Source organism: Athene noctua, chromosome 1, assembly GCF_965140245.1.
Source record: "Athene noctua chromosome 1, bAthNoc1.hap1.1, whole genome shotgun sequence".
In the NCBI taxonomy this organism is placed as follows: Eukaryota; Metazoa; Chordata; class Aves; order Strigiformes; family Strigidae; genus Athene; species Athene noctua.
Window position 1 is genome coordinate 201,408,534 of NC_134037.1, and position 55,641 is coordinate 201,464,174.

The 55,641-nt window shown below is 39.0% G+C and overlaps 3 protein-coding genes across 10 annotated transcripts; 1 reads left to right on the forward strand and 2 right to left on the reverse strand.

Annotated features, from left to right (window-relative positions):
- Positions 1-421: 421 nt before the first annotated feature.
- Positions 422-20,053, reverse strand: TNFSF13B (TNF superfamily member 13b). 3 transcript variants are annotated; one of them, XM_074910515.1, is made up of 7 exons: positions 19,972-20,053; positions 12,102-12,244; positions 11,913-12,018; positions 3,887-3,943; positions 3,469-3,581; positions 3,222-3,372; positions 422-1,564 (listed from the first exon to the last, which is right to left on the reverse strand). In XM_074910515.1, the coding sequence occupies exons 1-7, from the start codon at positions 20,051-20,053 to the stop codon at positions 1,452-1,454; spliced, it is 765 nt and encodes a 254-aa protein (XP_074766616.1). In that variant the 3' UTR covers positions 422-1,451. The 3 variants fall into 3 exon arrangements, with proteins under 3 accessions (XP_074766616.1, XP_074766599.1, XP_074766607.1); XM_074910498.1 differs by having other exon boundaries at positions 12,102-12,514; positions 19,972-20,006; XM_074910506.1 differs by having other exon boundaries at positions 424-1,564; positions 12,102-12,280.
- A 3,615-nt stretch (positions 20,054-23,668) lies between these two features.
- On the reverse strand, positions 23,669-31,307 carry ABHD13 (abhydrolase domain containing 13). 4 transcript variants are annotated; one of them, XM_074910457.1, is made up of 3 exons: positions 31,198-31,307; positions 29,504-29,539; positions 23,669-24,718 (listed from the first exon to the last, which is right to left on the reverse strand). In XM_074910457.1, exon 3 carries the CDS (start codon positions 24,681-24,683, stop codon positions 23,670-23,672), a length of 1,014 nt encoding a protein of 337 aa, XP_074766558.1. In that variant the 5' UTR covers positions 24,684-24,718; positions 29,504-29,539; positions 31,198-31,307; the 3' UTR covers position 23,669. The 4 variants fall into 4 exon arrangements, with proteins under 4 accessions (XP_074766558.1, XP_074766578.1, XP_074766587.1 ...); XM_074910477.1 differs by having other exon boundaries at positions 31,135-31,307; XM_074910486.1 differs by lacking the exon at positions 31,198-31,307 and adding an exon at positions 30,731-31,036.
- A 132-nt stretch (positions 31,308-31,439) lies between these two features.
- On the forward strand, positions 31,440-35,813 carry LIG4 (DNA ligase 4). 3 transcript variants are annotated; one of them, XM_074910544.1, is made up of 2 exons: positions 31,440-31,564; positions 32,300-35,813. In XM_074910544.1, exon 2 carries the CDS (start codon positions 32,449-32,451, stop codon positions 34,969-34,971), a length of 2,523 nt encoding a protein of 840 aa, XP_074766645.1. In that variant the 5' UTR covers positions 31,440-31,564; positions 32,300-32,448; the 3' UTR covers positions 34,972-35,813. The 3 variants fall into 3 exon arrangements, with proteins under 3 accessions (XP_074766645.1, XP_074766628.1, XP_074766637.1); XM_074910527.1 differs by having other exon boundaries at positions 31,454-31,564; positions 32,216-35,813; XM_074910536.1 differs by lacking the exon at positions 31,440-31,564 and adding an exon at positions 31,721-32,088 and having other exon boundaries at positions 32,216-35,813.
- Positions 35,814-55,641: the final 19,828 nt, after the last annotated feature.

Here is a 55,641-nt window from a genome sequence, read left to right on the forward strand (position 1 = left end):
TAGCTCTAAATCTCTTTTATTTATTGTCTATCACTGTAAGAACTCATTTAAATCATTATGATTTATAAAAACGTGGAGAGGGCAATATATAAAGCATCTTTTCTTTACTAAATGAGTTTTTATGACACAATTCTCAACCCTTAAGAAATATTTTAATTAAGTACAGCTCATTACTGTGGGTTTTATCATTTTATCTATTCCAGTAGCACTTCAATACTTCTTTGAATATCAGTGGAATAAGTATTCAATGTTTGTATTACAATAGCTCCTAGATGCCTTGACCACATTATTACCACGTTATTACTACCTTGACCATGCAATACACATGGATTCTTGGGGTAAAAAGACATAAATCTTATTTACAGGTTTATTGGATTTTTTTTTTTTACTATATTGAATAGAATGGATCATAGCAAAAAACAAGAGAAATACAAAAACTATGTATGCAGCAATATTTCCATCGGATATACAAAAGAGGATAAAATTCAGTGCCCAAATGTCAAAGGCTTATTTATGTGTGTGTACTTTCATATATATACATATACTGTATATATATAACACATCTATATATGACTGCAGAAATTACGAATCCAGAAATCCAGTTCCATCAACTGCATTGTGTCTAATCTCACCATATTTCTTTCTATCCCTGCCTTGTTTACATAGAAGTATACACATATTCCTTAATGAGTAGCAATGCTTTGAAGATTGAGCTGTTGAAGCATCTTACATGTCCTTTTTCCAGTAAAATTAATTGTAATTAGTAAATACTAATAGATTTTAGTAACTTATACATCTTTTGTTCACAAGGAGGAAACAAGCCAGTGGCTACTATTCTGTATATTTCTGAGGAGTTTGTTTACATTATCCCATATATTTAGACTTTTTCCTTTCCCAAAATCTTGGCATCAAAGAAAAAACAAAAAAACCCCAACCCAGAATCCACCTGACAGCTCCATTTTATGATGAGGAATCTACTGTTTGATGTTTCTTCCCCATACATTACACTTCAAATCTTTTATTGATGAAACAAGGCAAATTTAAGATGTACTTGTGGTTTAGTTTTTTAGTTTTGCTTCTCAAATATGGATAACAATTGGATAGCTGTCCTGTTAATGCTATACTTTATGGTCAACTCCTTTGGTTTGCCTTATGGAAAAGAAATTGTTTCAAAGCCAAAAACCCCATTGCCTTACAGTTGTTATTTAGAGTTTCCCATTGTCTAAAATAAATTTGCTTTCTGTTGATCACATGATGGTTATATCTCACAAGTATGTCTGGTGTGTTTCCTGTTTTGTGTTCACTTATTAAACCGAAGCAAAGTTCTCAGAAGCTGGTGGTAGATGGAGAAAGACTGAATTGGCAGCTTTATTAAAATTAATTATTTTTTCTGACAAATGCATAGGAAAAGAATAAAACTGGATTAAGCATCAAAACAGAAATTAAGGGCTTCAGAGGAGTCTAACTGCACCAAAAAAAGTACCATCTCCATCCAAGGATATTTTGGCCCTTCTCCGCGGTATTGTAAGTTGAAGTTCATCCCCTTCTTCTAATTTTGCAATGCCTGGCAAAAGATTTGGAATATTTTAAAGTTAATATTTCAAATACATTACTTCCATGAATGGTATTCAAAAAGTCATTACACATCATCTTACAAATATAAGCATGACTTGTTACCTGTGATGAGTGCTTTTTTTACCTTTAGGTACAATCTTACAAACTGTAGCCTACTCAAAGCTGACACTTAACATCCTCTGTGGAGCTGGACCTACTTTCTATCCTGCACACTGCATATCACAGTTCACTTAAGCAAACGCTGCAAAAATTCATAACAGTGGTGTACCCAGATTCCTCATGTTATGGTGATGTGACAGGAAAGGTCAGCATTGGGTGTTGCTGGTCCTAGACCACTAAGTTCCCACACTTCTCAAAGAGATTCTCATGAGCTTTACCAACCAAATGAAGTTACCAGACATCAGCTGATCCACTGCAACTGCAGAGCGTAAAGGTCTGCTTCCTGCCAGACGCACGTCAGCTGACATGATAACTGGAAGCATCTTATCTCCAAGTTGCAGCATGAGATTGCAGTGAGATTTTGTTTTTCAGGTGAAAGCAGGAGGGTGGGAATTTGGGAAGCAGGAACTTTGAAGTGACAGAATGGAGTGGAGATCCTAGTTAAGAAAGGAGGGCAGTAATACAAGCATGAAGCAAGAGGACAGATGAACTTTAAGGTGGTTATGATGCCAGAACGTCTGGGTGCACGGGCAGAAAGTTAAAGAAAATGTTTGGACAGCCTCAATTGCCAGGAGGAAGTAGCCAATTTGGTTTTATTTGGAAAAAAAATTAGTTACCTTCCCCATCCCATTTGTTTAATGCCATTACTTGCCAACAGTCAACTCCATCGTTCAATGTCACTTTTTTATAAGGCATTGAAAAAAAATAGTTTCTATTTGCATAGATCTTGCTGGAAAATAACAGAAGAGAAAACCCTCAAATCCACCATTAAGGGGGAAAGACAGCCAGGTAAGAACTACTGAACGAGGTTTAATAGGCCTTGACAATAATTCCTTAAATACCACTGCAGGAATACATTGAGCATTGAGCCTGATGGACTTGCATTAAATATTTTAATTGGCCTTTCTTGTGGTGTTCCTAATTTGTGCAGTCTCCTTTCAGGAATTCACTATTTTTCATCTAACCAAAGAGTAAAACTGCAGTAGCCATTATAAGAAGTAGAGAATTAAGCTGATTAAAAACATCTTTGGAAATACTACAATAATGTATACAAAAACTGTACGGCTAAAATTCACATATGATGTTTTAAAGAAGAACATAGGCTCCTAAATATTTTATTGGGACAACTACATGTGGAATTCAAACCCTAAGTTAAACTGAGTTCTTCAATAAGGACAGTATGTAATCCCTTTGCCTGATTCAGACATCTAACTGAAAGCACCAAAGTATCTAACCACATTATATCATCATGTGGTCATGGAGAGAGGGGAATTCAGATCACCTAAGTTAGATGCATACCCTTCAACTGCTGATGCTTTATACAAAACCATATTTTTTTTAAGTATTCTGTAATTTGGCAATTAACCAGATCCATGAATGCAGTCCATTTTCTTTACAACTGCCACAATACGTAGTCACCCAACACTACAGATTCTATTTGATACAGTTTATTTGCAAACAAAGAAAAGGAAAACTTAGATGTTTACCAGCAGTATAGCAAGAATTATTCGGATAAGACTGTGGCATATTTTGGATGCAACGAAACAATGTCACCAAGCTGAGATCATCACCAAACACATGGGCCTTCTTCCTCTGTATTAGGTGTCCCATAGCAAATGTTGTATCAGTGTATAAAACCTACAGAATGAAGAGGTGCAGACTTCAAACATATTGTAAGGAGACATTGAAAATCCTTTAAAAAGTCAGATGCTGAAGTGAATAGAGCTTTCTCACCTGCCCATATATGAAAAAATATCCTGTTTCTTTGATCACAATTTTATTTCCTTGTTCTTCCAGTGCTGTTCCACGTTTAAAGCTCAGAAGCCAAGGGACAATGCTTGAGTCATCTAAAAAGAAACAACAATTATCAGGTAATCAGAAACAAAAATTACTTTCTTCATTTTCATCTGCCAAAAATTAACAAAGATGACTTTTAGTCCAGACTGCCAGTCTCACTAGCTGGATTTCCCCACTGAAAAGAGGATATCTGCAAGAGCTGTCCAGACACAGGGACCTCTTTTTTTTTTTTTTTTTTTTTTTTTTTTTTTTAATTTGGTGACATAACTCAGTTACTGCTTTGAAGTTAGATAAAATTGGATAGAAGAGTTAATACATGGAATAGTTAGCTATAAATCATGGAACTTATTCTTACCTTTCTGTTGGATATCACTTTTGCTGTCAGCGATCAGTTGCAAGCAGGCCTGCAGCACTGCAAAGTGAAAGCATTTTGAAATCAAAGAAATGTAAATCAATAATAGAATAGAGTAAGCTTTTGAAACTTCTTTTAGAAAAAAAGGACATGAAAAAACATCTTCTCTTGGTCTCACCACTTATTTGAAAACATAATCTGTTGATTTTAATGCAGAACTTACTCAAACATGCCCAAACAAAATTCATACCACAACACGTGCTAGATAACTTTCAGAGATCATGCAGCTAAGCAGGAGGCCTCAGATAGTTGCACAAGTAACACTTGCTTGTTTTAATCTCTGGTCCTAACATAATTGAAAAATGTAGCAATAAGTCAAATGAGCTAGAAATCACAAGATCAGTTAGCCTTGGTAATTTTCTAAAAAAAAAAAAGCTCAAAAAACCCCCCAATCTTGCCAGCTGTGACAGATATGAGATTTTCTAATGATGTTTACTATATTATGTAAAGAAATTCCAGTCATACTTGCTGTTAAGTATTAGTCATATATACTGGTTACATGGTACTTTCAAAATAAATTCTCAAAATCCATATATATATATACTTTCAATGTTTTCAGATATCCACACTCAATCAACCTATACTGAGGCTAAGAGGGAAGATACAGAGATGACTGTTAGCAAATTGATGCACACATAACAAATAGCTTAGTATCAGTCAAAACTGACGCATTACTCAAAACTGTAGAGACTAGTGACAGTAATGAGCAACTCGGAGTTTGATCAGAGAAAAATATTGCGGTATGTTAAAATATAGGCACACAAGTGAAACAAAGATCTTTTAAAAAAATCTGCTAAGCATAAATGTCAGGGAACAGCATAAAAGAAAAAACAGATAGTTGCATTTGTTTAGAGCAGATTTCAATGAAAACATCTGGTTCTAGTGCTACTTTGAAGGCTGGAAAACAAAGTGGTAGCATTTACTGCACTTGGCAGAAAACAAATGAATTTACTAAGGCTCAAGAGATGAAAATTCTGCCATGGTTGCTGAATCTCCATTTTTGTTTACCTCTTTTCAGGTAAGAAGGCTGTGAGTCAGATTTGGCCACTCTTGGATGTAATGGGAGATGCCCTACTCCTTGGGTTCCGGTTTCTACATCGGCCAGTGGTACCCACGTGCCCAGCAGCATGAACCTCTAACTGCACAGCAGACGGTGAGAGGATTAAAGTAGAAAGCAGCCTCTCTCTGTATCTAAGTTTCCTTTCCAAGGGGGCCTGCCGGAAAATACCAGAAGAGGGCTGGATGCTCACCAGCACTCAGCGGTGCCATCTGGCAGTGGACAAAGGTTGATGTGCACATCTGGGGATGCTCCAATGTCATGATGATCACACAAGCTGTAAGCCCTACTGATGTTAATGGGAACGCTATCCTGCAAGCTCCCGTCTCCTACACTGGAACACGTCCTTGAGTTCTATCAATACTCATCAATAATGTGACAAAATCTATAGATTTTCAAACCAAGAATTTAAAGGCATCTGAATTCCCTGCCTCCTGATAAGGAATAGAAAAACCAAGCCAACACAAAACAAAAAAGCTATTAGACTTCAGTCATTTTTCTATCATACTTGCAAGTGAGAGAATTGTCTGAAAAAAAAAAAAAAAAGCTTCCAAATAAAATCAAAATGTGACTAGCTGGAGTTGCACAACAAGGCACATCAGGCAATTTATTTCACAAGGTATTAATTCACTCTCCTTTGGAGCAAAGTGCCTTCCTCATGAATGGAATTTTCTGATTCCCTAGTATTTCAGTAAGCTTAACTAAAACTTTCATTCCTGCTTTTAAAAGAACTCACTAGTGTGGCCACTGGATTTTCCACGAATCAAACAGAGGATTGGTTATGATTCACACTAACTGCCATCCAGCAGGGTACCAATGAGTAGTGTCCACAAGCAGTGAAAGTTATGGCTACTTTAGCAACTCTCGTTCAACCTGCTCTGCAAACTTGATTGACATTCTTGAAACTATCCTGATTTACAGTTCGCAAGTCTGTATTTACATTTCAGTTGTTTGCAGCACTAAAATACTAGTACATCATTGCTGAAAACTGCTACACAATTAATTAAAATCATGAAGTTCAGTACAGTTTGAGATCTTTTCCATCTTTTTAAAGCACATACCCACTCTGCTTTATTATACAGATACCAAATCTACACATATCCTAAAAAAAACCCTCACTGTCTCTTTTTTTAGTTTATGCAGATAGAAATAAGGCTCCACAGAATATAGTAAGCTGTTTTTCATGGACAAATACGTTAGAACAGTGTCATCATGACAATAAGGAGAACAGAAACTAGCACAGTGGCCATTTTACCTAAAGCCGCAAAGGGCAAATAATAGCTAAAAAAATGTTTGAGGGATTGAACAACAACATGTTTCAAAAAAATGTTCAGAAGCCAAGAATGACACATAGCTATTTCCAGTATATACAAATACTTCACTTTGAGCTCAATGGAACTACATAGATGCTTAAAATTAATTCATTGAAACAAATTCAGAGTAAGCAACACTACTATTGAGGAGAAGATATGAATATACAGAGTATATTTTCTGGGTAAAGCAACAGAGTTTTTCAGTAAAATGCTAACTAACATTGTTAAGAACTGTTAGCAATTCTGTTCCAAGAAGGACCCAGATCTTACCTGAAGTACAATATCAAGAATATATGCATTACAAAATATGGGTTGAATTGTTACTACCAGCACTGAGCAGAATAAATCAAAATCTCTACCTGAATGCCCTTCAGCCCACTGTAAATCAAACCTGAGCATCAGCTTCGTAGTCTAAAGGATTTTTGAGTAATTAATAATGTAAGCAGAATACGAGATTCATAAAATATGTTTTTTAAAAGTGTACAAACATCTAGCCTGAGTGTCGCTATGAGGTCTAGCTGAGTAAAACAGAATGTATCTAGAACAATAAAGTGTCCCCCATCTTATGACTTCATATAATAGCTTTGCTTTGATAAGCTTGCTTTTTTTTTTTTTTTTCCTGATTTTAACCGCTCTGCAGGGTGTGGGTGGGAAGAAACACATTTCAGAGTCTGTCTTCTTCCATAAACAGAAGAGCCAATTCTGAAGAAGTTAGTGACTCCAGATGCCTTTATAAACCACAGTCAGCACATGAAGGGATGTGTTGTCCACCGGTTGAGCAATGTAACCACAATTTTTTTTTGTTAAAAAAATGCTAGCTTTTGCAGCAGGATAGGAAAATGGCTTTCTGCATATCTGTATGATTTAAGACCTGATATTGGTAAAATCAAATTTGCCCTCCCATGCAAGTTTTTGTATTATTTAACTTGCATAATCATTTTAATATTTTGCAATCTAATGTCATAATCCATCCAAACAAAATGTCAAGTTTATAATCTGTAAACTCATGCATAAGTTTTAAAGTTTTGATAACTGAGGCCTGAGACATCTATCTCAATTTTTGCTGAAATGAACCCAAGAAAAATCCTAAACTTTAAAAAGCAGACCTGCTTGTTTAGGTTTATTCTTTGGTCTAGATATGTGCTCTGTAGACTTCCCAAAACATACTTAAATACTAGATAATACAATTTATAAGATATGTATGTTATTGAACAATTCCCTGTCCTTCTTCCATTAATTTCTTCATTTCTTATCACAAAAGATCTTCTTCCACTTTTTGCTTGCGCATTTTTATAGACTGTTTAATTTGGTGGTTTTAAATTAAGAAGTCTTTATGTGGCATTAATCATGGGTTAAATCAGTCCCTGCATTAAAATGGCTTGGTCATAGTTACAAATATGACTCATACCTAACAAATATCTAGCATTATTCTAACCTTAACAGAATTACCAGTATCATGTTACAATCAGAATAACAAGAAAATAATTTACTAAGAATTAAGAATACTTTATGTAGACTTCTATTATATAGTAAAAAGCAGGATATTGTTTTTAAAAAATAGAGTACATTTTGTGCATTTTGGATTGAAGTGTTCTGCATAATGCACAGCACTGATTCATTGATCAAGCGGAATCCTTCATGTAAAATTGCAAGCATTGTAAAAGTCTATTCTCTTGCATAGAAGAGCCTACTTCCTTTTGAGTTAGTCTGTTGTCAGCAGAAACAAAAAAGAATAATGCATCTTTTCAAGAAGTAGATATTTCTTTTTTTATTAAGAGAACTCTTATATTTCCTCTCTTCAAACAATAAAATAAGAAGTATTTTGAATATTTGGTGAGGGAATTTTATATGTGGCATTTGGTTAGACTAGTAACAAAAGGTTAAGTTTCTTGATTCAAAGATCACTGAAGTCAAGTTTCACTTGTAAAAGTCCTTGCTATCCCCTCTCTCACAGAGATCTAAAACAACAACATACAGAGTCAAAATACTTCTAACCAACAAACGTACCAATTTGCCAAAGTAAATGTAGCAATGTGCTAGTAAGGAATTTGTACCAAGAACAATGGCAAAATCCTCACAACTTGCATGGCAATAGTTATTTTCCGTGGACACAACTGATATTACAGAACAACCCAGGAACTACCAGTGAAAAAAAAAAAAAATTTGCCAAGTCACACACCAGGTCAGCTTGCCTTACTGCTTTGTGGAATTACTTAGAATTTCTCCTCAGTTCCTTCCATACATGCAGTCAGACTGATTGAGATGGATAACTTCAATACACCAAAGTAAATATAGTCCACGGATGCTCCAATCCAATCACAGAAGAATGTTGACTGAACTTGAGTTTAGAGAAGACCTGATGCTCTCCTCCCTACTTGGTTGTGGGAATCAGAATCCCACAGTAATGATCAGAACAAGGCACATAGAGAGTATGTAAATGAAACTTGACATTCGTATACTGAACTGGCTTGGGTAATGGAACCTATATCTTGTTCCTGGACTCAAGCGCATATACAGCTTAGAGGGAAACATATAGGAAAGGCAATGAATAATTTTGAACAGGGTATAAAATTCAGGAGAGGTTTTTGTTGTGTAGTGATTTTCCTCTAAACACAAAATATATAAAACCAAAGAAAAATAAGAAAAAAATTATCTGTTCTTATGTGTCCTGATATGACATTTGCCAGAAGTGATTAGATGATCTCTCTGCTTGCACGTCAATAATATGTACCTTTCAAAATCACCCATTAACTCCTACTCGTTGTGTATCAAGAACTCTGGTTCTGACTGCTAACTGTACCGCTTTATTTGAAATTGATGCCTGAAATCCATCTCTTCAACCTACTTGAGCTGGAAATTTTCTTGAGACACAAAATGTACAACTACTGATGACTAATAGTTTTATGCATGAACACAGACAAATGCATACCCCATAAAAATATGAAAGAACAACATTGTATTAGATCCATTTTCATTCAACTGTCATTTTAATTAAAATTCTAATTTGTGGCCACTTTTATGCCTATAACATCAAGCAAGTAGAAAAAAAAAAAAAAATAGAAATTCCATATGTTCAAGAAAGGCTGTGCTGGACCTAAAAAGAATCATGGGGCATCTATTTCTGGAATTCAATAATTAAAATTTAGAAAGAAAAGAGTATTGAACCACAACTTTATTTATAAACAAAGCAATGGTTCTGATTTTACTTCTGCTCCTGATGAAGCACAAGAGAAGCAATGATACATCAGTGATGTTTTCAAGTATTCACTTTTTAAGGAATTGGTCCATGTTAAAGTGAAATTATGGGTCAATGATTAATTAAGAGACCAGAGTCTACTTTGAGACCTTGTTGAAGCAAACAGAAATAGGACAAGAACAAGGCACCTCACTCAATACCCTCATTTATCTGCCATTGTACCAGAATGAGCCCACCACATCTGCAGGATGATTTGAAGGCTGCTGGGATTTTGGTACCCAGAAATGGACCCAGAAATGGACCCAGAAATTCTGTGTACATGACCAAGTAACAGACAGGATTCAGCACCATGAACAACACCGTGTTGTTTTTTTTCACTTGCTTTGATAAAACAAAATTTAGCATTGACTAGTAGGTTCGTGGCCATCAGTGAAATCTGATCTGAGAAAATGTAGCATCTTACTGAACTCTGACAACTTTTATTTCTTGTAATCATAGCAGACAGAAAGGTAACCCTGCCTAACAGATAACCTTTTATATAAATGCAAGATTTGTAATTTACTTTTTTCCTTTTTATATATAAAACTATGATGGTCATGTTGGAAAACAGTTTTGTAGTAGGTCAACCTATGTAACTTTTTTCTTTTAAATTAGTTTATAGTCCATGCTTTCTGTTATTTTAAAGCCAGCTGCATCCTTTTTTTTTTTTTTTAAAAAAAAGCTTACAAAAATAAGTAGCTTAATTAGAATTTTATGTGAAGAAAGACAAATAGGTATAATCAGAGGTGGCTACCTGATGAGAAGAATCTTACATCTGCCAGAAGCACAGCTGAGGACCCTAAAAACTTCCTCTCCCCCATACAATCTCAAATAGCAATAAGAATAAAGATGAAAGCTACTGTGAAGGGAACTGAATAACTTGCAGAGTAGTGATGTTGTAATATTCATTTTAAAAAGACATGCTTCTCTATTTTTGAAGATACTTGTGCTTTAGGTATAAAAGATCACTACTTTTTATTTGGGAGATGCTAGGGTGGGGAGAGCAGGGAAGCTCTGTGGTTCCTGGGATAGGAAACAGGCTACAAGAAATACAATTTAAGCAATATCGTTCTCAGTCCTGTTTGTGAAATCACTCTTAGCCAAGACCCTGAACCAAAGATTACTAATGAAATAGAAGGAATATGATTTAAACCTATGGGTTTTAGGTGATGTCCTAAATGAATACTCCCTTTTGAGAGACCTGGAAGTAAATAGAGTGATTATACTCTAGATCTTAAATTTCATTTAGCTTGCTGAAGCTTAAGTGAAATATATTTCACATTAATTAGTCAATCAAAAGCACATGTAATTTAGTCTATACCTTCAAATAATTAATCCATTTTAACTCCATTTTAACTTCATCTATTAATAATTTAAGATAACAGCTTTCATCTAAAAGTATCAATCAATTTAAAAGTATCAGGCTTTTACAATCTAAAAGTATCCGTTAAGAGGATTGAACTGATTTAGCAACTCAAGGACATTTTTAGTTACTCGGTGCAATTAGAGTGTGTATGCAAATTGTTATAACAAAATTCTGCATTTCATCCTATCAGGAATCATTGTATTTGGAAAGAGAAAAAGGAAAAAAAGTAAGAATTTTATCCCCAAAGGAAACAAATATATTCCATTAATATTCAAGCATTATAATACACATCAGATGTCTTTTATGGAGCACAGTCTTCAGTGTCCTCTGCAGCACCTTTTAAAAAGGCTATGATAAAAATATCTTACAGGACAGGCATGCCTGTATTCATTTTGCTCCTTATATTAAAAGATGGTTTTAATGCAGAAATTGTGCTAAACTTCCGAATTCCTTGTAGTCTGCCTCTTTTGACAGGTACAAGCCAGACTTTTTCTTTGAAAGCTCCAACTTCCCTTAAGTTAAGGAGTTTTCTTGTTACTTCTCTCTTTTAGCATGAACGTGTTTTCCCAGAAAAATGACTTGGCATTTTTAATAATATCTTTCCCTTCCTAATATTGATCAGAGACAAGCAAGTTAGGCATTACCCTTAACTGAGAATGATGGATTTAGAATGGAGTAATTTACAGTCTGAAGAATTTAAATCTGCCTTACTCTCCTGCGTCATTGAAAAATAACTCCATTACGAGAAGATTTGGGATCTAACATTCAAAGATCAGTCTGCAGACAGCACAAATATTTGGTACCTTAAACAGCATGGTAACCATTAGGAGAATATACCTACAGTTAACACCGTTCATTCAACAATAATTGTAAAAACCTTAATGGGCTCTGGGAGCAGGGATCGGCTGGCGGGAGAGGACATGAGTCAAGCACTGCTGCTTTTCTCAAGACAGTATCCAACTGCAGCATCCCAACCCACTCCACCAGATGCTATTTACCTGTTTTTTCTGTGTGGACAACAGATCTTCTCCCCCTGCTTCCACTCCCATTCCAGATTTCCTTTTGGAAGCTCTCAGCTGGGCCAGGACCAGGAAGCCGGTTCTCCTGAAGGGCAGAAGTGAGAGTCAGCGAATGCAGCCTCACATTTGCTCATGCCCCGCAAGCCAAAACCCACCCTTCCAGCTTACCTGCCTGGTGACAGCTGCAGACACTTGCAGGAAGGAAGAAACAGGGGTACCTGCTTTATTTTCATCACGGGACATGGGTGGCCGGTCTAGCAGAGACCTTGCCTGGACCCTGTAGATCAGCTCGCTGCGCAGAGCTTCTAGTTCTGTTTTCAGGGCGAGAACATGGTAAAGAGAGACTGCTGCAAGACAAGAGGACAGGAGCATTGCAAGCCACAGGAATGTGACAGAAAAAAGTCCCGTGGTGCCTGAAGCAGCACCAGGGGGGGCAGAGGGAGAGGAGGCGGTATCCTTCTGTTGGATGACGTGCACACAGTCCACGGATTTCATCGCTGCTCTTTCCTCACTAAAGCCAAAGGGAGAGTTCAGCTGTCCCCTTCCGAGGTGCAATCCATGTTACCAGTTGCTCTCTGAAACTAAGGGCATCCAGAATAAGTGAACAAAACGCCCAGATCATTTCCTGTCATATGAAGCCGTTGATAGAACCATTAAACTTAATGTACAGAGTGAACGTCTAAGATTCAGCCTCCTTTTAGTTTTCTTCTTTCTGTACTGCATTTTGGAAATGAATACTTTCTCATGAGCTGCTTGCTCAATCTATCTTCCTCCTTTCACTTTCAACTTTTTATTTATGCGGCAGCTTGCTATTACAGTTTCCCATTATCTTTAAATTTAGGCACAGCCGGTACCACTGGTAATTTAAAGCCTTATCTAGAAGTGCAGAAACAATGTAAAGTTTCCTGGCAGCATATCATCCAGTGCTACTTAAAAGACATACACATCTGACAATGCATGTGTCTCTGTGTGTGTAGGTAAATAGACGTACTGTTTGTATAAAATATATATATTTATATATGTAATTTCATATCTAAAGTGCCTATACACCTACAAAGGGCATGACCTATTCAAACAAAAGTTTTTGTGGTTTTCTAAACACAAAAGTGAAAAATATTCCCAGGTATGAGTAACAAATTACTGGTCTCTCAACTGTATGAAGTTGCAGATTCTGCAGTTGAGTTCATCATACTACTTTGAAAAGGGATAACATTTTATTAAGCTTATCTAATAAATATAGTTCCTTTACAGAATTCAAGGCCTGGATTAATGCAAAAGGGGATACAAAGAAGTGGGGAAAGGAAACTTTGGGCAGGGGAGGAATGGGAAGGGATGAAATCTACAAGATGAGAAAGATTAAGGGAAAATTATAATAGGGGGGTAAAGGGTCAGAGGGGTATAGAAGGAAAATAATATTTAGAGACTCGTTAACTCCCCCCCCCCAAACGTTGAACATGAATGCTTAAGTTTTTCAAGTGAAGCCTGAGTGTCTAGTTTAAAATCATCTTTTAAAGGCCTTTCATCTTAAAGCCCTGCATTATGAATTGATTTCTTCTGGACATCAGCAAGGCTACCTGAATAACCCAAATACGTTCATATGCTTTTTGTATTGTCTTCTCACATAAAGATTTACTCCTTTATTAACAGTTTCAGTGATCTGGGACAGAAACAAAAAAGACCAAAAAGCATCACAATTAGAGCTAAAATCAACAGGTGTCATGTGTCCCTCCCACTGGAATCTAAATTTTTTTACCATGTAAGTAAACTTTATCTTTGCAGGAGAGAGAACTTTTACAGGTCTGTCTGAATACTGTGTAATGAATTCTGATGGTAACACCTATCAGAGTAGCTCAGATCGAGTTGATTCTGTTGGGAAGGAGAAGGAAGAAGGAGCAACAATAGAATAACAACTTCCGTAGCCTCTCCCACTTCTATTTCTTAAGACGATGAGAAATTGAGGGCTCTTATAAGATTTGTCATCTTCCGTTGTGATGCAAGGTACTCTTTTCCTTACTTTGCCTCCTCTAGCAACTGCCCAATATCCTTCTCAGACAAGTAATTATTTTCCTAAATGCAGATGAAAAAAAATTATACCTCGTATCTTAATATGTTCCTAGAAGGCATGTACATAATGTAAGAAATGATACAGTAATCAGTGCAGGGTGAAACGAGAGCAGAATACCATATGGTTTCTGTACCTATTTTCAAGGCTAAGGTGTAAATGGGGCTGCATTTTGAAGGAAATTTAAAATGAACTAAGGTAGGGGTTTTTTTGAACAGAATAAGCAATTATTAGAACAAAGCAGATGTGCCTTGAAGTATTACTAGACATCAAAACATTACCAGCCTAGTACTGACTGTGTTCCAAAAATAAAATAATATGACAGGTGGAAAATAAGTGCTATTTAAGATAATGAAACCAAGTGAGAGAATAGAAGTTATAACTAGCTATCCAGGAACACTGAGAAACAATTGGACAGTGAGGCCTCTGTAGTCATTAACATGTAAGAAAATAACAGATAGGTATATAATTAGCATCACTCTAGTTGCTTCTGGAGAAAATAGGCTGTTCCCAGTCTCCACACTTCTTTAAACGGCGTCATTATTTGGGCTGACAAAATAATTGTGGTGACACAGAGGACTTCTGTAAGACATCTGGCTCTATGTTGCTTACCATTCTGATAAATGAGAATTTCAAAGGGGAGATGAGAAAAATCAGAACAGCCCCCACATGACAAACTGTTAAACTCAGCAGGTGTTTCTAGTTAAGTATCAAAGGGATCACTGTTTGCAATCTTGTGCTGTCCTACAGCTTCATGAGCAGTTAAATAATTTGAAAGAAAATATCATTTTAGACAACTTCTGTGATACAAAAACATAGTGGAACAGTAGAAAATGGGAGTGAGAGATCAATCATGAAAAACAACATGAATTGCCTAGAAATAGACTTAGTTGAACATCTTCCATTTTAACATGATCAAACGAAGCTTTAGTAAATTGCAGATTACTAATTGCCTAAAAGTAAAAACTCAGAAAAATTACTTAAAACAAACAACAAACAAACAAAAAATCCCATGCTAGTTGCAGATCCTAGAGCGTGGAGTTGGTGCCTCGATGTCTGCCACTATGTCTTAACATACCATCCTTATGATTCCTCTTGTTGGCAAGAGCTGCAAAGTAGTCCTTAGCTTGCTTGAAGCAAACTCAGTAAAATTAACATATGTGCAGTTTTTTCTGTGTTTTAATCTAAGATATGACTAAAGATGACTAAGGAGGGCTCAGATTAGTCTTCCATTAGCAGACATGGGAGGGTGTTGACTCCAGCTGTACATGAGCTCTCAGTGGAACATTCTTGTTGAAATAAAAGTGGTATTTGAATATATATGCTGGAGCAGAATATTAAGCAAAAATAAAAAGTAGCAGTAATCGTGATTTTATATTGACAAAATTGTTTGCACAGAGCTACAACTGTCAAAACCAAACAGGTTCAGAAAAAAACCCAGAATGAATATAAGAGGCCTAAAGAACCTGTCATGAAAGGGTATTCAGTTTGTGGTTAGCAGCCTGCTTCTACTGGTCTGCTGCCCTGAAAACCCTTTTGCAAAAGTTTCTAGCATATTAACTGGTTTTGGTTCAAGACACACAAGCTATGTTATGCATACATGCAGTAAAACCTTGGGGCAACAAGCGACCACCTCAAGTCTGGTTCAAAGCAGCATTTTCCAAACTATTTCTAGAAAACAGAACGGCACTGCATTAAACTGCTCAAAACTATTCCTGGCCATCTACCTGTGGAAGCAAATAGGAATAAACACTTATAATAAAGGTAGTCTGAAAATATGGTCCTATTTTGCATGCACAGTACAGATGATCCATACAAACACTGAATCCAACCATTTAGTGCCTCTTTAACCCAAAAGAGGAGCTATGTTGAACACTCGGGGTTTTTTTTTTTCATTTCCGTTATGCAGAGTATCAGATTAAATGATCAAGACGGGCCCTGCTAACCTGCAAATTTATAAAACTTCATCACTATATCTGCGAGGAACCAAGGCAGAGATAGTAAGCAATCACACAGGAAATTTGTGGTTGAACCAGAAACTGAACTCTTGATTTCCTGAAATATAGTACTGTACTTTAACCACAAAAGCATCTTCTTTGAGGGGGAGGAAAATCCCATAATGAAGTTTAACATACAAAAGAAAAGCAGATGATTCGAATATGAAGACTTGGATAAAAACCCAATTTACTGAAGAAATGTGAAACCTTACTTAAAAATTAGTGTTCTGTTTTTAAAAGGGACGTTATGCTGCAACTGAGAGATCCAGGCAAATGTTCATGGTCACACTAAAAGTACGGCTCCAGTGGCAAAGGTCCAACTTCACATACTTCTGTAGTAGCCATAAAATGGAACTGATCCCTGTGGTTATTACAGAAAGAAAGAGGCCACGATAGTTTGCCCTACTACACAAGACAGTGCAGAACAGAGAGAGGAGCAAAGAATAAGCAAAGGATCCATTTTAAACACATTTAATTTCAAGTCATTTCTGAAGATAGACAAAATGGACAAAGTATTCTGAAGATCAGAATAAATCCTGTATGACAGTTTTCTGCTATTACAGATCTCTGTATTAAGAGTATTCATAAATAGCCCTCTGAAACAGTACATGTTCCCTTCAAGGACACTTAACTAGTTTTTGCAGCCATAAACTGCAATTTACACAGTAGCAAAACCAGGTAAGTTCCTGCCTCACACATGGATCCAAAAATCACTCTATGTGTAGATACTGTGCTCCTGTGGCTGTGTACCTTACATCCTATTATCTTAAATTTTAGGAAGCTGTTGAACAGCTTGCAAATAAAGGATCTGCTATACAAACAGTTAAAGCTTTATTTGATATATTACCTTGTTAAAATGGAAAAAAAACCCCTATGAGATTTTTCTGAAGCAAAAGAGGTATTATTTTCTCTTTGCCTCCCAATTTCAAAATTGCTTAGGATAACGTGAGTGTCACTGCACATTTTAGATATGCCATGCCTGATTTATTCCTTGCCCAAGACTTCATTTCTCTAGACATCTAGACAATTTGGGTCCAAATCTGGCATGCACACTACACAGTCATACATACATCTGGCTTGCAGCCATCCATCATTACTTTTTACAGGGTTATTACAGTGCTTTCAAAGGGAATAGGAAATAGCACAGGAAGGAAAAGCAATTACTATAGGTGTCTCTCAAAGTATGCAGCAGAACCAACAAGAAATATAAAATAATTTTTAAAATATCTAAAACATAAAAAGTCAACACAAGATTCATATACTACAACAGCTTAATGCCAACCTCCTCCCTCCGCCCCCATGATGCTATAGCAATTCATTCTTACTGCACAGGGAAAAAAGAGCTCTGTCACACAGCTGTAGCTCACTTCTCTTACCAGTCTCACTGGCTTGGCTACCCAGCAACATGGAGTAGCGCATTTCTCCACCTCTTCGACACTGTGCAACTTGACAGATTTGCACAGATGGGATAAAAATGCACTTGTATGGTAGCAAAATAAACAGCCATGGCCCTTCACATGGGAGTGGCCACTCTTCTGCTGCTATGTACAGTCTGTGGACCTTTAATAGAGAGCACAGGACAGGGATCCAAGCATTTTCAAATCATAGCATTACTTCTTCACAGCTGTATCTAATTGCTACACTGTCCCCGAGTTCTCAAGGACAGAAAGGGAAGGGTTCTCTGCCTGACCTTTTCCTTTAAATTTTTGTAAATAATTAGCCCACACCAGATGTAAGCATAACGCAAAACAGCTGTAGAGCTTCCTTTCTGTCTTCAAGCAACAGAATCCATTCCTTAGTTGCTTATCAAAACTCGCAACATCTCTCCGAACTTGTTACGTGAGCACACTTAGATTTCATGCCAGCAACCTTGCAGTTTTGCATTACTGAGCTCATTACTTAAGTTTATTAAAGATGTACATCCAATTATTATGAATGAAACCATGTTCTGTAATACATTAAACCCACGTTTGCTCTTAAGCTGTATTGCCTTTCAGAGAAGGCAAAATTGCTGTTTTTTCAAGCCATAGAGTTATTCTGTCCCCACCCAAGCTGAAGCATAACAAATTAATCACATTAAGGTTGTCAAAACATTTCCAGAAAACATTCAGTGTATCTTCCTTATCTACTTGCGGAGACAGAACGCTGTAAATGAAGACCCTGAATAAGGTCCAACAAAGGATTTAAAGCTCAGGCATGTTCAATACCTTAGAAGCAAATAATTTTTGCTTAGCCAATAGTTCAGTATTTTATCAAAACCTTACCTACCTATACTTGATCTTTTTAATAGACAGCACATTCCATGCCTTTGTTTCATTTCTAGCACTTAATTCAGATGTTGCCTTTATGAATGTTTACTATGATTTAAGCAGTACTTGCAAATTCTGAGATAAATTCAAATACTGTATTTTACCTTTTTCCATCTGATATGAAGGCCTATACATATCTACTAAGCAAATGACTGTAACATCATGAGACATTTCAGGACACAGTTTATGTTGTACATTGTAGCCCAGCTGCAATAAATTATCTTTTCAGATAAGAAAAAGCAAATGCAAGAGTTGTGTTCTTCAGAGCAGCACTGCACTAGTAAGGTTTAGTGACATAGTTCCCAAGACAGCAAACTGCTTTGCATTCAAGGACAGTATTCACATGGAGTACCTAAATATGAGTTGCTCCTTTACTTTTAATGCTTCTTTTTCAAGAAACAGAAATATACTTTTCCCATTCAAAACTAATAGGTACCACCCACCCCCCTTCCCGTTTCCTATTTATTGGGTTAAAACTGAACTACAAGCCTTGCAGTAATCCAGGTGAGGACAAACATTTTGCAGATTTAGAGAAGAGCAGTAAATCCTTATTTTCTGGGTATTTCACATTAACCATTCAGGACAGGAGCAGAGGTGATATAATCTTAGTTATTCATCTCCCTGTAAGAAAGGAGAAATTGCTCCAGCCTGCATACCTGTTGCAGCTACCTGAATTAACTGAACCCCTGCTAGAGTGGCATTATAGAATTTTAAATTGCCATTTAAAATATTACCAGCAACAGGTGGTAAAACTAGTTAGAAACACTTAAAAGTATTTCTTAAGTGACATAATATTTAGACCATCCCTCAGCCTCCCAGAAAACAGAAATTATGAAATGCAGAATGTGTTAGAAAGCGATGGAGAGCTACTGCACATCAGTTTTACTTATTAACACTTCCTGGAAGTGAGGATACATGACAAAGCTTAGAAATAGACATCTGTACTATACTTTTTCCCCGCTGTAATAGCTTTCCACAAATGCCGCATCTAACAATGCAGATGTCTGTTCCATGTGCTCTGGTTTAAGTAACTGAAAATGATATTTGATCAGTTACCATGTATACAAAAAAAAAAAAACCAACCCCGTACACATGCTGAAGACAGGCCACAAACTAGAACAAGACATTAACAGCACTTTTAATGTATCAATTTATTGCATATGTCAGTACATAAAAATAGAAAAGTGTTTTTTGTAAAATTAATTTTATTGTAAAAACCAGACTAGAATGAGAATGTAAAACGTTGCCACAATTAGCACATATACAGTAACATCTATGCTTTGTCTACAAAACTTAAGAATACTTTATAAGACTTTTTTGCTTTAACTATATATTAAAGAAAAATAAAAGCTTGCATCATATATTCAATGACTGTTTCTGAATTCAAAACACAAGTGTTATTTAGAACTTCAATATGCTATCTCTATTTACACTTCTGCGGGGTTCTACTCTGAATTATACAAGCAGGATGGCATTGTAAATTATTCTTAATGGGATACATCAGGCTGACCCCACTACATGCAAGAGGCACTGATTTTATATTTGGCAGAAGTGCCCCTAGCAAAATCACCTGTCATTAAAAAAAAATAAAAATGTACTTCTCAAGAATTGATTTATGAAATACAAATGGAGGTATGTCTAAATCTTCTTGCTAACAGAAGATACCATACCTTGGACTCTCAATTCAGCCTTGCATTCTTCACCGTGAAAATCCAATGTGACACAGATTAGCTTAGAGATGCCGATATGCATATTTTGTATAAATAGTTAATCCACCTGCCCTTCAACTGAGAGATTGTCCGTAGCCTACCAAATGTATTTGTGCTCTATTTCTAATTTTACCTGAGAAATGGACATGAGGGCAGCTACACTAGTTAACATTTCTTCGTATGAAAGCATAGCTTATCTCTCTGCATTTCACAGTTCAGAAACAAATATTGGGAATGTAAACTTGGGTTAGCAGGAAGCCTCAAGTATTTCCACTAATTAAAACCACACACACGTGTGCACACACAAGGTCTCATACTAGATGCTTCCTTACAAGGACTCTACTGCTACAGCTGTTCCAGTTCAATTCCTGACTGCCTGCCCCATTTTTTTTTTTTTTTTTTAAGTTCCTCCTATAAAAGAGACAATTCCTTTAATGATCATACTTAAACCAAGAGGCTTTCTTACAAACCTGTGAAAATAATTCAACTTCCTCTTCCCAAACTAGAAATTTTTATATACAGGACAAATACTTGGGAAACATCTACACATAAACAGAGAACTGTTAAGGGAAAATATATAATGGTATTAAGAGGAATAAATGCATCAGTATCATAATATACCTTTTTGCAATTTAAAGTTATTACTATGTTGCTTGCAGTTCACTTTTTAGCAGCTGACAACTGTGGGTTTCCATCACAGACCAAAAAATAAAAACAAGTCTTGACTTGTCAGAACAAGTTTCTTCCCCCTTCTCCCTCTCCCTTGAAAGATCGTATGCACAGCAGTGGAGTATTTGCATTAAAAAAAAAAATAAAAGTCATTTCCTTCCTATTTTCTTTCAGCGAATTTCATAGTCAATGCAATGAGAAACAGCATGATAACAGACATTCATTCAGAAATACATGCACCCAATCCATTAAGGGAGAAGTAAAAATATGCATATGTGGAAGAAACCACATTAAGTATAAAGGAAGCATATATGACAATTGTGTCTTCTCATACCCAATACTTGCAAAATCAGATAAAGGTTCATCTTTATGTCCTGCAGACAGTATAGTGAAAAGATATGGCTTTGATAATCAAAAGTAATGCTTATATACAGTTCACTCTTAACAGCTCCAGATTGCCATAATCGAATGCCAGTTTTGGCTTAGCAACGGTGTGCCCAAATGAGAATACTTCATTTGTATATAAGTGTCACATAATACTGGGGGGTATTTTGGGTTTTTTGTTTGTCTTTGACTGGGGGGAAGCAGAGTAAAAAGTGATGTTCATTTAGAAATCAACATTCTATTAAAAAAAAAAAAAAATATGGCATTTAATGGTAAGTTATGACAACTTCTGAAACAATTTCTCCTCATTCTGTCTCCAACAGGTAATCTACTCTTTTGGCTTTATCTTATGTTTAGAAGAGCGGTATTTGCCCACTTATTTTCCTTCACTCCTCCCCCCTTAATTTTAAAGCAATGTGAAGTAGCTGAAACAACCTATGCAAGCAGCTCACATTGTCATTTTAGAATTAATCAGTGAAAGAGAATGCCATGTCTATTCACTCTTTTCTGCTATACAAACACCCCCACCCTCCTGTCCAGCCAAACTTCACCAATAACACATTCTCCATCCGCTCTTCAAAAAAAATACCATCACTGGGAGGCTGAGGAGATAGTTTTGGTTTCACTCAGATTTAAAATTATGATCTAATTATTTTAGGTCTATAGATCCAAAAAGGTCTATAGTTTTTTTCAATCAACTAAGAAAACCTTAATAGTATGGCAAAAGATCCTTACCTGTGAAAAAAACCATTTCTGGTATGTATATGTTTATTTGAAAATAAAAAAAAAAATTAAAATCCCATTTAAGTAAAAATGCATCAACCCTATCTATAGATTGCTGACAACTATTACCCATGTGTACATAAGACTTATACTTGCATGTAATAAATTTTAGGAGGCATAACCATTAAGGCACCAGTTCAGGAAAGCAGTTTTATTCAACCAGAGAACTTAAGCACAAGCTTAAAATACCACTGTCCTTCAGGAAACAGATTTTAAGTGTGTGCTGAGATGCTTTTCTGAATCAGGACAACATGGCACAAAAGTTTATTTAAAAATTTCAATCTGAAGGGCAAATGTACAGACTGCGTGGAAGATTTTCCACAGTTTGTTCTTCCCATAAAAAGTGTTTTGAAGAGGCAAACTATCAGCTGCAGTATATGAGAAATTAAACCTGCAGAAGAGATTTAAACAGCCCCACACTCCAATATGGGCTGAGCTAACAGCATTCAATTTTGATATGCCTATCTAGGATAAGGACTCCTAAAAACAAACAAAGAAAAAAAAAAAAAAGAATCCCAACGTTCAGTCAGAATCAGACTCTCTCTTAATTTAAGTACTGCTGGCTCTGAAACGGTGATACTAGCTTCAAAAAAATCCCAGAAAAGCTACAGAAAAGTCACTTCTGCTGATTCTTAGGCTACTTCCACATGGTACAACAGAACTGTAAAAGACTTTGCAAGCAAATGGGTAAAAGCAGTAAAATAAGTGTCATCTCTTTCAAATTTAGGTCTAACCAAGCAAGCTTAGATCTACTAAATTTAATGCACTGCTCATTTTTATTATCCTTACTGTAACAACTGTATACGTTAATCTCTAATATGTGATCACTGGTAATTATTTGGATTGGTTTCTTTTGGAGGTATAAATAAAGGGCACTGACGTTTCACTACAGCAGACTAAAAAAAAAATAATCTAACACAAATACATACTTTTACCTTGTACGACACTCCTTTTTATCATACCACGCACTTTGCCTTGGGAAATCCCACCTCAAATGCACAAGCAGACTAATACCAGCAAATAGTTTGCCCGTACATTAGAGAGGAGAGCTTGGGGTGGAAATGAGCTTAGATTGCACTGCTCTCTTTTTGAAGGTTACTTCAGTTTTCTATGAAAATTGCCTGGGTGAAATCCTGAAGCCGTGATGTTTAGGCACGTAACACTTTCTGGTCACTATTAGAATACAAAAAGTAAAATGAAAACAGGGAAAGTGTCTCTTCAGTTGCAGTTTGAAATATATGTATGCATAATCATAAAACCCAGTAACAACCCAGAACAGAATACCTGCAAGTATACTCTATCATTAATGTTATTTTAAATTATTTAGCACATTAAAGACTTCCAACCTTGCATAATATAAAATTTCAAGGAATAAAACACTAATCTCATGCATGGCACACTTTAAATAAACTCTTAAGAGAAGCAACAAATCATTGTGCTAACCATGACTCCAAAAAGCTCATACATACAGCAGTGAATACTGAAGAGCCTCCCATTGTTCTGAACTAATACATTCTGTACTACTTTTGTAGCAAGTTCCTTTAATAGCATCTGTTGTACATGTCAAACAAATGGAATATATGGACAGAGATACCAAAAAAGTATGAGAAAGACATAAAATGGTTCATTTACAATGCTGCAAATGTAAAAGTTATCTGGAACATCTTAATAAAGCATCAGACCTTTCCAAGTTTAATTTCACTCTTTAGGCAAGTACAGACATGACATACATTTAAAAAATGGACATTCTTTTACCACTTTTCACAAATCAAGGTACAGTGCAGGTACTCCCCCCACCCCACCCCGAAGAAGAAGAGTATCAATTATATTATTGTTACGTTAGATGATGTTTTCGCCATTTCTTCAGGGGAGTGACTCTTTATTACTTCTTTGATGAACTGTTCAAGTGCAGTGAAATAACCCTGGCACTGCCAAGTGTCGTTATGAGTTCCATCAGGAAAGATCGCCAATCTCTTAGTCCGAGCTGGGGATAATTCATAAAGTTGCTTCATCATAACTGGCGGAATTAACTGGTCAGACAACCCAGAGATGAAGAGAGAAGGCATTCTGCACTGAGAGATTTTTCTGCAGGACAGAAATTTATTTTTGTAGCACCATAAAGGAAGATATCTCATTGGAAAGAAAGAAAACAAAGTGCTGGCCATATATGGGATGCTAAGAAAGGTGTTCTCCACCACGATGGCAGAAATCCTATGGGAATTTTCAGAAGCTAAGTGAATAGCTACTGCTCCCCCCAAGGAACGGCCAAAAAGAAAAATTTTTGTTTTATCAAGGTCAGATCGAGTCATCACATAGTCTAACACAGCCTCAGAATCTAAGTACAAACCTTCTTCACTTGCTTCTCCTTCACTTTTTCCATACCCTCTATAATCGACAAGAATCAAGTTTACTTTCAGGTTTACCAGCATTAACAAAGCATTTGGCAACCTGTGGCCAATGTTGCCTGCATTCCCATGAAAGTAAATGATGGTTGGAGAATATGCTGCATTGTCTCCTGTGTATCTCAGCAGAATAAGATTGAGAAGAACTCCATCTTTGGTTTTGATGAAGATATTTTCATGTGGTATACCAGTAGGCATAGGAACATAAAGGCGTGATGAAGAGGGCTGTTCAGGAAAATAAAGCAGCACATCCTGGAATTTATATAATATACCTGCTATTGATACAAATATTAATATAAGTAGTAAAATGCCTCCGTACAAGTGAAAAGTTACTATCAAGGGTAAAAGACAAATACGGCAGAGACTCCAAGACCAGGAAGCCAAAGCTAGTAGCCATCTTTTAACAAAGGTCCAAAGCATCCATGACTTTTCCATTGTAGAAGTCAGTGATCTTTAACTCCAAGTAAATCCTGAAAAAAACCCCAAACATATATGTATAAATATAGGTAAAAGAAAAATGAAGTGATTTAAGCATTCATACTTGCAGAATAGTAATGGCAAGTCAATACATTGAAGCATAAATATCAAACTGGGTGGCAAATGCCCTTTGAATTTTTGGAAACCACTCAACTCCAAAACAAGCAGAAAAGCAATCATCAGTGAAAAGCTTTAGAATTCTTCAAAATCCCATTTACATTATTTCAGCAGGCAAGATCCATCAGTAGCACTAGAAAATTGGTTGACTGGGACCATAACTTATGCTTTCCCTCAGTCTTCACTACCAACCAACAAAACAACCACACAGACTGTATCACCAGTTTGTCAAAGCTTCTCACATAAGTAATTGTAGAATCCAGAGAACACAAACAAAAATAGCCCTTATTTCTAAGTTGCCTCTGATTAAGAGCAAGAGGAGCATTCAGTAAGCCTCTGCACTTCACTCTGCAACCAGTGGAGGCTCACAATGCATACCAGATCTGCTATCATTTAGTGGCTGTCTTTCAGAATCTTGATCAACTGTGATTACAGAGCAACATATAAACTGGTCAGAAGACAGACACTCCTTCATAGTAGGATATCACATTGTAGTTATGACAGCTGTTTTGCTGTATTTGGATTGGTTCTGATTTATAATGACGGTTTTCCACTATCAGATCAGTAATCCATATTAACTCTTTAACTGAAAGACTGTGTCCTCATACAAGACCACCAAAACCAGTCAACTCACTACATTACTTTCTGATCAGTGAAAAGCACAACTTCTGAAAAGTCCAAACATGAAAACAGACTCATGACAAAAGCATACACACAGCATAAAACGAGGAGAGTGATGTTAACAATAACGGATTAAATCTTCTTTCCAGCCTTAAGAGATATGCTCTCACCTCATACAAAGAATCTCTCACACTGCTGAGTTCAAGTGTAATATGGAAATAGGCAAAAACTGTCAAACCTACATGAGAACTACAGTAACCATACTGCCTGGAAGTGACAACACAAGCTCACTTGTTTAAGAACATGCTAATTTATATAGCTGATAATAATTACATGCATTAGACACTAAATTGTAACCTCTTAAAATGATGTAATGCAGTCAGAAGCTGAACTAACTCCAAAGCAGTCTGACATGCAGAGATGCATCCAAACATTCAATTTAGTCACAGGACCCACACCAAAACAAGCTGCATGGCCTAATACTACTGGAGAGAGATGCAACTGCACAAGCCATCTTGGTAGGATTGAGTGATAAATGGTGACCTCTGCAGTCACAGCCTTTGTACTCCACAAATAAGACAGCACCCAATATGAACAGGAAAAACTGCCATCTCTAATTATTTTATGCAACAATTAGATATAAATCAGAAATAAGTTGTTACATCTTAAGATTCACAGATTAACCAAAGGCAACATGAAATTAAGCTTTTGTATAGTAAATCTACTCCAAATATGGAAAAATATAAAGTAATCTAGAGAGGAGTTACTCCAACTTTGCTATATTATTTACGAGTTCAATATCCACATCCAAGTATGCAGAAATATTGTCTATATGAAAATTCTTCTGATCCATTTCTCTAGTAAAGAAATCACAGTAATCAGAAAACATAAATACTTCAATTTGTAAGAAAACTTACTAATTAAGCTGACAAACATTTCCTGCATTACATTTTAAGATATAAGAACACTGATAATGACACAGTAAAAAAAACCCTACTCTCCTTATCTATGATAAGTTTTGCTGACTTTCTTACAAAATGAAAGAGACGACAAAAATTATTTCTCAAGACATTCGTAAGTGATCCATCATTAAAAACAACTACTAAAACCCAAAGAAGCCATAAAAATCTTACTTAAGGTGATGTTTTGCAGCTAGCTATCCCATATACACTAAGGATTGCTATGTGAAGACTGATACTCACAGATTATTTTAAAAGCCATGTTAGTTGCATTTGTGCGCTGCTATTTTAATTTCAGTAAGATAATATTATCAAAATGCTATACTACTGAGATACTGCTGCTGTGTGATTACTTCTGATAAATATAGGTATATATAAAAAAATTTGCTTCTCAAGTTGCAAGACCAATGCATCCTACAACTAGAATTCAACATATGGTAGTTAGCAGGAAGGGTAAACTACACAGCCACAAATGTTTCATACTCACATACACATTTAAGTAAAGCTGACTACTCTGCACTAATGAACAACTACATGACTATTAAAGGTTTTTTTCCACAGCTACCTGAAACTTCATTAGTTCCATCTATTTCCAGGCTTGAAACAGACCATGTTTCTTAACTTCACATCTTACTTCAAAATCTGTTAGCTAGAGAACTACAAGTTTCTCCTAGATTCTTCCCCACCTCCTTCCAATACAAATTGAAAGGTTACTAGAAAGGATGGTGGCTTCTCAAACAAGCACACAGGCCTAGAAGAGTCTAAACCAAGACAGTACAAGCTCATTGTCCGTAAAGCTACAAACCACGCTTTCTATGGAGCCCCAAGTAGCAGACCTTCCAAACATTATCTTGTTTGACCTGAACAGTAGAAGATGATTCAAGCAGAACCAAATTTCCACTTAAAGGACATAAATAAAAAGGGTAAGCTAATGTAGTAATTTTCAGTGAGTGATAAGGTGTTCCTCAACACTTTTCAAAATGGATGAGATTTGAGACTACTCAACATACTGCAAGAGTACACACCCCCCCCACCCCCCAAAAAAAAAAAAATAAAATCTCCTTTTAGTCTTCATTTCCCATTACTGTTGTGTTGGCTGGAAAGTTAGAAACCTTTCCGTTTACAATATAACATTTTACAATAAAAAAACTGTGTTGAATTATGAAGAGCACACATTGTGATTCTCTTCTATATCTTAACTTTTGCAACTAACAAGACACCAGGAGAATCAGGGAAAGGAGAGGACCAGGGAAGGAAAGGGAGAACAATACATTTGGACTTTGGTGTCTAAGCTGGTCAACCTGAGAAACAGAGTGGACCTGCCACCTGGACAAGCCCGTTTCTCTTCCTAGACAAGACTTCTGTTCCTAGACTACAAGAACCACTTATGGACTTGCTCCCTAACTGTCTGATGTCCCAGTTAAAGCAAGAATCGTGCACACCTTTACATCTTTTAAAAGAGAACTTTTAAATCATTTTCTGTTACCTGCAAATATGACTAGTTATTATGGTTTTTAAATGGATGACTATTTAACAGGATTATCTCAGTTATACTGCCTTCTACTGTTAGAAGTATCACAGCTCTACAGAGAGAGGTGGCATGAAACATCATCCATGTATTACAGATGAAGACAATGGAACCAAGGGCAGTCAGCAAGCCGGCTAGTGGAAGTTCTTCTGTTTCATCCAGGGAAATAAGGTTTCTCTACAGATTTCTTTTTCAAATCCTCTGGATAAAACATTAACTCCTTGGAAATCATTCTTATTTCACTAAAACACACTTGTTTTTTTTTAAGGAACATTACATTGCAGCACTATATTTAAAGTAATTGTCATAACTTCGCCAATGACAAGATTCTCCTATAACAAGAAGTCACATCCCATTTTACACAGCAACAGTATCTTATAATCGCTGATTATTTAAACTGTTAGAGACTACAAAAACAAGCATAAGGGAGATATTTTGTTCTTTAAACTTGTCATGAAAGTCAATGGCTGCGACAAGTACACAGCTGTCAAGAGCAGACCCATACAGTTTTACCTGGTAGATGTTTTCCTAGGTAACTCTTATATTAATGGAAATTCCTACAAAAGCTGTTCTTGTACTTAGCTACTCCTACTACTAGAAATACTTCCTAACACTTAACAGGGTGACCAAGAAACTTAAATTCTTTACTTCTAGTTCAATGTTTATTAGCCTCTAAATATGTTACCTATTTTCAATTTCTCCAGGCTATATAAACTCAGCTACTCTATTCTTCCCTTACAGATGATGTTTTCTTAATCACTGATATGGTCAGAGGTCTTTTCTCCAGCATCTATCTGCTTCACATTTCCTCCTGTCCCTCTGATTATGCTGCATTAGAAAGGCTAGCCTTTGTCAATATCGGTGGTTCCTACAAGTTGTTTTTGCAATGATGCTTGTAAAATTAAGAGACAAGTAGAAAAGACAGACAACATTTAAATACAAAGTTCAGTCATGAAAACCATTAACACAGAACAGCAGTGCAGCCCAGTTCAACTGTGCCTCTGTTTTAAAGGCCATTAAAGACCAGTTCAGTTTACACAGCCCCAGAACTGTACTGTCTCTCAGAAATTAAATTTGGAAGTGATGAGTTTCAACTTTTTGCCACACAGATGTATACGTATGTAGATATGCACACATACACATCTGTATCCATACATCTCTACTGCTAAATCCACAGTTCAGGAATTACTGCAGACCTCTATGTTCTATCAGATGAGCTACAAATCCCATAATTAAGTAACTACTGAAAATATAAATCACGCATAACATTAAAAATTTTGGAGGAAAAACAGTCTTTATGATCAAGACATTTTAATAATATGCTGCTGTGCCCTAATGCTATTCTTACATGGTTAATGTAGTTATCAACTGAAGATCATAAAAACTCAAATGCATACTTAAAGTACCTAGCAATAAGTTTTCATACATTTTGAACAGCAATTGAAATTACTCTTGTATTTGCCAAAAATGCTGTCGTATTTTTTGTCTTTCTCTACATTTTTAATATCAAAAAGTGCTATTTTCACCCACTAATCACTTTATACAACATTTACCTGTGGATGTGATGATTTCCCAGGCTTCATCTCTGCCTGAAAGACAATTCCATTTATGAACTTTGAGTAAAATTGCTTTTGAATTACACACATAATTACTGTTTATACTGTTACTTGAAAAAAAATTAACAAGTGCTAACAGACAATACCCCTAGAGGTTACATCTACTTTACTGATTAAATAATACATATCATGTTCATGCTCCTCCTATCAAGCTCAGCTCTTGTTTGAAACATCTGAGAAACCTGAAAACAACATCTTATAATTAAATTCAAGTATCACATTGAAATGTCCTGGACTATACATACAACACATAGCATAAAACACACATAGTGCATGATAACAATGTTGTGATAGATTTACATTGCCTCCTTAAAGCTAACTTTGAATGTATGAGCAGCCTTAAAGTCAGTGTCAAGAAGAGTATTCAGGTGTTTAACAGCTGCTTTCTCATTAAAGAGCTTTAAAAAAAGTTTTAACACTCACTGCAATCCTTCAGATTTCATAGTTTCAAAAGACAAAATGATTGTTTCTTTATTGCACTTCCTTTCCCTAGACTTTATCTCCTCCAGAGACAGACAAAATTTGCACACATTTTACATTTATTCGTATTTATTCAGAATACTTCTCTAAGTAGAAATATGAAGTCCTAAACTGTCAAAAAATTAGTTTCAGAGGGGGGACTAATCTATAAGAAAACCTCCAAGTTTAGTAAGGACAGGAAAAATACCCTTTTTTAGTACTAGAATATTACAGAGACTCATTAAAAAAAAAAAAAAAAAAAAAGTGAAACCAGCAAAGTAGCTACTCCTAACCAAGGAAAAAGCAGCATAAGACCAATTTTGTCAGACATTTAAGAGATCTGGCGTTTAAAAACAGCAGGCCACCTCTCCTAACTATTTCAAACAGCAAACTTCCACAGCTATGCATCAACTGGTACATATTCATAACTGAAGGCGTTTCCCTCTTAACTCTTATTATACTCCCCCTCCCAACTGACAAACCTTAATGAACCTTAACAGTCTGAATTATGATGGTACTGTGTAAAAAACCCAGAAGAAACCAAGGTCAGGTACAGTATTAGGGCCTTAGGTTTCTAGTGAGCACGGGCTTCTAAAACACATTACTTCCCAAGCACGTGAAATCTTTCTATTTTTACCTAAAAAGAAACGTTCTGCTCAGCCTTTCCAATACATTCACTTGCACGTTAAGCAACACCAAAGTTACCATCATCCGGCCTATCTTTAACAGGCATCCCCACTTGCGGAAATCGTTCCATAGGGCAGCGGAGACAAACCAAACACTAGAGCAAGATCTTGCGGCGAAGATGCAAAGGCCGTCCCAGGGCTTCGCAGGAAGGCACCCGAGGGAGCTTTTAAGGGCGCTGTCACGGCAGCGCGTCCTCGGGAGAGACGCCCCGAAAGGCCGGCGCAGGAGCCCCAGGTGCCCAGGGGACAGCACCCCGCCTGCCAGCCGCTCCCGCCCAGGGAACTGCCGCGCCTACTCACGGCGGGAGCCCAAACGCCAAATCAAACCCCGATCTGCCAGCCGCCCCCCCGCCGCTTTCGCCCCCCGCGCCGCGGCCTTACGGGGCCGGGCCGGGCCGGGCCGGGCCGGGCCCCACCACCTACCCCTCCCCCCGCTCCCTCCCCGCGGGGCGGGGCGGGGCCGGCCCAGGGCCAGGCGAGACCCACCCGCCGCATCCTCCCGCGCGGCCGCGGCGGGGCCGCCGGCGGCGCCTCGGGCCAGCGCAGCCCCCGCTGCACAACTTCAACCACCGCTCCTCGCCAGGCAGGAAGTCACGCCCGCCGCCGCTTCCGCTGCCGGGCCAGGGGCCGCCCGCCCTCCTTCCGCCTCCCGGGCTGCGCCGGCACATCCCCGCAGCGGCGGTGACTGCGCAGGCGCGGCCGCCACCGCCGCCGCCATAGCCGGGGCCTCCCCGCGCGGCCGGAACCACTGGGCCCGGGGGGGCACACAGCGCCGTGTCAGCGGGGCGCCCCTCCTCTGCCGGCCGGAGGGCGGCCTCTGGGACCCCAGCTCCGCGGGTGCCCCCGGCTCCGCGTAAGTCTCCTTCGGGGGTGGCCGCGCCTTCGTCCTCCCGTCTCCACACCCTCCCCCCCCCCGCCATCTTCCCGCTGGTCCGCTCCGGCGTGGGGGCGGCCGGTGCGGAGCGGAAGGTGCTGCCTGGGTGCTGCCCGTTCCCGCCCCCTGTCCATGGCAGCGCCGTAGCCGGGGGGCGCGGAGGCTGCCCGCGGAGGAGCACCCGCCGCTGTGCCCCCACCGCGGGGGCCACCCGGCCTCGTAGGACCCAGCTCCCTCAGCGGCGGGCCCGGCGGGTCTCCTCGGGCGGCAGGAGCGGGCCGAGGGCGAGGCGGTGTCGGGGCCGGGCTGTGTGGAGAGCGTCTCCTCCTCGGGCGGAGGAGAGCGTCCCCTGCGCAGCAGCGGGAGGGGGGCGCGGTGCCTTTCCCTGCCTCACAGCCCTCTCGTCTCGGCGATGCCTTGTGTCAGTGCCGCAGCCCGGCTGCTGAGTTCCGCCATAACTATGGACAGCAGTACCACCTGGTGACTTTTAAGTAAAAATAACGGTAAAATTCTAGTTAGAAAAATGAGAAAATCAGTAAATACTAATTAGAGATTTTTTTTTTTTTTGAGACAGAATAACGTGCTGGCATTTTCTTTCTCTACAAATATAAACTTTTTTTTTGTTCTTAGTGAAAAACGGACACTTGATGGCTTCCACACCAGCTTCCCAGCCTCCTCCTAAAAAAACTGTCGCCTCTCACGTGCCTTTTGCAGATCTGTGTTCTACTCTGGAGCGAATACAGACGTGTAAATCTCGTCCGGAGAAAATCAAGTACTTCAGGGAATTTCTGGATTCCTGGAGAAAATTCCATGATGCTCTTCATCAAAAAGAGAAAGATGTCACAGATTCTTTTTATCCAGCTATGCGACTTATTCTTCCACAGTTGGAAAGAGAAAGGATGGCATACGGAATTAAAGAAACTATGCTTGCAAAGCTGTATATTGAACTGCTTAATCTACCAAAAGATGGAAAAGATGCTGCAAAGCTTTTAAATTACAGAACCCCTTCTGGCTCACGTGGAGATGCTGGAGATTTTGCAATGATCGCATACTTTGTGTTAAAACCTAGGAGCCCAAAACAAGGCAGACTGACAATAGAACAAGTCAATGAACACTTAGATGTGATAGCTAATAATAATGCTGCTAAAAACAAGGGGCTATTAAAGAAAAGTCTTCTTCAGTTAATTACCCAGAGCACAGCACTGGAACAAAAGTGGCTCATCAGGATGATTATAAAGGATCTAAGGCTTGGTGTTAGTCAACAGACTATATTTTCCATTTTTCACCCTGATGCTGTTGAATTACACAATGTCACAACTGATTTGGAAAAAGTTTGTAGACAACTGCATGATCCCTCAGTCTCACTTAGTGATGTTTCTATCATGTTATTTTCTGCCTTTAAACCAATGCTTGCTGCTATTGCTGATGTCCAGCAAATTGAGAAACAAATGAATTACCAGATATTCTACATAGAGACTAAGCTGGATGGTGAACGTATGCAGATGCACAAAGATGGAGATGTGTATAAATATTTTTCCCGAAATGGGTTTGACTATACTCAGCAGTTTGGTGCTTCCCCGCTTGATGGTTCATTAACACCATTTATTCATAATGTATTTAAAAGCAATGTACAAAATTGCATTCTCGATGGTGAAATGATGGCTTACAATCCTGAGACACAAACCTTTATGCAAAAAGGAAACAGATTTGACATAAAAAGAATGGTAGAGGATTCTGATCTGCAGACTTGCTTCTGTGTGTTTGATGTATTGATGGTTAACAATCAGAAGTTGGGGCACGAAGTACTAAGCAAAAGATATGAAATCTTAAGTAGTGTATTTACCCCAATAACTGGCAGGATACATGTTGTACGTAAAAAAAGTGCCAGCACAAGAAAAGAAGTAATTGATGCTTTAAATGAAGCAATAGATAACAGAGAGGAAGGAATTATGGTGAAAGATCCCATGTCCACATACAAGCCTGACAAACGTGGAGAAGGCTGGTTAAAAATCAAGCCAGAATATGTCAATGGGCTGATGGATGAACTAGACCTTTTAATTGTTGGTGGTTACTGGGGGAAGGGCTCACGTGGTGGAATGATGTCTCATTTTCTGTGTGCTATTGCAGAGACACCCCCTCCAAACGAAAAACCTACTGTTTTCCACTCTATTTGTCGTGTTGGCTCTGGCTATACTATGAAGGAATTGTATGATCTGGGTTTGAAACTGGCTAAGCACTGGAAACCCTACCATAGGAAGGACCCTCCCTGTAACATTTTGTGTGGAACTGAAAAACCTGAAATGTACATTGAACCTTGCAACTCTGTCGTTGTTCAGATCAAGGCAGCCGAGATTGTTAACAGTGATATGTACAAAACTGACTGTACTTTGAGATTCCCCCGAATTGAGAAGATAAGAGAGGACAAAGAATGGTACGAGTGTATGACTTCACACATGTTAGAAGATCTCAGAAGCAAAGCAGAAGGGAAGCTGGCATCTAAGCACCTTCATATAGATGAGTATGATGAGCCGCAAGAGAAAAAAAGGAAAACTGTATCAAAGATGAAGAAGGTAATTGGAATAGCTGAGCAGTTTAAAGCTCCTGATCTTTCTAGTGTAAACAAGGTTTCAAATATATTTGAAGATGTTGAATTTTGTGTTATGACAGGAACAGGAAAATGCTCAAAGTCTGAGCTGGAAAGCAGAATAGCTGAATGTGGTGGTAGTGTGGTACAGAACCCAGGGCCAGAGACTTACTGTGTCATTGTAGGAGCTGAGAATGTCAGAGTGAAAAACATCATTGCCTCCAACAAATATGATGTGGTGAGGGCAGAGTGGCTCCTTCAGTGTTTTCAAACCAAAATGCTGGTGCCTTGGCAGCCAGCCTTTATGATTCACATGTGTCCTGACACAAAAGAACATTTTGCTCGTGAGTATGATTGTTATGGAGACAGCTACATGACAGACACAGATGTTGCACAACTCAAGGACTTGTTCTCGAGAATGAAAGACCATAAGGTGATGCCCTTGGACATGATTGCAGAGTTAGAAGAACGTTATTCATGGAACAGCTGTCATCTCAGTATATTCAGAGGAAACACTATTTATGTGGACTGTTACAATGTTGTTAATGAGCCAAGAACCAAAATCCATGGAACAATGCTATCAATTAGAGCTTTGGAGCTCCGTTTTTATGGTGCAAAAGTGGTCTCTCACCTTGAAGAGGGTGTCTCTCATGTTGTTATAGGGGAAGATCATTCCCGGGTAAAACAGATGAAAGCACTCAGGAGAACATTTGGGAAAAAATTTAAAATCGTATCTGAGCTGTGGGTAACGCAGTCAGTGGAGGAAGGAGTTGCAAAAAATGAAAGCCAGTACTTAATTTAAAGTCGTTTTTAAGCTTGGAGCAAAAGCATTCTGGTTGGTGTGGTTGGACTTGGATATTATGAGGTTGCCTTAAATTTTTTGTGTGTTTTCATGTCCGTTTAAAGCTAACTCTGGCTAAAGAGTTACACTGTATTGTTGAAATCAGAGGAAGGCTTTTAATTATACTTGCAGAAGCAAGAGGATGCTAGGCTGTGTTGGAGGAGGAAAAAAAACACCGCAACATAAATAATGTAAGTCTTTTACTTCACCAACAGGTCTCTGGAGAGATCTGATATTTTACCTAAGAGAATTCATAGCTATTAAGTGCTTGCCTTCATTGTTCAAAATGGAGGCAATAATTTACTATTTTATGGAGATTCTGCTATTTAACATATTGTTTATTTATCAATTTAAAAATCACATTCATGTTTTTGTGGAATAGTTTTGTGGATATTCCATATGCTATAGATTTCAGTAATTTATAAACTTTGTATGATTTTAATTTGTTTACACCGGCTTTAGTATTGAGCCCCATACAGCCTCAGTAGCACTTTGATTTTACGAGATTGCATTGATCCCATGGTTTTTTGTGCAAAATAGAACCTAAACTTCAGATTGAGGTGCTAATGAATTGATAATGACCTATATATCATTAAAATACAAATCAATTATTTAAAAACTGTAATGACCTCTTGTGTTCATTACAGTTAAACCATGAAGTGCGACAAGGCTAGGCTTTTACACTTATGTAGCAGTTTACCTTTTAAAAAATGTTTCATAAGCTGTTTCAGTAATGTAAGATTAATTCCCAAATATCCAATGTATTTTTTGTTAATTACTAAATAAAACCCGTTTTTAAAGTCTGCCTGCTTTTTTTTTTTGGTAAGAGATAACTCTTGGAAAGCACGAAGCTTAGTTTCTGATTTTTACTCTTAGATAAATTTACACATTAACTTTGAGGGGAGAAAGGTTGAGGCCTCAGTTCTTGTTATGTTAATACTGGTATCAAACTAAACTGCTGTTGGGCTGATCACAAAGAACCAATTTTTGGCCGACCTGTTTCTTTGATGCTTTTTGTGGTAGTGTTCATATAAAAAATTACCATAAAAAGAATTGGGAAATGTCAAATGAAAGGCTAATTGAAAGGAAGTTTATTCTTATCTTTCACAGTTAGTATAAACATTAGGAGCTCCCTTATTTGAAATATACTAAATAGGTAAAATGTAATAACCACTTCTCTTAAGCCACCATATAAATTGTTAAAAAGCAGAATTGTTTTTTTGTATACAAGAAATAGTATATACTGAAAGTGCATTATTTTTCCTCTAATAATTCTAATAGCAAATTGGTATATGTGAAATACAGTACTTCAGTTTCAACTGATTTGGCTTCTGTGTAATGCCATATATTCTGATTTACAAGTAAAAAATGAAAAGAGTTTGTCTTCACATCCACACAGTTAAAAGTGTTTTAGTAAAGTATGTATTTTAGGTGATCCTGGTTAGGAAAGTTAACAGAAACAAAGGCATATATGAATTACAGCAAACTCTTGAGACATTGCCTAATACCTCACTTTGAGATCTAAATGTTATTTACACAGATGTATTTAAGAAGTATTGATTCCACATTTGTCTCTTTGTTCTCTCAAAACTATGCAAGGCTGTGGAATCTAGAACTAAGTTACCGGCAAAATTGTTATTCTTTTCACTGACTCCTCAGTACACTGTGTACTGAAGATGTATTTTTATACTTACTTAAACTGAAGGTTTACTTTTTTACACATAAAAAAAGCCTTACAGATGCAGTATGCTGTTTTAGCTTGTTTTATTTTGTATTTTGCCCCAGTTCTAGTTAGAACTAAAAACTAATCATGCAGATTTGTATGTAGCATAATAATCAGCGTACAGTTTAGATGGTGTGTATTTCTTTTTGGTTACTGTTTCGCACATTTACATTTAGAATGTTGAATAAGAAATGCTGTATTGCATAGGTCAGTGTAAAAAAAAAAGAATCTTGCTACTAAAAATAGGCATTACAGATCAGGTTTTCTTTTGAGATGTTTCTTTTACATGGCGACTTAGGTAGATGGACTGCACGGATCAGTGGATGAAACTGCCCCCATCTGTTATTAAAGTATGTAGAATGTTAGACAGGGGACAGGAGAATGCATGGACCCTCTAAGCAAAGGCATTCTCATGGAAGAACAGTAGTGACAGGAAAATAGGAGAAGTAAGGAAGAAATCTGTGAATTTGCTTAGTTTTAAGAAAATCCTGATTTGCACTGAGGGACCCAGTGAAGGCTGGAAATGATCCAAAAAGTAAGAATATGTTGTCCAGACACAAAACTTTTTCTTAAAAAGTCAAATTAATTAAGGAGGTATGCAGAGAGAATTTCAGGCACAATGTCTAAGGATGAATAGAAGACAAGACTTGCAGTAAGAGCTGATGTGGATCAACAGAGTGTCTGTGTATGAATAGTCTCTTATTTACTTTCTTTGGTCAAGTAAAATAAAGGTTTTGACATATAATACTAGCCTTTATTATTAGGTAATCATAATCCATTAAAAATAGTGTTCAAGAAAGAGGGATTGCTGGAGTCAAAACGTTAAAACAACCTGATCTTTGAACTTCCAGAGGACTTACTCTGATTACAAAACATCAGCCTATTATATTTTTTACTATAAATATGCCCATTTTCTTAATTACATTTACATCTTTGCAAACAGGAGTTCCATAGGTGAAGATTTCTTAGCTTATTTACATACCGTGTAAAGATTATTATTGGGTTTTTTAAATAGGCACTTGGCTTGAGAGCAAGCCTTCCATTTTGCATTGTAATATAAAATTTTAAGTTTATTTTCAGATGATGTTCATGAAGAAGTGAAGAAAGAAAGAAAAGAGACAGTAGACCTTGCAGTTTGGGGGAAGTAGAGAAAAACTTGCTATTTTTCCTATTCACTGGTTTTTAACTGGCAATTTTGAATTGTTGAGTTGGTATTTGAAGGGGCAAAAAAATAAACTGTCGTGTAATTTCAAATCTAATTCAAAGCAGAAAAGTCAAAAAGCTTATAGGGAGAATCACAAAATAGGTTTTGTTAATACTGGGGGAGAAATTAGAACAGTCTAAAAGCAAAATCCATAAAGATGAACAAGAGTTACACCCTGCAGTAAGAAACAATTCTGAGGTTCTATCAGGAATCTCATCTGGAGTCTGAACTGGTGTAAGTAAATTGGAATGCCTTTCTGTATCGAAGTACCTAAAGTTTGAAGGATCAGGGTGATGACATTGCCTGTATTATTGCCAGAAAAGCAAAAAATCAAATGCATGAATTGAACAAACTCATTTATTCAAGGTACTGACTTTAAAATTTGTATAACTGACCATGTGGTTTTCCTAGAACTCATCACCAAGAAAAGGTAAGAATATCAGTTAGAACTAATTACTAATCTCAGACTTCAGAATGCTTTATAAGAATACTACCTGCAGGACAGTGTGGGAGTTCTTCTTTAGGGATGCTTGTCATTCTTTGGAAATCGTCGTGGCAAGCATTGCAGAAATGCTACTGAACAGCAGTAGCAGCATTTGTATTCCAAGAAATCTGTACCATGCTTGGGACACATCTAAACAAAAGAAAACAAGCACTGATAAATGAAGTAGCCGTGTTGTAACAATCTGCACAACACATTTCTACCTTCTGTAGTATGCATTAATATTACATGATACATACAATTACAAATCACTGTGAGCTATTGTACAGCTCAGGTACTCAGAGCTTCAGAATGAAATAAAAACATGAATGCGAGTTCTTTACTTACCTGAGCCCCTGGAATGTCAGAGCATGCACCACAAATAAGGTCTCTTGGATCATAGTCCCCTCCTTGTCCAGCCTCAGCATCACAACAAACTTCACCACCAAAATGTGCCTAAATTTCATCTAGAAATGATTGGACATTAATCCAGAGACAAGTATTCTTTTAACAAATTCAATGTGTAAGGGGAAAATGATGAATAAGGGTCATGACTGTCATCTCCACTATTCTGATAACTCTTGACTTTAGATACATGTCTTTGAGGTACTAAGACAACGTCTCTCAATCTCAGGATAAACAAGACCAAAAATTGTGCAATGTATTCTGGCCTATGCAAGAGACTGTAAGTAAGGCTTGTGAAACAGTATTTGTATGCTCTCTGAACAGAGTGGGTAAGACAGGACTGAGGCTGCAGGCAGCAGAGAAAGATTCTACCAGGGGGGTGTTTTATTAGCCAGGAGTGTCAGTTCTTAGGCTCATGTGGGATCCCTTGTAATTAGAACTTTTCTATTTTCTACAAATTCACTCTACTTTCTGATCTTACTCTGCCAGGACACACTGGGCACAAAAATGCACCAAGACTTCCAACTCTGATGAATTTCTTCTTATACTCAAGTGCTTTCCCATGGAGTAGTGAGATGAGGCAACGAGTAACTTCCTTGCTTCCTTTGTGACCATATTATTAGCTAACGAAACAATGCACAGAATTCTTGCTCTCAGCAATTCTCACCTTTTTGCAGTGATTGTAAAAGGAGAGGGAAAGTGGTCTCAAGGTGCAGTGGTTTGAACTCAGTCAGTAGCCAATCACCATGTGACCAGTTGTTTACTTCCCCACATCCACTCCCCAGTGAAACAGGAGGAACAAAAAAAAAAGAAATTCCTAAATTGAATTTAAAAAATGTAGTAACAAAGCAACAGTAACAATAGTAAATCCAAACAGGTAAAATGTAGCAGTGGCTCACTGACCGGCAACCAGTACACAGCCCCCTGCCCCCCGCAACTATCCCAGCTGCACCAGAAATTCCACCGCTCGGACCTGGAAACTGAAACTGAAAAATGGGCTGTGAGAGAGAGCAGGCGTCTGCCTATATACTGGGCATGACATCAAATGATAGGGAATACTCAAATGACCGATCCGGGCCTGACCCTCTAGCTGTGCTCCCTCTCAGCCCAAAGAAAGTTAACTCTATCCTGGCCAAAACCAGGACACAAGGCAGCTATGATGAAGGAAAAATTCGAGAAGCCCACCTTCCCCCAACACCTGCAGACTGAAAAAGAAAAGGAAGAGTACTTCCTATGGAATGTATGTCAGGGAATTAGGTAGTAGTTTGGGGTGAACAGGTACTGGAGGAAGGAAATGAGTTAGAAGTTCCATAGTTGAATGTTGCTGTTCAGACAGATGGACACAGTACGAAAGGATATAATGAGATAGGGAAGGAAAAAGAGGACAATTAAGATAAAACACTGAAATACTGAGTATTAAGATACTGGAAAGAAAGTGCAATGAAAAACAGGGACAGGACTAAAAACTAGAGGAGGTAAGATGCAAAAAATAATTTTTGTAAGGGAGGTAAAAAAGATAGTAGGCAAGTTGCTAAAGGATGTGGAGTGAAAACTGTGGGAGGCAGGAACAGAAGTGAACTGAGTAACTGTAGAAATGAGCTAGATAATAAAATCATTACTGCTCTTCTCTAGCATATGGAAGTTAATCCTTTCTCTTATTTTCAAATTCTGTGCTTCCATTAAACAAAAAAACTGTTGGGGTTTCCCTTGAAAATTCTATCATGAAACTGCCTTGTTCCATTCATTCCTAAGGGAACGAGGAAGGAGGGCTGATCAAGACAGGCATTAAAATCAGCATCAGATGAAAACAGCAATGGGAGAGGATTCCTTGATTATCCAAAATAGCTATAATTTCTAAACATAGATCAAGAATGTTTGTCTCTTCTCTGTTGGTGGGGAAACGAGGTGCTATTTATATACAATTTTTGTCTTCTGGATAAATTTCATATTCTCTACCCAAAGAAAACTGTACACATATGTCCCAGAGTCCATCAGGCTAGACCACATGTTTCCTCTTTCCTCCTTTTTCTTTTTTCTAATACCTCTGTCCCAGTTTACTGCAGTTGCAATGAACTCCAGCTTGGGTAGAAGTAGTATTCAGGTGGAATCTTAGGAACTCTCCATATCAAAGAGTGAGAATAAAGCTTATGTTTATTCTATTTTAATAGTCACGTGAACGGTTATATGAAGTATCAAGTCCTTCATAATCCAATCTCATTAGTGCTTTTCTCCTTACACCTTCAGAGAGTTCTTTGATTAGATCAAGCAATCCCTTTAATACTGTATGATTGATTTTGTTAAAAAAAAAAAAAAATCTTGCATCTTTATTACAACAGCTGTGATAATTTCTATTACAGTCAAACACAAACAGCATAATGGATGTCATAAAAAACTAAGGACTCAGGCAATGGGCCTTTCAAAAAGTGGACGATATAGTTTATACTTTGTTTGCTGCAAAAATAGTAATCAGGAATGCTTTTTAGATGGCATTTTGTTATATGAAATCATCAGCACTTACAACAGACTGTAACAAGCACAGAGGGATGGTAAAGGGTACATGAAATAATCACCACAGCACAGCAATATTCTGATTATCTGTTTTCTCTAATTTTGGTCCTTTTTGACTTACTGCTCAGCAATTAAGAATAATGACTAACAGTCCTCATGCCAGATCTTCATCATTTAATGATCACAAGCTATTACCATAAATGACCAAAATACAGCACGAGAGAAGAAACACAGCATGCGGAATGGATGACCATTCACAAGTTTCATATTCCTAGGGTGTTGAGGTTCTCTGTGTCCCAGAAGCTATCATATGCTTTTGCTTACAGAGTTATGGTTTTGTAGAGTACAAGAGGAATGTTTAGTCATTTCAGCTGAACTAAGCACATCTATCCTTCAGCTCTGTCCTACTGAAAAGCCAAGCAGCTTTAAAAGGGGTTAGTGTCATAGAGAAGCCAAGTTTCCTGTTTCAGATAATGTGCATTACAATTTCTTCCCCTCCCCGCTGTCCCCATATACGGGGAATTTACAAGCTGATGGTGCTAAGATTAAAACAGTATTTCAATAATGCCTGATTTATGCTTTCTTTTTAAGAGGACCCTTACTTCAGGGAACAGCAGGGGAAGGTAAAATGATGCATCAATGGTATCCTTTTTTTAGTGACATGGGAAATTAAGGAAACAAGTAACACAGAAGTCATTTATATTGTATCAGGCAATATATATATATATTTCTTACAGGAAAACAAAGGAAAACCAAGACAGTATTAGGTAACTTGTTTGACCTAGGCAGTAAACACATAGCTCATTTACCTTGCAGAGAGGACAGGACATAAACCCAAAAGTGATGTGTGGCCCAACCCATTGAGGAAGGGAAGGGAAGGGAAGGGAAGGGAAGGGAAGGGAAGGGAAGGGAAGGGAAGGGAAGGGAAGGGAAGGGAAGGGAAGGGAAGGGAAGGGAAGGGAAGGGAAGGGAAGGGGAGGGAAGGGAAGGGAAGGGAAGGGAAGGGAAGGGAAGGGAAGGGAAGGGAAGGGAAGGGGAAAGGGGAAAGGGGAAAGGGGAAAGGGGAAAGGGGAAAGGGGAAAGGGGAAAGGGGAAAGGGGAAAGGGGAAAGGGAAGGGGAAAGGGAAGGCAGTGTACAAGACATTTTAGAAAGAAGGCCATTTGAAGAAATGCTAAGGGCTGCAGACAGTCTGTACAATGATTCCAGCAAAGGCAATAGGCACATCTCGGTCGTTCATCCAATTACAAACAAATCACTCTTGTCAGTACTCAGATTTGAGGCGGCTTTGTTTGCAGATGGCTGGGATGCCTGCGTTTCCTAATGGCATTTAAATAATCCCCTATTTATGAAGTGTTTTGGTTGCACTATACCTTGGGACATCCCTGCTACAGAAGAGAGAACGGGGCACAACGTTGTATTGCAATGTGTTAGCAGAGGCTCTAAGTCTGTATAAAGCGCTAGCGGACAGACAGCTGCATGTACAATAGCCCTGTTGACTCCGGTTAGTAACTCCGGACCAAATGCTGATGGGCAGTTCTCAGTTAGCCAAAGAGGCAGGTAAATGAATGGCAGGGAAACGGTAAGAAGGACCACACTCAGGTCTCGACCCTGACGTTTCTCCCTTTTGAGTACATAGGGATTTTCTTTTTCCCAAAAATGAGGTAGGGATTTTTTTCTCAATCCCCTCAGTTTTACCACAGTGCAGAGCTCTGAGCAGCTGGGAGTTTAATTACTCAGGGCAGCACTTGATGTGGGTATCAAGTGAGGCTTTGGCCATGAAGAAAAGGTGGCGTTGCCTCTGAAGCACTTCAGGTGCCAGCTGGGAGAGTTTCACCTGAATCTCTGTGCTCTGCTGACTCCTGCACAATCATTGCAAGACCTGCAGACCAGCCGTGCCATTTCTTACCCTGGTTGTGGCTGGCACGTGTATTTTCCCTTCTGAAAGGAGCTTGACCCCATTAGACATCATACAGGGCTGAAGTGTCAAAACAATAGAGGCTGTTTCAGCATTTGGAGTTTTGAGAGAAGCTGGTTTCAAAACTCCAGTTCTGATGGGCAGACAGAAAGGGGTGTGTTTGCATCAGTCCAGAGAGCACTGATCTGCAGGGTGGGTGCAAGAAAGGGATGTTTTCTGTAGCTGATCTGGAGTTATTAACCTATTGGAAACTGCAAGCAAGTCACGTTTGAGCAGGGATGATACGAAAGGGTGTTCTGCTGAGTGCTGCATACAAGTACTTGGACTGACCAAAGAGCTGCTCCCTGCTTGGACTCAGCAAGGTGGTTCAGCATCTGTCTGCCAAGAATGAGTACGTGTTTTTTTCACAGAATCTTCTAGGTTGGAAAAGACCTTGGACATCATCTAGTCCAACCATTAACCTAACACTGTCCGTTCTCAAATACACCATATCCCTCAGCAACTGGCCGATTTCCGATCTGTCAGGATAATTACCAGGACTGCTGGTAAGTGCTGGAAAGCGGCTTGGCGAGCACACCAGCCAGCTCCTTCAGCACCCTCGGGTGTATCCCGTCTGGTTCCATGGACTTGTGTATGTCTACGTGAGTAGCTGGAAATAAAAATGCAGTGGAGTAATTCAATGCTCCTGTATGCTGCCTGTGTGCATTTTCTTTAAAAATTATTTTCTCTTTCCTTCCTGACCTTCACAGGTTTATGAGTTATGCAGCTGTTTACCAACAGCAGGCCAATACTCTTCTGGAGTTTAGTGCAGTGCTTCGTTCCTGTACACATAAAGCAGTGCAGCTCTGCTGGCATGATCACCTTCTTGACACACACTCAGCAGTGTCAAGGAAGTTGTGTGACAAGCTACCGTTCTTCATTTGCATTCATCAGTGTCTTTGTGTCATCTCTTTCTAATCCGTGTGCTGACGTGGAAGTTCCGGACACAACATATACGACCAGTGTGATCAAATTAATGCCACTTTATTAAAGAATACACAGCAATTTAAAGACTAGCACAAAGCACACGCGCAGCTACTTGATTGCTAATAGGTAAGGCTACTTGTCCACGCACCCTTTTGCCCTCTATGATTGGTCCCGGTGTGGTGTCCTCGCGCCACTCTCCTGCCAGGCAAACATCTTGTTTTCAACAGTCCAGCTTCCTTATCTTTTTTCTGCTCATGCAGTTTCTCAGTCCCTTGGCCTTGCAGGTGTTCTTCACAAGAGCTACAGCCTGTTGTTACAGTGAGGCCACTCGGTCTGGATTGCTCATAATATGTCCGTTGTTTACCAGCCATTCCACATCTGTGGACTCTGACATTATAGACATTGGTTCAGCATCTCTCTGCGGAGAATAAGTAGCTGTAGGTAAACCTGGAGGGCTTTCTAGTCTGGAACAGCCTGGCCAGCATGTCCCTCCTGTCCCTCCCAGGCGACATGCTCTGACACGTGTAAGATGCTCCCTGTAATCTGAAGTTCCCATGCCAGCTCCCCAGCTGGGGAGATGTGCTGGCTGGTGGGCACTGTCTGAGGGAGCTGGGTGGTGAGACATCAAGGCCTCCTGTGAGGGCTGGGATGGCTCGGAGGGTGGTGCGGGGCCGCTGTGGCTTAGTGGTGCACGACTGCAATCTGCTGGCCAGAGCAGAAGGGCACGGCGCCTCTCTCTTCCCTTCCACTGAGGTGGTGATGGGGCATCCAAAATAAATGGGCACATACAAGGGCAGAGTCAGAAAGAGCTGGTGAAACCATGAGGGTGGGAACAGGCATGACTTTGGTACCCGTTCTTTGGGAAGTCCAATGAAAAAGGGGTCGTTCCTGGCACTGGAGAGAGAACGCTTACTGGCAGTGATTCTAGTGTTGCTTTGGCCCCTTCTCAACACCTGCCATGCCCCCAGGGCACAGCAAATTGACAGAGTTGTCTAGTGCCCCCTTGCCAGGCAGCAGGGCTCGGAAGGGAGACCCCAGGGAGCTGGGACAGGGTCCTTTCCAAAACCTGAGCAGCAGGAGCAGCAGCTCTCACTGTCCCATGCTAAAACGGTGGGTTGGGAGGCAAACCACGCTCCTTTGTGATTTTTTGTTGTTGCGGTTCTTTTTTACTTCCCCCAATTTTCTCAGGGAAAACATGAGCTTTTTCAGAAGTGCCAGTATCTCCGTGTGTACAGCTCTTCGGAACAACTCCTTACTGTGCCTTTGGGATTGAGGCGGCAGCAGCCATGCTAGGGTTGCCAGCTGCCATGAACAGAAAAGAGGGACTTGGCCTCATTCTGGTGGTAGTGGGTCAGAGAGCTCAAAATTGTGAGTCTTGTGACCTTGCCAGGGTGTCTGCTCAGCCTTGCACAACCAAAGCTTCATCAAGGGCATAATGAAAACGCCAACGCTGGAGCGGTGTGTTTCTCCTGACCTACACGTTCCCCCAAGGGCAGATGCGTGCTTCCTGTCTGGGGCCTGCCATCTCTGTGCACCTCAGAAAGATCTCCTATACTCAGCGCAGTGTTCAGAGCCTTTGACAGATGGACAACAGCCAGGGTCTGCTACGCACCTGGGCTCCTCGTTCATCTCGCCTGCTCGGAGTTCCTCAGTTGCCCATCCCCGAGAGCTCCGTCTCCGGCTTCGTCCTCTTGCTGCCTGGTTGTCCATCGCTCCCCACTTCACACCTTGCTCTTCTCTTTCTGTTTTCTTGTGAGGAGCCTGGCAACCTTTCCATTCAATAGTATGGTTAGCCAGGTAAAGCCATGATAAACATGAAACAGTTCTGCTCTTCACCAAAGCTAGCTCATGTTACCTTGTCTCCCCAGATGAGCTCTTCAGGTGTTGGCTTTCTGGGGCGACTGGAGGCACCTGCAATGGAAAGGTGGAAGGTGACAGGTGGCAAGGGCCTGCCTGCCCAGTTGCTACCTTAGCTCTGAAAGGCAGATCCCTTGGATGGATTTGCGCAGCCCAGCTGAGCCAGTTCTGGTGGGATCACCGCACAAAGTGCAAGTGCCAACCTGCCTCAGCCTTACTCTGCACTTTTGCAGAGATGCAGGTTGGTGGATGAACTTGTCCCTGCGGCGGCAGCAGTCCCCCCTTCTGAGAGGGGAGGCTTTGGTCATCACGCTGTTTGTGGCCCTGACATAGCTCTGCTGCTGCTGCTCCCAGCCCCAGTGCCGGCGACTCCTCAGGTGATGTGCTGGCAAGCCCAGCCAGCTCCTCCCCAAAGAGTTCCTCGTGGTGCTCAGTGAGGAACTCCACCGGCTGCGTCACCTGCACACAGCAAACCTCTGGTTTCCACCCAGGTGCAACAACCTTTCCCACTGCTGAGCCTGGCTTCTGCGCAGCTGTGGGGCTGCTCTTCCTGGCAGTGCCCCAAGAGTGTTTGCTGAAGAGAGGAGGCAGCCAGGTCCCTCTGAACAGCAAAGCTCAGGTGGGCCCAGAGGGCTGTAGCCGGCTGGTAAACAGAGTGTACCTTCCCCGTCACCTGCGCCAGGACGTCCAGGGGAAGGGTGTGCTCCTCAGCTGGGCTCAGGAGGTTTGGCCCCACGCAGATGGCCAGATTGCCGGCAGTCATCCTGCTGGTGGCCCCGTTCCTGCTGGTGTTTTGCAGCCGAGACAGCAAGTGCTCGAGCAGGACCAGGTTGGCCTTGGGCAACTTGCTGGCCACCCTGAGGGATCACGACCACAGTGTTAATGAACTAGACCTTGTCAACACAGGTCTCCCAGGCTGATGTCACCCAAGCCCACCCCAGGGAAGGCTCCCTGGCCGAGCCTGTGCTCCAGCAGAGGGATTGCCTTCTCTGGGAGATGGCCACCTCTGTCTCCTCCCTTCTGGCTGCTGATTTCTTTTCTCCTGCCCTTTTTCTCAGGGTTTTTAGGTAATCAGGGCCCTCAACCTATCAGGGCTGATCTTGACCAGGGATCAGGTTTGGCTCAGGTAGAAATGGAGTGCCTAGGGCAGCTCTTTTGAGATTGTCCCACTGATATCACCTGTCTCCAGGCAAATGCTTTGAAAGGGTTGTTCAGGTTCACCAGGCAAGTTCCTAAGTTGCAGTAGGAATCCACATCAGGATGGCAAATTACTGCTACTGGACCATACCCTGCCCATCACAGTAAACTGCCTGAATGTCTAAACCTTCTGAGCAGGCTGGTACAGCTCTAAGTGATGTGACAGTGTCGCACATGTGGCCACAGTGGAGTATGCATTTCCCGTGCGTGTCAGTATGTTTCATGCCATCCTTCTCTCTTATGGCTGCTCAGGGGGAGTGGACAGCACAGGAGAGACCTAGGAGTGTGGCTGGGTCCAGGGCAGCTGACTGAGCAGAAAGAACAAACTCTGCAGGGACGTTTGTACACAAAGCCACATCCTGCTGTCTCAGGAAAGGAATACTGCTGAATGAACAGAAGGGGAGGTGTTAGGACTAGCCCAGAGCTACCATGAGCTAAGGATGCTGAAATCACCTGGGCTGTCCCCAAGGAGGCAGCTCCTCCCATAGCAGGGAGCGGTGTTTGCTCCTGCAAATAGCTACAGCACTAGAAGCCAAGCTACAAGCTGGTAGCTGCATGGGGGATTCACGCAAAACGGGAGCAGTTTGGTTTATTTTTAACTGTTGGTAATTTTTTTGTGGAATGAAGGGCTTCATCACTGCAGGATCCATCTTCCTCTTGCCTACTTGTTGTTATTGATGTCCATTGCAAATTAAGTTTTATCTTGAACCTCTCCCCTCTGCCCTTCATCAGTAGTAATTTGTTTCTGTTTCCTTTTTCTTTCTTTTTTTTTTTAATATATAATTCCTGACTTGGCCAAGCTGACTGCTTCGTAAAGTATAAGTACAAGCCTTTGTTTGCACTAGGATAGCTGCCGGCTGTGATCTTAGTCTAGTTGGCTTTTCTAAAGAAAATGTCAACTCCCCTAAATATTAATTTTTCTTTATACTTGATTCCTACAGGATCTTACCTAAGACTTCTGTCAAGTTACTGAATGTAATTTCTTTATCCTTCTTCTCTCTCTTTTTTTTTTTTCAGAATCCTTACTCTTGTCACGTCATGGTGGTTTTCATCTAAACTGCCTTTCAGCCATAACCAAATCTAGTAAAGCTGCCTTCTAGTTGCTTTCTCTACTTCATATATCGTATTTCTTTCAAATATCTTCCAAGAACTTACCAGGCAGCCTATCTCCTGATGTATATCATACTCAACACATACCAACTAGTTAAAATTCCTCACTGTCACAAGTTCAGTTGTTTTCATGACTCTTAGTGGTTCAAAAAAATTATGTGGAGGTTTTCTTTGCAAGTCTAGTGCAAGCCCTATGTTTGACAACCTTTGTCTCTATGCCTGCAGCCTCTCCTACCCTCCACCTTGCTACAGTGAATAAGATAAAGAATACTTCAGAGGGGTGTGTTTTTCCCTAGGTGTTCTAAAATGCAGGCAGACATCTACATTACAGATGTCTGAAGTTAGGTGAGATGAATGCCACGGTTCTAGTCTGATCAAGGTCCTCTGACCAGTCAGGATGCCATCTACCGATATCTTAACTGTGAGAGCAGTTGTTCATGTCTTCACTTGAAGTTTGAGTTTTCTTTTCACTATAGAGGAGCAGAGGACTTGGGACTCAGTAAATGAACGTGTTGGGATTCACAGAAAAGGCTCTGTGTCCTAAAAGAGGAGGTGATGCTTTACTGAAGACTCTTAAGAATGCATAGAAATAATTTGGAGTCTTTTTCTGTGTTTTAAAACACTGTTGGAAATTGAAATGGAAATACACGACTTCCTATGAATGCTAGTAGATGTATCCAGCTTTTCTTGTAAAGATTTGAGCAGTTCTCTTTGTCTTAAGTACTTCCATAACTAGCAGTTTACTCAATAAGCTTTCCTACTTTTTAAAAGAACCTGATGAAATAATTCTAAGAACCATCCCCCTCCTCCCTCCCCTTTTAAAAAACATTTCTGAAAATGGAGGCTTACATATTCCTTAGACTTTCACTGTATAAAAACGTAGAGTGGCTTTATTGATGTGTGCATTCGATTATGTTTACAGCTTCAAGATATGAGGCACACTCAGTCTTGCACTTCATTAAAATTTCAGGCTCAAACATAAGCCAGAAGTTTAAATGAAAAACTGCTGTTGTAATTTAATAATTCTTAGACAGGACAAACATTGATACCTTTATATACAGTGTGATACTTGTTACATTTATGCCTTCGTAAGACATTTTTTTTAAATGTAACAGTCTAGGAAATAAAACAGAATATTCCTCTTACCCATCCCCACTTGTGATGTCTTACAATTGTAAAAGATTACAAAAAGTCAGTATACAATAATCAGTATATTTTTTTTCTTTCTCCTGAAAGCCAACATCATTCATAGTCCACAGACACACAGATCCTTTAATAGCAATTTTTTACTTGTAAATGTCCAACGTTTCCATGGCCACATGCAAACACCTCACAAGTTTTGATGTCTTGGTTCAAAAAATGTCAATATCTCACAGCAAGATAATATATATAAGATATATATACACATTATGTAGTTGGGATTTGGCATCCTTATTGCACTGTAACCTGGGTTATGAACTGGAGCCCTCCTCATCCCAACTGGACTTTATTTCCAGGACCCTTGAGGGATGAAGGCACCTGTTTTGCTCTGGTTAAAAAAAAATGCTAGTCTAAAAAGTGTGAGCATTTCTGCAAACCCCACAACCCAAAACAAAGTCTTCACCAGTGCGTGGATGGACAACAGGAAGTGGACGTTCTGTTCCTTCAAGTTGTTTACCTTTGGGACCTACAGTGAATTTAAGGGTGAGGGCGAAAGAAAACAAACAATTAATGCCTGGAGACTCAGTGTAAATAAACATAGATTACACTTCCTCGAAACATGAGCTAAGTGAAGGTAATACAGTCTATAATATGAACTTAGAAGACATCAAAAATGAAGGCTTAAGAAACAGCAAATAGAAAGGTGGTTTCACACAGTCAAATTCAAGCAAGAAGTCTAGAGGCTGAATAGGCCAAGAGAAAAAAAGCCATCCTATTAGATCTGACAAAACATGATCAAGAGCTGTTAGCTCCCTGAAACAGTTATGTTGGCAGAAAGAGGAGAGCAAGTTTCAAGACCTGCTGTAGCAGAACATCTGGTGGGTACCCCCTGTGTCTGCAAGTGTATGTTGGTGAATGTTGGTCTGATTTCTTGCCTCGTTACAAAGGCAGTTCTGGACAGGCAATAAACTTCACAATTGCTAGGAGAATGGTCCTTTGTTCACTTTCTTTATTAAACATTTTTATAAAATACATCCACATCTAACTTTTTCAACTCTGAAAGCATATACTCATACTGATGTAGTGTGATTTTGGAATTAAAAGACTGTGGGAGGCTTGCACAAAGTATGACAAATCTTGCCAGGGAGCTATATTTTTTTATTTCTTCATATGATTCCTCTGACTTGTCAATGGAAGCACAGCATGTGTTGACCATACAGAGCTGGTGAAATCTCAGGTGTTCTTAATCATTAGAATATACACCTCAGTTTCACATCTAATGTTGTAAAATGAAACTGTGGCTTGCTAGTATTATAGACATTTATGCCAGGTATAAAGCAAGTGCGAAGTGCTGTTACTGCTCTTTTATACTCTTCATATGCAGATGGATGAAAATACGGCTGTTGCAAGGCAATAGAGGATGACTCCCTCCTCACACGTGTTGCCTCTGCTGTCATTCCATGAGAATGTAAGAAGCCAGCATCGTAAGTAGTTGACATTCAGAAAGCACTGGAATATGGTATTGGCAAGGGCTATTTATTTCTAGCATAACTTACTGAATTCTTCTAATTTGACTTGGAATGTGCCTGCCTTGTTAAACAAATCACTAGTACATGAATAAGCTGAAACCTAAACATATGAAGAAAAATTATCACTGGGGTGGGGAGGGATAGTGTTGCTTTCTAGCAAGTGAGTAGTTTGTGTACTAATGGGAGAGCAAAAAAGCCTTGTTTGCACACCAGCACAACTGTAATCAACTCTTCACATGTACAGGTCAAGCCAAGGAGATTTCACATGAAAATATAATTGACATTTTTGCTATTTTATTCTTGCAGCTGCAGATAGGATTAAAATACAAACTTGCAAAATGTCATACTCTTTACTGTTTAATTATCCTCTGAAGACATGAAAGCTGATAACATTGAGGGTAACTGCATATACAATAGATTGCAGCCTGCTGACTGTGTGTTGAAGATGTATTATGCTAGCTATTTCACATTTAAAGTATTTAAGTAGTAACATTGGGGAAGCTCAATTACATGGATGAAAAAAAGCTTCTCTCTCTTTTTGCTACAACTTAGCTGTAGTGTTATGGTAGCTTTGCACCTCTTCCTGTGACTCTTTAGTGTAAGTGTAGTGAGTATCAGAACCAAATTCCTCCATTTTCCTCCGCTTCTTGGAAGATAAATTGCTGGAGAAAGAAAAGGCAAGAAGCTGCAGTGAGTCAACACAAGACACTTCCTATTTCCATACATACTGCATGAAATGATCACTAACTAGTTAAATGAATACTTTAATTATACAGGAGGCTATAAGTAGTGTTTTACATATAACAGGGTGAAAAATCTCTATTATTTTGAATTAATAAAAACTATCTTATCTTAGTTAATCAATTTATATTTTCTTTGGTTTTGAAGAACAAGGAGGATTCACATATGTAACCTGTCTAGCTAAATTATAATGTGAATTTATTTTTATATTTGGCATACACCAGCAGTGATAACTTACAAGGAAAACTATTTCAACCACACACACGAGTAGGATTTCTAGTTTATGAGAACTTCATAGATAGGAAGGAGCTCTCAGAGCCCTCAGTGCACCCACCTCCTCCTGGGGTATAGCTGTGCTCAAGGCCAGAAAAAATTGTGGCAATCCTATCAGTTTCTACTATAGTGCATCTGTTTGGTGAAACACTGAAAAACTGTGTGATCCCTGTTGCTCAGTTCCCAGATACTCTTCCCTGAAGTAGTAGATCTGTTTGTTTTGAAAGAGTCTGCATTATTATCTTTGAAAAGCAGAAGGTCCATTTATTCAGGTGAAATCAGTCAAAATCTCTGTCAGCTATGGTAAATGACAGGTAAGGTGTATTATTCTTTTCATGGCACCTCAATTTAATGATCTAGTGAGAGATTTTAAATAAGCTTATTATTTTGCTAGTAGGGTTGACACACCTTTTTATAACATTGTTTCAATCTTTCTGTTAAAAAAACCCAAGTCATTTAATCTTTTCAATTCGTGTGTAATTTCAGTTTGAATTATTTCAAAAGAGGGACTTAAAGTTGTAAGTTATAAAATTTCTTCAAAAGGAGAAAAAAAATGTTAGTTTGAAGGTGACTAGGGGAATGCCTTTTAACATAGTTCAACCGATCATAAAGCACCTCCAGCTGGTAACATCTTTTGTACCACAAAACAATAGATGAGCCTATAAATTTTTACTCTACTACTTTTTGCTATGAGGGGATAGGAATGAGAGAACAGTCTATAAGTTTGGATTATTATACAAACCCTACAGTGAAGGTGGAACTTACGGGTATACTTAAAATGTTTCTGCATGTTATTTTCTAGAGTTAAGGAAATTAAAAGGCATCCCTCTTGAAAACCTTTTCTTTTAGATAAAATATATTTAGCATTTTATTGGGATGTTTTCAACACATGTAGCTTTTCCTTTCTTTGTAATTTTGGGGAAGATTATTTTGAAATAACATATGAGGAATAACTTCAAATTTAAACTACAAGCATTAATGTTCTTCATTTTTTTCTTACAAAGAATGTTGAAAGATGTAGAAGGCCTAAGCATTTGATTGTGCTTGAAAACTGACAAGACTGGCTCAACAAGTATATTCATCACTAAGTGAAAAAATATATTAAAATTCATTCTTTTGTTAATTCTGTGGGTAGAGGAACTATGTAAAACTGTGAAACCAGAGTTCAGTTTTCTCCTGTGTCATGTATCATAGATAGAGTAAAATACAGTTTTGTTATAAGGACAAGAGGCAATGGGCACAAAATGAAATAAAGGTAGTTTTGTTTAAAAGTAGGAAAACATTTTGTACTGTGAGGATTGTCAAACACAGGAACAGATTACCCAGAGAAGTTGTGGAGTCTCCACCCTTGGCAACATTCAAAACCCGACTGGATGCAGTCCTGAGCAACCTGCTCTATCTGACCCTTCAAGAGCAGGAGAGTTGGGACTAGATGATCTTGAGATGTGCCATTCAGCCTCAGTTGTTCTGTGATTCTGTGTCAGGTCTGAACTGAAGTTCCCAGTCTAAGTTTTGGTGTCTAGTGAATGTCAAATGGTGGCATATTATACATTAGAAACTTAATGGATTTTTTTTTTTTTTTTTTCATTTGCAGTACAACAGGCTTCAGTATAGCTAGCACTCTTATCAGCGTGATTTTGACAGCTACAAATTATGCTGAAGGAAACCCACAGAATTTATGTAAACCTGTACTGTAAAATTGATAATAAACTAGCGAGTCCATAGGCAAAAAATCCCCCCAAAACAAACAACCCCCAAAAGCAAAACAAAACAAAACAAAAAAAGCATAAACCAAATCGAGTTATACTGAACATAAACACCAAGGTTGTTCACAGTCTCATGATCAGTGATAAGAACTCTCTAAGCACTGTGTATAAATGTTTAAATAACAGCTGTATCTGAGAGAACAGAAAAGCTTGCTTTCAATTTGAGGTTATAGGTAGCTCCATCGGTTTTTAAAGTGAAAACAATTTCCAGTAGTTTAGCCAATTTCATCTGATTGCCCAGCCTTGATCCAGGTGTGCTTAAGTAACAGGCTCTTTCTTGCAATGGTAGACTTTACAAATGTAAACAGTACTCCAAATCACAGTTCAAGTCCCTGCGGGGAAGAAGTATCTGAGATATAGAAGGGGGTTTTTTTATAGAAGCTCTTGTGGTTCTAATTTATTTTCTTTTAATTTTTTTTAGCATTATGTGGTTTGTTGTAGTAGAAGACTAGGTCAGTGGACAAGTGGGAATCAAAGAGGTAGGATTTCTCTGTGTTCTTGCACATGGCAAGTTCCTCCTACAGCTGAAGTGCTATACCCTGCCTTTCCTGAGCAGGCTTTGCTACAGCAGCATCCAGATCCACATGTTCTTTCAAATCCATGTTTTTGACCTCTTCATCTTTCATCTGCAGTTAATAAATTAATGGTCTGGTCTAAGGCAGGTGGATAAATGAGTCATGTATGCGTGTCTGTGCATAGATACGTGTGTTCAAGTAAAAGATAGCAATAGATGTGTAACACAGCTAGTTTCAGTTTAGTTTTTGTGGTGTTTTTTTTTCCTCCCTGCTCTCCCACAGCTTCTCCCCAGCCTTAGCCTCTTTTGACTAGAGTATTATAGATTTTAAAAACCAGACGTATGTACTGCCAATGCAGAGTCATTAATTTAAATAAGGTAATATTTAAAAATTTAAGACTGAAATATTTGGCTTTTCTTTAGTGACTGGGGGATATAAAGGGACATCTTACCACTAGGAAGAGACCTGGGTCTTAAATAATGGGACAGGAAAAATATTCTGCTGTAGATGTTTTGGATAACCTGTCTTCCTGGCCTGTATTTTTGGCAGACATGGCCAACTCAACCTTCCCAAAATCATGCTTACATTTTCTCTTATAGTGCATTATTTTTTATTGAAAAATGCATTTAGAATTACATGGTATTTGTCTCTACATGCATGAATGCACATGCTTTGTGGTGACTCTTCTTTGTTTATGAATTCTGGTCTGTCTTACACAATTCTGTGCTTATGTAGTGGTGCTGAACCCTTGACCCATATTTTGGCTACTTTCTAGGAATGAACTGAGGCTTGGTCATGGTCCCGCTCTGGATTTCTGCTGCTGCATGCTTATCTGTCCAGCATGCGAGTGAGCTCCAGGGACTGCGTGGAGGGGAGGGAGATTTCTAAATCAGAATATCCAAAACCTCCTTGAGTATGTGTAAATATGCATATATATATATATAAATATAAAGAGAGAAAGATTTATGTGGTGCTTATGATGGCTGTCTTCTGCCCTCACCTCTTTTTCTTCCTTCACCTTTACCAATGCAGAGGAATATTTTTAGAGATCCCAGAAGTGGATAGGAAGGCAAGATGACAAGAATCTGTGACAGTGTCATAGGATTGCTATGTACAGACTACCCCAGGCTAACCAAAGTTGCCACTAGACTGTGGATGTGCCTTACACATGGACCTCTTCCCCCTATTCTGAAAAGGGATCATAGAAGTTTTACTTGGTCAGCAGAAATAAAAAGTTCCCAGGACTAGGCACAGACTATGTGACCATTTCTTGTGCCCTGCTGCTTATGCTAAACAGGAG

Excerpts from the sequence above, each read along its gene's own strand:
- TNFSF13B (XM_074910498.1), bottom strand. The coding sequence starts at position 12,428 with ATGAAATCCGTGGACTGTGTGCACGTCATCCAACAGAAGGATACCGCC. Across the intron at positions 3,582-3,886 it reads AAGTGATATCCAACAGAAAG|ATGACTCAAGCATTGTCCCT; the intron begins GTAAGAATAAGT and ends GTTTCTTTTTAG. Across the intron at positions 1,565-3,221 it reads TAATTCTTGCTATACTGCTG|GCATTGCAAAATTAGAAGAA; the intron begins GTAAACATCTAA and ends ATCTTTTGCCAG.
- ABHD13 (XM_074910457.1), bottom strand. The coding sequence starts at position 24,683 with ATGGAAAAGTCATGGATGCTTTGGACCTTTGTTAAAAGATGGCTACTA.
- LIG4 (XM_074910527.1), top strand. The coding sequence starts at position 32,233 with ATGGCTTCCACACCAGCTTCCCAGCCTCCTCCTAAAAAAACTGTCGCC.